We start from the raw sequence: 72,089 nt of genomic DNA, 5'->3' as shown, positions 1-72,089 counted from the left end.
AGAATTGGACTTCAAAATATAAACAATGCCCGCTTCGTATGGTATCTAATCGAAGACTCAAAAATAAAATGACGAGCAACACACCAAGTTGATAGTGGAGAACTCGTCGTGTTGGATCATAACTTGGGCAAAAAATCGCGTTTTTCCTCTGGAACTCTTCGAGTTGTATGTTTGCACTCGAAGAGTTTTTGGCTCTGATCAGCCAAACTCTTCTTTTTTGCTTCAGTTCCGATTTGGCGTTCAAGAAGGGTATTAGTGTAATACACCACCTTATAATCTTCAGTGACGAGACTCCTTTTAGAAAATATAAACATCAGACTCAACATATCATGCAAAGTCTTATAATCTTCTCGCCTACGACTCGACCCCTCACTTTATTTCCCTCACGCTTTAAGAAATCGCTCTAATCTCACCCTAACTTCTGCAAAGATCAAAGACAAAAAACTACATAATAATAGGAAAACAAACATCAAATTAACATTCCTAAATTACCCTAATAGACTAGAAGTTTAGAAACAAACCAAACCAAACAAAAAAAAAGCAAACTCTAATGACAGGTTGCCTCCCGCAAGTGCTTCTTTTTGTGCGAGTCTTGAACTGGACTCCCAACTTAATAAACTTTCATTAAACTCAATGTCAATCCATCTGTTACATTGAATATTTTCTTTGGAGCAATTTGTAAAATTTAGCTCTTTGCTTCAAAAATTGGCCAAACGAGCTTGAATTCATGTAACCCAAGAATCTTGACAAGGGTGGGAGCCGGTCGGGTACTAATCAGAAATGGGTCGTGCCTCAGAACTACCTCTAAAGTTGGAAATGTCACCCCATGCTTCGAAACACAAACTGGAAAAACAGGGGGCCACGTCGTGGTAATGGTCAATCCACAGCTTGGTTCCTGCAACTCAGCTTGTTTTTGTTCTTCGTCTGACCCTTCTGCCAACAATCTTTCCAGCTCCTCCAAGTCTATTTCTGGATTAAATTCTTCATATTGTAAATCTAGCTCTTGTAACTCAGATTGCTCTGGTTTATTAGGCAAGATGTTATCTAACCATCTTCCAAATTTTTTCAAATCATCATCTGAGTCATACTCCTCTTCTTCTTGCTCAATTTCCCGTACTACTTCCTCAAGAAGAGCATCAAGAGCATCGAGATTTGGAAAATACATAATAAATAAAAACTAAAATTAAAATAAAAATTAAACTAAATATAAAAAAATCAATAAATTAAAAATGATAACAACTAGCAAATAAAATGAACTATTTGAACTGTTCCCCGACAACGGCGCCAAAAACTTGATGTGCAAAAATTATACCTATCTAGTTTTAAATTTATAACCTAACGAACTTAACTACCTAGAATACACATAGGCAGTGTACCTAGTCGAATTATATAATAGTTTAGGTAAGTCGGGTGTCGATCACAGGGAACGGTATTTAATTAATAAAATAACTACTAAAAGCTAAACTAATAAAAACAACTAAAAGTGGGGGTATTATCTGATTTTACAAGTTCAGAAAAACTGAAGTACTCAAATAAAAACGATTGTAATCAAAATACTAAAACACTTTCGTTTATTTTTTAATCCACCTATTTCCTATCGTTAGTTCTTATTTATGGATTAATAAAGTTGGTTACCAATTTATATGTAATTAGTGATATTGGTTAAATCTACTAATCTTTTCGCCAGTTCATGAACTACTATGTATGGTTACGCAATTAGCAAACACAAAATTTGTTATTAATGATAATTGGGCTATGTAAGATATATCTAGATAATTATCTATGGTCAAGACAATTAATCAAACACAATTATGGTCACAATTTATGTTCTCCAACACAGCTAAAGTCTTTACCTTTATTACTTACCTAAGATTTTGTCTATCCTAGCTCTAGCAATTTAATAGTCACTAAATTACTAGGTAAACAAGTTCATGTAGTTTAATGGTCACTAAGCTACACTTAACTTGAATTAAAGCAACAAAGATGAATACTTTAACATGCTAGGTAATGATAATAAAACACATGCATAAACCAAATTCATATAATCCATAAAGTAAGAAACTAACTCATAGTTTTAAGGTTTCATCTAACTAAACAAAAGTCTACTATATTAGCTACTCATTACAGAAAGTAAACACACAAGTTCGTAAGAAATTGACATGATTAAATTAACACAAACCGAATGTAGTGTTTTAATCTTCAAATTCCCGATCTTCAAACAATCTCTCCTTCTAAAAGGTGTTTTTCGCACTTTTCTGACATCTAAACTCGATTATAACTCAAGGAAATCAGATCCAATCTTCCCAAAGTCGATATGCTAATGGATATTTATATTTATCAAAAATCGTGTCTCACATCGTGAGAATTAAGGTCTCACGTCGTGATCTTAGTAGAATTCGTGTTCGGCAAGGAAATTGCACTCAGCATAGCTATCTTCTAGAAGAATCAATCTCATGTCGTGAGATTATAATCTTCACGTCGTGAGAACTAGGAATTAGCATTTGGCACAAAAACAGAAGTCGTCCAAAAAAATTTCTTGTTTTCGGATCATTTTGAATCTCATCAATCGAAGTTATGGTTCATGAGATATGGCCAAAACACTGACGAGGGGTCAAGCTATCCAACAACATCCGTCTTTCTTCAAAATCCAAGATCCAAGCTTCCAATTGCTAAATCTGCTTCCTTTTCCATCCGAGCATATCATTGTTGCTGAGAAATGAAATTCTAAACTAATTAAGCACCTTTTTTTCATTAAATGAGATAAAATCAACATAAAGTATTAAGATAATATATAAATTATATGACTAAATATGCCCATATCACCCCTTCTTCCTAAAACACTAAAGAAACACTCAAAGAGCTCAAACACTCAAGGAAATGTAAAGGGTTTGGGGAAAACGACTCTGAGTAGTGGAGGCTAGGGTAAGGGAGAGTCGTGTTCTCATAATGTTGCTTATATAGTCCCTAAACCCTAAATATTGGGGTTTCCTTCTGCCATGAGTACGCCCAACGTACACAAGTGTACGCCCAGCGTACTAGGGCACGCCTAGTACGCTCAGCGTACTCCTCCTAATCCCAATAATTGCAATTTAGCCGTTAGACTTTCATGGCTTCACCTTTCCATCCCCAGGTACTATAAATGACAAATCTTGGGATGTTACAATTCTCCCCCACTTAAACTAGGCTTCGTCCTCGAAACCTGCTACGGCGAACCATACATGATAATGCTCCCGCATCTTGGACTCTGGTTCCCAAGTCTACTCGGATCCATTCTGATGCTGCCACTGGTTTCCCTACATAGTTCAAGTGCTCTCCGACCTGAACATCCCATAGCGTTACAACCACCTACTCATCCAATCTGAACGCGATCCTACCAAAGACATAACGAACACAATCTCTATGCCCACAGCCTATGACTGGAAAACCCTTACATGGTCCTCAGCATAGGTCTGGATTTCCTCTGAGCCCACAACATGTGTCTGGTATGCCCTCTCTGGCCCTCAGCTCATGACTGGAATGTTCCCGATAACCTATCGACACCGTTGTTGTCACTTCTGATGTCCAACACTCCATCCTGGAGGTACTTATCTCCTCCATTGCCCAAGAAGGCCTAATCAATGTCCTTCACAACACCAACAAGTGTCACAGTGCTGAAACCTCACCCTACACTATCCACTTGCAGGACAAGTTGCTACCCCACAACACATATATACTCAGAACCTGATTATATAACTAACAAAACCCATATAAAGTCTTCAGCATATTCAATACTTAGAGATAGACCTACTGATTGCTATATCATAGCAACATACTCAATACCTACACATAGATCTACAATCACATACAGAGTCTTCAGCATCACTTGACCGCCTCACCAGGCCTTTAGTCTATCTGGACCACTCTGAGAACCTTCAGCATGTCTGGACCGCCTCTCTGGGCCTTCAGCCAGTCTAGATCGTTCTCTGAGCCTTCGGCCTGACTGGTACGCTCCACCGGCCTTTAGTTTATCCGGACCGCTCTAAATTATTGACTATCTCCCTGGACCACCCCTCGGAACTCTGTGGTCTGCTCCCTGACCCACGTGCCCACCACATACGCTAAATAACCCACACACCCATGCTGAAAGTACTGCCGAGCCCTGGCAGCTAACAAAACCCCCAATCTATCAATCCAAAAACCCTCAGAGTCGAGCACACCCTCGAACGAATACTCGAACTGAACACAATTTATGACTAGGACTCCAACCTGGTTCCCAACTTCTGCTATCATGCACCAAGAAGACATGTTTCTTATGCTGGGGAGTTTTACCGAACTCCCAACCAACACAACCCTCAAACCAAGCAGCCACTAGGGCCTCCATCCTCCCCGGCGGGTTGTGAAACTCATCCTCGTTTCAAAACCTTTCGTGCTTCTGCATCCTGGGGTAACTCTCCCCCACTTAGATTCGACTAAGCCTCCACAATACATGAAATTTGGAGGATTCCCAATCCTTCTCACTTCCAAATGATCGAATTGATGACAACCAACTCTTTCTAACTAGCGCTCCATACTAGCCAATCCCAATTGATCACACAATTATAAGAACCAAATGAACACTTCCTAAATCCTAGAGAACCCGACAATCACTAATGCTTGAATGACCCCACACTCACGACCTAAAGACCAAAAGATAGATGCCCTAACTAATACCTCGGTGATGAGCTACATCCATTGGTTCTTTCGTCCGTCAATCACGAACGATTGCTAAAACCACTGAATGTTGATAATTTAGAATAACCCTTCTGTGGGACCCTATCCGCAGACCTCTTACATAATACACCTTTTTCCAAAGGTGTTCCAAACAAGTTTCCCGCTCTCGGGCTCTAGAAATCATTCTATTCAGGGTTCGCACCCTGACTCACTTACCCGCTCAAACGTCCACAGCTGAACCACAGTAGCTGAAGCAATCTCTCCTCTAAACCGGGCTAAAAACTACTCCCAAGGCATAGTTTACAATCCCAAAAGTGCAATAGGCCGCACAATCAATCCTTACCGCCTGATACAAGAGATCCAAGGAAAACCGAACCTCACAAAATACTTATGCCACATCGACCCACCTGCGCTCACCGATGCTAAAATAATGTCGCCAATCCCTGCAACCAACTGACCCCGAGATGGAATACATCCTGATCCTGGGGTCACAAGCCTGCTTACTCCTTCGAGCACAAGAAAACTGAAAGGGCACAAACCCTTGCCATAGATGATAAAATTCTAATCAACCACTCTACTTCCCATCCTCTAATGAATCCCTGAACTCTAATCACCTACAATCCTTTGATAATAAATTTTCTCCTGACACCTCCAATGGCCTAACAACTCATGAAACTCCGCAAAACATAGATCAAACAGAACAGGAAACTAACCTGAAATTACTGCTTATCCATACTCAACAATATTCCAGGACAAAATAAATACCGATCACGGACGATTTGGCCATAATATTATTACAGAATGGGGTTTTCCAATTACATACCAGAGACTTCTTACGGCTCGACCTTGACCTCCTGAAGAACGATAACCGTTGGAGTCTGAATTCTTTCCGTCCTCAACGCAGGACAGCTGGACCTAAAATGACCTGGCTGGTGACAGTGAAAGCATATCTGATCCTTATTGCAATCCCGTTTCACATGCCCTCTCTCCCCGCATTTGTAGCACATGAATTTTTGACAAGCAAATCTGTGGGTTCCCCCACACTTGCCACACACCTCCTGGCCCTCCTGACTTCCAGTACTTAGGTTAGATGTCTCCAACTCATAGTGCTCTGCTGAAAAGTCCCTTATCCTCTTTCCTAGTCGTGACCCCACCACCAGCACTCCCCTAGTAGTCATCCCGGTAGCAACATCTCTAACAGACTGCAATGCTGCAACTTGCTCCTTGAATTTGGCGATCACCCTGGCGGTGACCCGGTCCATCACACAGAACAATTCTTCTCGCAAAATTTGAGAAACCTCCACGCAAATCATCTTCTGTAACTGATCGACGGACAATACTAACCTATCTTGGCCACTCGCTCCCGATCCTGATTCGGATCCCGCCTCAAATCAATTCGCCATCACCATACAGAACATATACCAGGAAGATATCAGATAATACGCATACACGACGAGGAACCTACTCCCAACCAACCCTAGGGATTGTGACTTCCTTGATATGCGTATGGGTCCTATGCTTTTAGTAGTACGAGCCCATACTACCTTCCACACCTACCCATACTTGTCTCAAGTATCACCACAACACCCCACAATATACATATACATAGCGAGCGCTAAATCCTCACTCCTAGAGGAATGCTAAATATTTCATAACTGGCCTCTCGGCCTCTCACTACCCACCCATCCACCAACTGCCACACGACCCTCCATTGGTTCAGTTAAATATTGCATGAATACAATCACATACCGCACGGCTTAAGCAATCTTAGACTAAAAGATTTAATCCTACAATGGTTGGACTCAGACAAGAGCTGCGCAGCAGGACCAAATCCCTTACCCTAAGACCATTTAACCCATGTAGCATGTAACTTAGAGTATTCAACCAATAGTTAGTTCACACGCGAAAGAGATACAAACAATCAATGAGGTACTCTGCATAAGATAAGGCATCAAAGATCAGGCAATTCTATCATATGATTCCTAAGGATCCCTATCTTATTACTAGCATGCTATTCTAACATATCACATAATATCAAATAACTTGTATGGTATTTTGAGGTCTACTTACTGTCTCCGGCTGATCGTACACTTGCATCCTCCTTTATTATTTTGAAAACCATTTGAAAATTGTTTTGAGAACATTTTCCTTAGTTTGAGACTGGATTCACACGAGTGTTCCTCCAATTCACTCAAACCAAGGCTATGATACCAACTTGTAACATCCATAAAATTCAAGCCAATTTAAAACTTTTTAAATCATTTAAAAGCATTCAGTCATTACAATTTGTTTTCAAAATAGTTTAAACATCAGAGTTCCTAGAAATCATAATCATCAATCGAGGAAGTGTACGGTCACGCATTCGCCTTCCCGCGGCCATCCGCTGAACCTGAAACAATAAACTAAAACCGTAAGCCCGAAATCTTAGTGAGTTACCCCCAAAATACCAGTGTTATACCGATACAACCATATCATATAAACATATAAGCAAACAACATGCATAATGAACCATCAGTCTGACTGGACCGACTCCTGGTTTGCAGTCTATCTGGACCGCTCTCCGAGCCCTCGGTGCATCTAGACCGCCCTCCTCGGGGCCTTCAGCCTATCCGGAGTTCTCGTTGGGCCTTCGGCATGACTAGATTTTCCCGGCCTGGGCTTGTAGTCTACCCGATCCGCCTAAGGTGTCTTGGCCTACTGCACACAACAGGACGTGCCTTAACCCTTTCCCCAAACAACCAAACATGTGCACATACATATAAATAAGTAAACATGCAGATCTAACAGATCACTAATCGTGGCAACCATCCTATGACCATGATACCGATCTAACCGATCACTAACATATCAACCATCCTATAACAAGGATATTGATCTAATCGATCTCTAACATAGCAACCATCCTATAACCAGGATACGATCTAACTAATCTCTAACATAGCAACCATCCTATAACCAGGATACTATATATCATAAAGCATAACGTGTAATAAAACCAAATACAAATCCGAAAAGGGCCGCCATTGGGTCCACACAATCCATCTTGTCCATTCTCTTTCTTGGGCCAAGCCCCAATGCAATTTCCATAACCTTGAAAGTCCTTATGTAAAACCCATTCTTGGCCTAATTTACTAAATTGGGCCTAACTCCCTAATTGGGCCAAATTCGAAAATCCATTATCAACACTTGGCCCAAATCATAATATTCATAAAGTCCAACAAAGGCCCAAATACAACTAGTCCACAAACAGCGCAAAACCTGAAGCCCAAATGCCAAAAGGCCCAACAGAGGACGTACACGGGGCGTCTCCTCTGGTATGCGGGGCGTACTTGTCCTGATGTTGATCACCATCGGGGTGGTTGACCCAGTACGCTGGGCATACTAGATTTATGCTGGGTTTCACCAAAACCCTAATAAGTGCTTATAGGCTTAAAAACTTAAGCCCAAACTCCAGATCCATCAACCAAATGTGCCATAGGACTATAAAGTCTCGAACTTTATCACTTTTTTCACACCCCAAAACCGAGAACGGCGGAATACGTTCTGGGGTGGAGGACGTCATGTACAGTATCATAACAATGCATAATAGTAAAGACAAGCAACAACATCCATTGCATTAATATAATAATTGTAATACAAGCGTGTTCTATACAGTTTGTTAGACACCAAAAGTATAATCAAAATAAAAGATGAGTCTTGTATGTGCTCCATCTTCTCAAAAGCTGCATTTGTACCTGTCTACTGATGACCTGAGAATACAAGTTATTTTGAAAACGAGTATCAGCATAAAGCTGGTGATTTCATAAGTATTTAGTGTCATTTCTTGTATAAAAGTGTTTACAATCATGTAATATAATAACTGTCATCAATGTTTGAAAATAGTATAATCCCTAGAAAAATCCTATATTTTCTAGTAAAAGTAGTCTTCTACCAAGACCCGGTTATCTATATGTTTGTTCCTTTGAAAATGTAAAAGTTTTCCCAGTGAAACTATCAGTTTGAAAATATAGTTTTAGACTTCATTCATATAAAGTAATTGGGAAAATAATGATTTACCCCAGCAGTGTCACTGCCAGCTGAATGTAATAAAATTGCAGACTCCAGGTAGTATTAAATGTACAATACACCTCGGGGAGTCTGTTTCGCCTTTAATTCTTAATGTGTTGATTAAAGTTCCGAATGTGAACTCGTATGTAACCATGCTGATTGACGATCGAATAACTGATGACCCTCCAGGTCACACGTAGTATGGTAACATTTGTCACCCTTGGGCCTAGTTGGCTCGGACTGTAGCTAGCAGTCGGAATGTGGGAGTGTCTGTCCCGTATAGATCTATACACATAATTCCCGCTCTCCCTCCAGGAAGTGGTTAGGGTTCGAAATGGCACCCCTTTGGAGTTTGCGGCATTTGGACCACTCCATGGGAGTTTACGGTCGTAAACCCATGGGTTGACGGCCGTAAACTCTTGGCAACTTCATCCTTTTCGTGTTTTGTGGTTCTTAGATCATGCATGCAAGTTTCTAGCCCCTTGTCCAAGTATTAGAAGGTGTTAGGGGCATCAAAACACCCTTTGGGGGTGTTTACGGTTTTGGGAGATCCCTAAACCATAAACACATGTTCTTGGGGTTTTTGGTGTTCAATCCATGGATTTATAAGCATACTAAGCAATAACTAGTTACGAAGAGTATAATTACTTATAGGAAGCTTGTAAGAGTGTTTAGGACCCAAAAACACTAGTGTGTTCTTGGTGTTTTGAAGATCACTTGAAGATCTATGTAAAAATCGAAAATCCAAGGATGAAATGATGTAAAAACACTAGATTAAGTGTTGTATGAAAGAATCTAGGAAGAAAAACTTACATTTTTGGCGGATTTAGAAGGAGTGTGTGATGATACTTGAGAGAAAAATCTTGTGTTCTTGAGGTGGGAAGTGGGAAATAAGAGAAAAGGGGTGTAAACTCATGCTATATGCATGAGTCCTCGGGGAGCATGGTGTTTACGGCCCAAACTCCCCTTGTTTGGCCGCAAACACCTAGTTAAGGTGGTGGTTGTTTTGTTTGCTACACCTCATTAATAACGACACTTCCTTTTATTTAGTCTCTTGACGAAAAATAAAATAAAACACCAAACAGACTTAAATCCGACCAAAAATGTACTGAAATGTTTTTGACTAATATCTGAAGCGTTTGACTATGGAAATTATACAAATGAAAATTTCGGGTTGTCACAACTTTGGATGTCCATAAAGTTCTTAACACATGGTCTTAATCCATTAAGAACTTCCTACTTCATGCATGAGACAAATCTAGTTATTGGGACACCATTTTTATCACTTAGGACCTCTTCTAAGGTCTGAAAGGACAACTCATTTCATCCAAATCATAACATACACTATTTTAGGACAAGAATGCTTCCATAAAGCTAAAATGACTAGATCTATCTCATACAAGTATAAAGTTCCAAGCTTTTTACTTTCTGGAGCTTCTAGGGCACAAACCAACTTCAGATCTACAAGCTTGATCTTCTTCTCCAACTCCTTGATGCAACCTTTTCTTCCTAAAACACTTAAGAAACACTCAAAGAGCTCAAACACTCAAGGAAATGGCTAGTGTTTGGGGAAAATGACTCTAAGCAGTGGAGGCTGGGGTAAGGGAGGGTCTTGTGCTCATAATGTTGCTTATATAGTCCCCAAACCCTAAATATTGGGGTTTCCTTCTGCCATGAGTACGCCCAGTGTACACAAGTGTACGCCCCGCGTACTAGGGCACGCCTAGTACACTCAGCGTACCCTTATGTACGCGCAACGTACTCCTCTTGATCCCAATAATTGCAATTTAGCCCTTAGACTTTCATGGCTTCACCCTTCTATCCCCAGGGACTATAAATGACAAATCTTGGGATGTTACAAAAAGTTTTTCCTTTTGTTTTAAATTTATAAAATGTTAAGTATATTCATTTTTATTTTATAACAATAATTACATAATACAAGATAATCATGAAAAACTATACTATATATATTTTTTCTTTACAGGAAATTATGCCATTGCCAGCGACAACTTTAGTGGCGACAAAGACTTTTAGCAGCGTCTCAAGCTTGAGTCGCCGCTAAAGGTCTTTGTCATTACTAAAGGGTCATCGATAATTCCTTAGGGACTGAATTTGCATGAATCCTTTCTTGTAAATCCCAATCGTCTGATCGAGTGTCTAATCTAACGGTTGGGGCCTCCTTTTCGCACAAACCCAATTCCAATGAGAAAAAGGTCAAAAAATGATGCAACATATTTTCCCTCCAAAGTTGTTGCAACTATTGGTTATTTTCGTCGGTATTGGTTGTGTGTCACCGCTATTGGTCTATGAACTTTACCCATTTCCATCACACTTTTCTTTCCTGTTGTTGCCTCCTTTTCAATATTCTTCTTCTCGAGCTTGACGACATCAACGATTGACGAATGCCCGCCTGTTTCTTTCCTCTTTTTCCTTCGACCACCGACCAACCACCTCAACCATTGGATTTCGGCGACGATCTGGCTATTAACATTGATGACATTTTGAGCTTCACCGACGATAATTTGCATCTTTCTGCTCATCTCTCTCTCTCTCTCTCTCTCTCTCTCTCTCTCTCTCTTTTCCTATGACCTTCATTTGCAGTTTATATTCAAGATTAGTTACAGAAAATGTTGATTTTCAGTTTTTTTTCTAAATGTTGTTGTTCACCGGCCGACTATTGTTGTCACTGATGACGACTACCACCACCACTGCACCATCTGCTAATTTCCGACCACCAGAGGTTCTATTTACTGTTAATTTCGAGATTATATGCAAAATATGCGTGTTTGTATATATTATGTGAAATTTGGCATATGTGTGTATATTTGATATTTGTTTGTGAATGTAGGTGTATTTTGTGTATGTATGAGAAAGTATGTGTATTTAGTGTTTGTATGTGTGTATAATATGTATCTGAAAGTATGCGTATTTAGTATAAGTAGCATGTTATTATGTATGTATGTGAAAGTTTGTATATTTGGTATAAGTAGGATGTCATTGTGTATTTGATATATATATATATATATATATATATATATATATATATATATATATATATATATATATATACACATGTGTGTGTGTGTGAAAGTATGTATTTAGTATAAGTAGGATGCTATTATGTATTTGATATATATATATATATATGTGAATATATGTGTATTTGGTTTATATATGGTATATATATGTGAAAGTATGTGTATTTGGTATAAGTAGGATGCTATTGTGTATTATATATATATATATATATATATATATATATATGTGTGTGTGTGTGTGTGTGTTTGTGTTTGTGTGTGAATGTATACGTACTTTCTATAAGTACGATGCTATTATTTGACAATGTTATTTAAAGTAAAGCACTATAACGACGTTGATATGGATCTTTTTTCTATACACCATGGCTATTGTTACGGGCTAGGGACATATGGGTGATGGAGCTCGGGACCCACCATGCCTAGGAGGTAGAGGTCCTGATCAGTATGAGCAAGATGGTAAGTCTTACTGTGAATTTTGATTCCTTATTTTTATATAGTTATTATAGAATGCAATTTCTAATAATTTTTAATTATACTTGTAGTTGTGCCACAGAGGAAAGTCAGAGGAAAAAGCAAAAATATTAAGCTAGAAATGGTGCTCTGAAATAATAAGGGAAAACCAAATGACTTTGACTATGATAGGGATATGAAATTTGATCCTGTATGAGAACCAAAATATGTGTTTGCACGTAAAATTAGGAAAATAATGTGACGGATAATCCCTTTTGATACAAGAAGTTGGAAAAAAGTCCCCCTGTAATAAAGGATACAGTAAAACAATATACAAGGGTAAATTATTTATATAAGAATATTTCATATGTTTTATTATGAATGGTTTTTATTTAGCTACTCTTTTGTTGACAAAGTTTGATTTTGATCAGCCCTGGATCCAGAGGCTGTTAGGCTATTAGAGAGTTTTGAAGCGGTTTTATTAAAAGGTTTTAGAGAGTGTAAAGTTTATGCAAAATAATATTTTTGAGCATTGGAGGGTATGAGGATATCCTGAGAGCATTAGCCACCCCTGGATGATATGGATGTTGATAATTTGAGGAAAGAAGTCGAGTATTTCCAAACGGATAAACACATAACTACTTCGACAAGAAACAAAAAAGTCTGTGAATTGCAAAAGTACGCAAACCGTGAGGGGTCGAGATCGTATAGAAGTACTTGCTCTAAAAATGTAACGTACAACATATGTAATTATTTATTTAAAATATAATCTAAGTTTTAATGTTAAAATAAAACTGGAAGAGAGTTGATACATTCCACACTACTCATACCGATAAGAATGGTGTATTTGTTAGTGACATAGCCAAGAAACAATATGCAAGTATTAAATTATAATTTTATCATATAAATAAGTGTTTATTTATACTTAATTGTTAATCACATTAGGGAAACACGGAATCAGTTAATACGAGAGCTCTTAGAACAAACACAAGGGTTAAATGAAGAAAGAGATTTATCACTTGCTAAAGAAAGAGCATGTTTCGAGAAAGTATTACATATCAGAGTCATCAACCGAAAACCTTTTTCTATCCTGCTGATTACACAACCATCGCAACCACCACTACAGTCACAACCATCCTATGTAAAACTTGACTATTTAATTTCAAAGTCTCGTATGTCTATATAATGATGAATAAATGCATGTTGATTTCGTAATTATGTTTGTAATTGTGTTTATGTTCCAAGTGCAAGAAATAGCAATGTACTTTGGCTTTTTTTGTCCTAAGTGCAAGAAATAGCAATGCAAGTTGGTATCATTAAATGCATGTTGATTTGGTAATTGTTCTTGTAATTGTATTTTTGTTCCAAGTGCAAGAAACAATAATGTACTTTAGTATTACTTGTATTTAAGGTTCTTTAGCATAAACTAAGTAGAAAGTAAGCTACCATTTCTTGTAAAAGAAGGCTATTTAATATCAAAGTCTTATATATCTATATAATGATCAATAGATGCATGTTGATTTGGTAAGTGTGTTTATGTTCCAAGTGCAAGAAATAGTAATGTACTTTGGTTTTATGTCCCTAATTTAAAAATAGCAATGTACTTTGGTATCAATAAATGCATGTTGATTTGGTAATTGTGTTTTTGTTCTAAGGGCAAGAAATAGCAATGTACTTTGGTATTTCTTATATTTAAGGTTCTTTAGCACAAAATAAGTAGAAAATAAGCTACCATTTTTTTTATAAAACTACACTATGTAGTTTCAAAGTCTCATATATCTATATAATGATCAATAAATGCATGTTGATTTGGTCATTGTGTTTGTAATTGTGTTTATGTTCCAAGTGCAAAAAATATCAATGTATTTTGATTTTTTTTCCCTAGTTTAAAAATAACAATATCCTTTGGCATCAATAAATGCACGTTGATTTGGTAATTGTCTTTATGTCCCTAGTACAAAAAATAGAAATGTACTTTTGGAATTTCTTGTATTTAAGTTCAAGAAGTAGCAATGTATTTTGGTAGTTTTTGTTTATGCTTGATAGTTAAACTTATAAGTTTATATATGTTGTTATTTATTATGTAGTTGAAAAATCTTCATTCAATTCTAAATGACCCAACGTGTAGGGAGAAACTTTATACTTTTTTTTTCAATCTGGAAAACCAAAAAGTGACGATCAATGAGGAAACGGGAGGAGCGGAGATGATGGTTCATCGGAATATTAGTTTGTGTTTTGTATGTTAGACTTGTTGTGACATAAATTTATAACACTTTTGTTTATTTTGGTATTTGTATATGAAATTATAACACTTTGACGACGATTTTTGTTGTCACTAATGCCTCTCTTTCTTGTAGTGGTTAGCTTTTTATAGGAACATTTATTTTATATGAGATGAAAGGTTTTAAAATACTAATTGGGATGGTATTTTTGTAGGATTGTCAAAAGAGTGCTTTGGCAAGAAAAAAATTGAAAATGGTTGTATATACATACATAGGATATTATGCAATTTTAAAAAGAAAAAAAAAATAGATGGTGAAAAATTAAAAATGCAACAAAGACCATTTTACTAGGTATGCGATAACCTTTCACAATAATACAAAAGAATTTCTTGTTTCTTCTGGTTTATATTTCAGGGAGCAAAGTAAAATATAATATTAAAAAAGAAAAAAAAAACAACGTATATTCGTATTGTTTATTTGTTTCTTTTCGTACATTGATTTCCCAATAAATAAGACAATTCTGAATACTCGTTCACAACAAAACTTATTTGCAAGGTCATGAAGGTATGTCTTCTTCATCTCTCCCTCTCCTTCTCCAACCATCGTCCCCCCTCTCTCATCTTCTGTTACCGGTCCACCGCCGTCCGCTGTCACTCACTCTTCCCTCCTCTAACAATAAACCCTCACAGCCACACCTCGCCGCTGATAACCCACCGTACACTACCACCGTAAAGTCATAAACACAACCATCAGCTTTGCATATACCACCACTCACTCCGCCTCACTCCATTTCCTCCCTTTCTGTCATGCACCACAATCCCATCGGACACCCCTACCCCGCTGCAGACAAGCTATACCACCCTCCCATTCACAAAACCAAATTCCAGCTCATCCTGCCTTTTACCCACCACAACCCTACCTGCCGGAAAATCCGATTTATCTCACCTTAATTTCTGTTCGAACCCTCCCCTCGTCCCCTTTCTCGCCGGAGAACACCAGCTGCTTTCTCTCACCTGCACCACCACCACCTCAATCTGTGTGTGTGTCCGTCCTACTTTGCTAAAAAAATTCCGAAAATCAAATCCCTGATTTACATTTCGTCTCATTTTTTTACAAATCCCTCGCTAGATTAACGTTTTAATCCTACATTTTTTTTTCTTTCACAACTCCTGCAGGTTTGACTCTCACCGGAGCATCATATTGAACAAAGTCTTTTGGGCATCAAAACAGGTACAGTTTCATCCTTCCGATTCCATGCTGTTAGATTAACTTCATTAGCGATAACTTTGATTCATGAAATTCCCCACAAGTTTTTGTTGAGGATGTTTAATTTACTTTGTTGACTTTTCCTTTCATCTAACACTAAGTTATATGATATAGTAAGTAGTAATAGTTGATTAATGGCTTAAGCTGCAGAACAGGATGGATAAACGTAATGCTTTGGTGATGATAGCTGGATGCATAGCGTTCAACAGTGGGATGTGTCTGCTACGATTCCCAGTAGGACCTGCAAACATTGGGAAGACAGATGGCGATTGGGTGTTCATCTATGCGGACCTGATAGCTCTATGCATCTCCATGAATGTGCTTGTTGTTGAAATGAGTGTGGGAGCCACAATCTGGAAAAAGATGGAGGAGCTTGCAAGGAAAGCCATTCTTATTGCAATCATTGCTATGGCGATTGCTTTTCATCAAATTTTTGTTATGGATGACTTCTGCTCGAGGTTTATGAGTAATGGGTCGTTCATTTTGTTCATGGTTCTCGCTTCTGGATTAATCTTCATTCAGTTGATGTCTGCAGGCTATGTAACCAAGTAGAGATGCGACCAAATTAGTATTATATTGAATGATGTCGTCTTTTCTTTTATATTATCTATTGAATATTATTAGTTTGGATATGTGACCAAATTAGTATTATATTCTGTTTAAGTTTTAGGGCAATGTTATGGAATCAACAAGTGAACTTTTTATTTTCTTCCATTTTAGTCAACCAATTACCAAGAAGACCTAGTTTACCAAAATTATGGATAGCTATGTTTATGTTCGCTACAAGTTACCATCAAGAGTTGAATATTATATATTATCCGTTGTGTTGAATTCTACCTACATGGTTTAAAAGGTGATTTTAATTTTGTCCGCTAACTATATAATCATATGGTTGTCTCAACGGGACAACCATCTTTTGTGCCTATATAGAAGTGGCATCTTTTGTTCCTATAAATATAATACCCTCTTAATTATTTTACACACCACTATGTTGAAATATATAAATTTAGTAAACATAACATTTCATACAAAGTGCAAGGTTGTATTGGTAAGTATATATATAGGTGAGTATTGTGTTATATTTGTGTATTAGGTAGTTTGTCTAACTGATACAAGAACTATTGAGTTTTTCGCTTAGTTAGTTCAACACACACAAAACGTGAGCTCATACTCTCTCAAAGTTCTCTGTAAAATTAGGGTGTCAAGCTATATGTAGTTCTTGTTCATGAGTTCTTAATGAGTGTTAATATTTGTTATAAAAGAGCATAATAGGATATTTGTAGTGAGGATTTTTGTTTGTAAGTACATGAAAATAATCTGGTTCTTTGATTCAAGAAGAACCGATTATGTTAGAAGTGTGTTATTGAGTTTCTTTATATGGTATCAGAAGCTTAGCTTTTCAGCCCAAAAAGTCCTTTTTAGAAAAGAACTTTTTGATTCATATCTTTTTCCAAAAGATGGTTTTAAAATGTGTTTGTTTAAACTTTTGAAGGGGAAAAGGGAAAGAAGGCAAAAGTTGCCAAAAGTCACACATACGTGACTTCTTAAAAGCATCCTTTTTCTTCTTTTCAAAAAACTATTTTAAAAGATATTTTTCAATTGCCAAACAACTTTTTAAACTTTTGACTTTTTAGAAAAGCCAAAAGTTTCAAAAGTCATTTTAAAAGCAAAGCCTAACTGAATATCAAGGTAGAGTTTGATCTCTTCCTTCCTTTTCTATTTTCTTGTTTGATCGTGATTCCTTGTAGATCTGATCTCTTCCTTCCTTTTCTATTTTTTTTGTTTGACCGTGATTCCTTGTAGATCTGACTCTTTTGAGTCGATCTAGATTTCTTGTGTATATTTCGCAAAAGATCTGACATTTGTCCAGATCTAGGGTTCAGTTGTTGTAAATTTGCTAGATTGACTTCTGTGAGCCCTTTCTTTGCTCCTTGGTTTCTTCTTAAGTTCTTGTTATTGCGAGCAGATTATGGTTTTTTTTAGGACTGAAGATTCCACCATTAAGAATCCGTCTTCTTGTTACAAAACAATGCTTCCTTAAGACTAATTAATCTCGTAGAATTTCGATTAACTCTATTAGGGAACATACCTTAGTCTCATTAACTATAATAGGGAAATGGACAAGAGCGTCGATCTGCTCCTTAGTTTTGCGTCTAAAAGCCCTAAATGAGATGGTATCTTCAATAGTTTCTAAAAGATATCTATGAGGATTTCTAGTTCCCTTCTTTCTCTTTCTTAGATTTAGTCCTAGGAAAACCTAGTTTTCTTGAGTACACCACTTATTTTTTGTTTGTGTAACGTCCCAAAATATTAGGTAAAAATTTCATTTCTATAATAAACCAAATCACAAATTCATTACTTCCAAAGGATAATCAGAGTGACAAAGGTGTTTTAAAATAACATCAAAGTGAATAAAATCATAAGTGCAAAATCTGCGGTAGATGCAATGCAATCATGCATGGCCCTTTCCCTTGGAACCAGAAGTGCCTGAAACATTTAAAAATGAAACTGTAAGCACAAAGCTTAGTGAGTTTCCCTAAAATACCACATATCATACATAACAAATATAACGTGTGAATGTTGTGGTCCTCCCACAATATTACAATCACTCTCTGTTGTAATTCTCCTATAGTCTTTCGTACAACTACAATGGTCCTCCCATGGTATCTCATACAAGTGTCGTGGCACTACAAGAAAAACAGCCTTTAACGACGCGCAATCAATGACACGCGCTAATAGAGGATACGCATTTGTGTGTGCCCTAAAAATCGATGTCAATTTTCCAAAATTTGAAGGATAGAGGACACGCATTTGTGCGTGCCCTACGCTTAGTGTTAAACAAAACAAAATTAAAAACACGGAGGGCGCTTATTTTAAGTGTGTGTCGTCTACAAATGTCGCTTTATATTTTTTTAACAAAACGTGCGTTTTAAAGAGGGATCTAAAATTCTAAAATTTTGAATACCCCGCTTCTCACTCTGATCCTATGGGTCGCCTTATCTCTCGCACAGAGCCATTCTCTCCATCCTCTCTCTCTCTCTCTCTCTCTCTCTCTAACCCTAGACACAACCACTGGCCATTCACGTTCCTTCTTCCTTGCTCCATATTTTTTACCTTCGTCGGATCTATCTTCTTCTCCCCCGACGCTATCTTCTTCTTGCTCCATAAAATAAAATCAGTGACCAAAGAATCAGGCTCGCTTCTTATTTTGCTTTTCCGTCTCCCACAAAAACCCTAGTTTCTATCACCGCTTCTTGTCCCTCACAAAATCTTCCATAGAACCGGTGATTGGGGGTCTGCGACTCTTCACGTTGACAACGCCCTGCTGCAACTCACGATGGGGCCCAACGGTGAAGCAATTACATAACATGGTTGACTGCTCTGGCATATTTACTTTCGTATTCATCTTCTTCCTCTCTATCTTCCCCTAAATACAAAATTAATCCCACTGTTGAATTAGTGAATTAGGGGTTAGGGTTTTGAGTGATTTGGGGAGAAGATGGTTGGCTCTAATGACCAAAAACTTCCCGGAATTGGGATTGAGAAAAGAAGATTGTGTGGAAGGAAGTTGGATTGACTACGTACTTTACTGGGCCTACTTCAACAACACAACCGAAGACACAGTGAGGTAAAGTTTACGGGTTGCAGCTACTCTTCCCCTTCATTTCTCTCTTTCTCTCTCATCTCTCATCTCTCTCGCTCTAATAAACTCCCATGTTTATTCCTTTTGAATGCTCTCTCTCTCTCTCTTACAATTTTTAGATCGAGGTGCTCTCTTGTCGTCGATGTTTCTGGATGTAGTCCTTCGCATACAGGTATGATTTAGTACAAGCTTACTTTGCATCTCATAATACATCATATGAGTTAAACTCAAATTTCATCCTTAATTCAAGAAATTAGCTATGATTTAGTACTCAATAATCTTGAAATCACGTTATTGTAGCTTCCATTCATTGCTATACACCATAAATTCGACACATGTACAATCTAAGTTCATATTAACAAGAGTCAAGAGTTTAAGTATCCTCAAAACTGATTCAGTTAGAAGTCAACTTCTGGCCTCTTGAATGCATATCCTGATTAGATCCTAAAAAATCAACCCCTTCAGCTTTATTCAATTCTTTTCGAGGTCAACACATGTATGAATCACCCGTACAAGTCAACCAAGAGACTGTAGGTGCAATGCTACCAAAACTTGGTAAGTTTCATCCATCTCTTGTGCATGTGATGGGTATTTACTATTTTTTTTAATCATGTTGCATATCATGTTGGATATTTCACGGAGGTATAATGTAAACACAGATTTCTGAGGCGATGGACATTAGAACAAGATAAGGGCTACTCAATGCAATGGCTGGAAAAGTGGGGAAAAGAATGGATGCTCTTTTGATTCCTCTCGAGTTATTATCATGTGTTTCTCGAACCGAATTTTCTGACAAAAAAGCTTACATAAGATGGCAAAAGAGACAAGTCAGTCCCTTCTCTCTCTGTTTTGTTTCATAGCCTTATCGTATTATTCATGGGCATGTATAAGTAAATTTTCAACTTTAACTAATATTGATGTAAGATGTTTGATCCAATGTTGTGTTAGTTCAGTTGAATATGTTGGAGGAAGGACTTGTGAATCACCCAGTTGTGGGATTTGGAGAATCTCGTCGCAAAGCAAGTGAAATGAGGATTCTATTGGCAAGAATTGAAGAATCTGAGGTTAAAATGAGATCTTTTTAGTTTTTACATATGCTATGCTCTATTGCTCTTACTTTATCATTTTTTAAATTTGTCTTATTTCAGTCATTTGCACCTTCTGTGGGTGAACTTCAATGCATAGAATGTTTGAGATCTCTAAGGGAGATTGCCATTGCACTTGCAGAGAGGCCAGCTCGTGGTGACTTAACTGGTGAAGTATGTCATTGGGCAGATGGGTATCATTTGAATGTCAGATTATATGAGAAACTTCTTTCCAGCATTTTTGATGTTCTAGATGAGGGGAAACTAACTGAGGTATGTAAATTTTATATCCAATGTTAAGCATGATGTTGTTATAAATTGATTAAATTCCCTCCCTCCACCTGTACCCTTACAAACCATGGTAGCATGATTAACATTAAACTTCTAATGTTGTATTTACTAGTGGAGTTAAATGCAAGAAGTGGCTACATTTTTGGGTAGATTTAACAAGCCTTAAGAAAGAAATGGAAGTAGCATATGATGATGATGCATAACAAACAACTATATTTTATGAATGTATGCAGGAAGTGGAAGAAATACTTGAACTTCTAAAGTCAACGCGGCGTATCTTGGGAATAACAGAGACTATTCATCACACCTGTTATGCATGGGCGCTATTCCGCCAGGTAATAACAAATCATAAATTAGTTTATTATAGTAATTTCAAGAGCTATAAATTTAAGGTTTTTTTTTTCTTTTTGCAGTTTGTGAAAGCAAAATTGCTGGTAATAATGTACTTTATTTAATTAAAGTCCTCTTGCTTATTATTTGTCTATTTTAAATTCTTCTGTTGGTTGGTTATTCCTAGCAACCGGTTATGTTTAATAATCTTTAAAATTTTAATCCGACTCACTCAGAAACATTTGATTTCATTCCATTGTTTCAATACATACATAGAGTTATCGAAGGAGATAAATGAATGAATCTTTCAAGAAATTATCTCAGGTTCCATCTTTTTCTACAAATCACCCAATACTTCTACATATGACGATAATACCCCTATATAAATATAACATATTTATCTTTTTTTTCTTCTTATAGAGAACAACTTGGTTGGGAATATTTTACATGTGCATACCTACAGGAATTGCCCTTGGTTATGTTTATGGTGGATGGGTAAATTTGGCAAGAGAACAGGTTGGTTTATGAAATCCTTCATTTATTTTCATGATATTATCCAAACAATTTAATTTCCAATTCCAAAAATTTATTTATTGCTAACTTATTTACAAATTTTTCTTCCTCATTCTCAAGGAATTGGGCCCACACAAGGTTGGAGCACTTATATAGGAAGGTTAATTCATGTAAATTTTAAGTTTTGTTTTATGATTTTCAAGGTTCTGTTCGTTACATTTTTATTTTTGATTTAAATATTGTGTCTGATATGGTGTTTGTTTGGTTTTGGGTTTTGGTTAGGAAGTTTGAGCTCGGTAAGTTCGAGCAACATCTATGGTGGCCTGAGCAGCATCTATTTCAATATTGATTGTGTGAAAGTCGTCTACTAAAGCAAGGTTGGTGTAAGAGTTGATGATGCGAACATTGTTCCAAGACCTTTAGTGAGTTATGATGATGTCCCTTAATAGCAACGTAGTATTAGGTTATGTAGTTAGCCATGATTATTTGTATTTGCATTTTAGTGCAATGAATTATCTTTCTTATTTATTGTATTTTATTATTTATTTTGTATGACATTAACTTTTATGCAATGGAATGTATTTTTTGTATATGGTATTTTATTTTCTATTATGAGACATGAAATGCAAATTTAATTTGAAAATTAGTAAGCCTATAAATAATTTTTTTTTAAAAAAAATAAAAATAAAAATTACGATATGCAAAAATGTGTGTCATCTTCATTTATGACATGGCCTTTCTTGACAGCGGCTTTAATGATACGCATTGCGTGTCATAAATGTGTGTCGTAAATGCGCGTCGTCTCTCGTTATGACAGGGCCTTCCTTGACGCGCATTTGCGCGTCGTCTGAGCGTTTTACGACGCGCAATGAGCGTCGTAAAAGGCCTTTTTTCTAGTAGTGTGGTCCTCTCGTGGTCTTTCATGCTAAAGTCACAAAGAGAGTCTAGCAACTTACATAGTATACTCAGAAGACTCGCCTCGCAAATACAGTCGACAACTAAACAGCTCATACATTCAAGAAGCGGGTTCTACACAACTCCTAACAAATCATACACAAGAACTCTCAGTCTACCTAATGAAATTAGCCATTTGACTAAAATTCAAACCATTCCCAAAGTCAATGGCGAAGATCAATGGTCAAAGTCAACTCTAACTGCCTTCCACATCGTAGCTAACCAAAGGCCATGTCGTGGCTACCTTACTTTATCCTGATCAAAATGCTTTACCATTTCATGGTATAGTCTAGACAAAATGGCCGCGACCCAAACCAGAAATCATTAACATGTCGTGGTACAGTCCATACAAAACGGTCACGAACCAAACCAGACTCCATGCCTTGGCAGGCAAATCGCTTGACCGTGGAAACAATAAAAAGAAAACTTAACAGATTCAACTCTAAATCTTCTAAGCCTTCAATTCCAACCTTCTAGAATGCTTCTTGGGATCTTAAGGGAATATCAAAATACATGCTTTATGGACATGCATGACCCATGAATGTTCGTCATCCAACTAGGTCAAAATATGAGGAAATGACACAAAACTTCATCAACCTCCTTCGTCCCAAAGCAATTCCCACAAAAACCTAGCCCCTTTTTAGAGAGTATTGAGCCTTTTTGTGTGTTTTGCTGTGTTTTTGGTACAGATTGAAGAAAAAAGAACCCTTTAGAGTAGCACTTGTTGATTTGAAGCTTGTGGATCAAGAATCTATTCACCTTAATCATCCTCTTGGAGGTATAAAGTCTCAACCTTATTGAATCATCTCTTAGATCTAGTTAGTTAGGGTTTTTGGAATATTTTGGTCTCTTAAGTTGATTCATGTGAGTATAAGCTACTCCAGAAGATTAGGATAGTAGATCTTGATGTTTTATGCAAAAAAATGGCATCTTGATGGCTTTAACTCAACCATGCAAGAATTGATGTTATGTTATGGAGTTAGAAGGTTAGAAATTAGTATTGGGCCTCCTTGGGCCATGCAAAGGCATCAAGTTGACGAATTTATCATTTAAGACGTTTCCCAAGAGCAAGATCTGTGATTTGGACTTTTGGACGTAATACAGTAAGTGTTGAATGTGATTTTTGGCCATCAGGAGAGTATGCAGGGAGTATAAATGAGTATGCCCAACGTACTTTTTCAACCCCGTTTTCCCCTTGCTTTTAGAGCTTGTACGCGGTGCATAACAGGGGTGGTACGCTTAATGTACTCATTGAAGGACCTCTGGGTCATTATTTGGGTCTTGGGGTTAGTTTGGTCCATTTTGGACCTTGGGGATGGTTTGGGCCATGACTTGTTTGGCCTAAGTTAGGAAGGGTAAGGTCTTTTACCCTTTGTGAAAGGGATTATGATTTGGGATTTTAGTTGTGGTTTATTACCCTAAATATTGATTAAGGTTGGTTTGAATGTGTTCGGTGTGAGGAGTCGTTGTAGCAGTATCTTGTGTGTGATTGCTTTTCATCAGATTGAGGTGAGTCTTCTCACGGTGTTTTGGTAGGTTGAAGGCACCAATATCGGCCTATTTATTATTTTTATTAGAATGATAATTGTATATGTGACTCTTGCATTTGTTGTGTGTGTTTGTATGTATACCGGGTGTGGCCCGATGCTAAGCGAGGCTTGATGAGTGTGTTGGGCGGGCCCCATCACATGATAAAGACAGATTTGTACCGGGCAAGGCCTAATGTTGGGCGACGCCCGATGGATGACGGGAAAGGCCCATTGCATGTATGGTATGTGGTATTTTGGTGAAACTCACTAAGCTGTGTGCTTACGGTTGAAGTTTATGTTTCAGGTACTTCCATCTCGAAGAGCAAGGGCCATGCCTGATCATAGTGCATCCACACATTTTTAGCATATTTAGTATTTTGGGATAGTACTCTGATAACTATTTTCACATTATCATACATTTCTATTGTTGTTATGAATATTTGATGGATTTGGTTAACTTAAAAATGAAAATTGTTATTCATGATTTTTGGTATGTTACAAATGGGGCCATAATTAATTGAGAGCACCAGTTGGTGAGAGTTCGAACCCCAAGTAGGGGAGAACTAGTAATTCATGGAGAGGGTGCTTAGCATGGATTGACTCTCTATTCAGCTGCGAGAGCTAGGAGATATCTTCATTAGTACGAGAGTTAGTAGAAATCTTCGTCAGGGATGTTCTTGATTTCTGGCGTATGTGATGGATACTTGGGTTGAGGGGGTAACAACCATGAGTGATGTGTCCATTATACGAGACTTTCCCGATGTATTTCCTGCATGGAGTGCCTCCGAGAGGCAGCTGGTTGAGTTTTGGATTGATTTGGTTCCCAGTGCGGCCCCGATTTACAAGGCAGCATATCATTTAGCACCTCCAGAGATGTAGGAGTTGTCTACGCAGTTGCAAGAGCTGCTAGACAAGGGATTTATCAGTTCGAGTAGTTTGCCATGAGGAGCACCAATCTTGTTCATGAAGAAGAAGGATAGGTCACACCGGATGTATATTGATTACCGGGAGTTGAACAAGCCAATGGTGAAGAACGAATATCCACTCCTGAGGATCAACGATTTATTTGACCAACATCAAGGTGGTAAAGGATTTTCATTGTGAGATATTGTATCACCGTCGGAAGGCTAATGTTGTGGCCGACGCTTTGAGTCTCAAGGTCGCAAGTACACCCATCGGAGATCTGTGTTTGAGGATGGTTATAGTTACTCAACTGTTATATATGATCAAGACGGCTCAAGCAGTCAAGTGGAATGGTTGAAAAGGGAAAATTGGAAAAATGAAAGGATCAGGGGTCAGACTTCGTTATTTGTCCAAGATAGTCGTGGGTTACTGACTTAGTGTAGCAAGGTATGGGTTCCAGTTACTAGTGGGGTTAGAGGAGGCTCATAAATTGAAGTTTTCGATATTTGTCCACAAGTATATCATGTGCTAATAACAATTTATGTGATTAGTTTTCGTTATCTAAGAAATAATCAATAACACATATGTAGTGTTTAGTGAAATAGGGAAAATTAAGTTGTTATAATCAACTGAATTGTCCAATAAAAGGCGGCTTTGAAAGATTAAGAAAATATTAATTAATGAATATGTACCAACTCATACCGTAGTAATACATTAATACAATTCTTAATTATGCTCTAGCGGTATCATGTATTTGAAAAACTGTTCCCTAAGAGTTAAGGTTCAAGTCTCATGGTGGGCAAATATGTAGTGTAGGAGTAGGATTTAATTATAGAGTGTGTTAAGTGTTCTAAAAAATTAATTATGAGTTTATTTATCATATCAAATAAATAAAAAAAATATTTTAGAAACCTTCTTCAATGCATAAGCTTTTATGATAATTAAACATTTACACTGCGTGCCTATTTGAAATATTTTATAAAAACACATTTTATAACCATCACCTTTGCAGCTCACTACTTTATAAACAAAACCAAAACCATAATCCCCAAGTTTATTTGAATTTGAAAAGTTATATGTGTTATCTTTGATTTTTCTAAAGGCGAATACAGTCACCTGCCAATCAAATCCTCTCAAATCTAATGGGAAACAATCAATGTTATCTTACAAACTACGTACTTATCTATCTGGCTGTGCATTTTGGGGTGGAGGGGTGATGTGTATACTAGATTTATATTTATAAGTTCTATTAAATCTCAACTAGTTTAAAATACAAATAGACAGTATACCTAGTCGCGAAATAATATTGTTTAGGTAAGAAAGAGTTGTCGAACACTTGGAGAACGAGTATGATTCAAATAAACATATATACTACTACTTAAACTAGAAAAATAGTAAAATACTATAAAAGGTGAGGTTTTCTGATTTTAAAGTTGATAAACATCTAACGGTAACTTTTAATAATCTTATGGCAAACAATTATTAATTCAAACTAAACAGAACGACACAAATAACAAATTAAAGTAGCATATAATTAATATTTCCGTTTAGATTTGATTAACATCTCCCCTATGATTGATTTCGTTATAGTGCAATGATTTATAAGTTGGTTGCCAAATTTGATAATGACTAGTTATCTTGATCGGATTTCTTAGTGTTAAACTGCTAATAGTTAATGAATATCTAACACAATGATCATACAATTAGTTAACACCCATACAATTAGTTATCAATAAAAATCATTACTCTAACATGAAAAGTGAATGATCAATCAAACATAAATAATAACCAAACTAAATTAGATCCAATATCATTGAAATCAACACATAATCTTGAGGTTTATCTACTCTAAACAAAAGTAAAGAGTTCTTTAGCCCATAACTAAAGTAGAAAAATAGATAAAAAAAAAAAAAACAAAGTAAACGCTATTAAACATGATTAACCAAAGCAAAACCGAATGATTAAATGCATTTTGACTCTCAATCTCTTTAAATCTTGCTCCAATATCGATCTCTTCGAATCTTGATCCAATATCAATCCCCCGTCTCCAAAGGGTTAGGGTTCTTTGGTCTTCAAAGTTTGAATGATAATCGTTGTATCCTTCGGTTAATGAATGAGGTCCGTATTTATAGAGTTTCCAAAATACACACCAATGCGTCGTGGTGAGGTGAGTATCATATCATGGCGGCGACTCCTTTGCGTACCTTCGAAGTAATCAGTATTGGACTCTATCTGGTATTCATATCGATCATGACAGACCGCGCCTGTCAAAGGTGTTATTGTGCCTTGGTGTTCTCTTTAGTTGACTTTTTTTCTTTGATGAATGTATCCTGTTCTCCAGTTTCCATCACAACATTTCAGTTCATTTTCTCCCGAGCATGTCTTCGCTACTATGAAATAAAATTTAGACATTATAAGTAACAAAATCCACAATTATGACTCAAATATAACTAAAAATACTAAGATATCGCGTAAATTATAGGGAAAACCTTAGAGAAACCAAATACATTTTCATCAAATCCATAAAAAAACCATTTATTATTCTTTGGTACGTTAAAACCCTTATATTTTTAAAATGTCTAATTTAAGACTTTGAGTTCAAGTAAGCCCTGGATAGCAAAAAATGCTAGGTAATCGATTCTCAACGGTTTGATGTATACAATTCACTAGAATAAAAATTTTCAAAAAATATAAGAGTTTTGATATACTAAAAAAATAATATAGTGGTTTTTTTAGTGCTTAGATGAAAATAAATTGGGTTTTTCTAAGGTCAAAAAGACTTAAATAAGACATGCAGAAAATATAAGGGTTTTAGTGCATTAAAATATATTATAGTGGTTTTTTAAAAAACAGATGAAAATATGTGCAGTTTTTATAAGGTTTTCCCTAAATTATATGACTATATATAATGATATCAAAGGGTTGCCACAAAATTTCAAAATTGTATAATTTATATGATAACCATATTTTTGAATGGGATAGTTTTTCTTATACCGAGTAATAATCAAATTAAACCTCTTTCCCACTTCATGTGCTCTCGTGTATATAATAAAACCCCAGCCGTGCAACACCAAGAATTATGAGAATGAGGAACACATTTCCAGCCACCACAACAATGACAATAGTTTTCTTGCTTTTGTCACCAATTGGAGGATTCAGGTCTAAATAGTAAATAACAACAGTGTCATTATAAACTTAATTAGCAGTAAAACGGAAGATTAAAGTAGGAACAATAACATACCAGACACCATAGAAATAGATGATATTAAAGGGCCATATGATCCTCTACTTGGGACTGCTGTTGTAGCTTTTCGAGCATATTGAAAACGAATTTCTAATGTTACGTTGTTGACAAAGACGTATTTTATTTCTTTTTTTAGTCCCTTGTCAACCCTACCTGCTTCAACTGTGATGTCAAAATTCCTCAATATACTTACCCCCTACAAAAATGGAAAAAAGAAAAGGAAAATCTAATTAACTACAAGCATTCTGCATATGGCTGTGCTAGAAGCGCATTGTTATTTTATTTCCATTTTAAAGTTAAAATGGAGTCCTTTACATGAATATATATTTTAAAGTCAAACCTTGTACATAGACATCAAAAGCACATCATCCAAGATTCAGAAACTGAGAAGTATTTCCATTTAAATCACTTATGTAATGTAACTTTGCTAGAGACGATGGAAGAACACTCTCAAGATCCTGTCCTTTGAGAGATCTGTTTATATATAAAGCAAGTTTTGATCACTTCAATTTTATCTTTATACAAAAATTACACGTTTGCTAATTAATAGCCACTACAAAATTAAATAAAAAATGAAATCATAGAACTTACATGGCAACGACATGACAAACACCACCAGGGTATGAGCAAACATAGACAAGAGTGTTGTTATACTTATACAGATGCATTTCACTAGTCCAGTTGGGATTTCCATCGCATGGGTTTAGGCTAAAATCAAAGTCATGTTTCCCCATTTGTTTGGCTATTTCCCCAAGACTATTCACTGCAGGATAAGATCAAACAATCTCGTTGAGTTATTCTTCGCAAATACATATCGAATAACTCAGAATCTTGAAAAAGAAAAGAAACGAAACATACAACAAAAGAATTGCCTTCGCCATTCATCAAGAGGAAGTTCTTCAGCTTCATCAACTCTGTTTATTCCGTTAACAGCACATATAAAGCATGCGGCATATGCACAATCTTCAGTCTATTTAAAAGAAAGGTAAGGTCAAATTAATGCATCATTAATTAATAACTCACCAGCACAAGAGAAGATTGCAGGAAATTCAAATCCAAAGTACACTGCCGCAAATTTATTGTAGAAACATAAAAAAACTGCTGCGTGCCATCTTCCATTCACCTAAAAGATCGTCCCAATAAATGTATTATACTATGAAGGAAACAAAGACAAGATGGAGGATATAGGTGGCTACGATTACCGATTACATTCACAAATTAAAAATAAGGCAGCATCAATGTAGGTCTTAACTCTATTTTTCAAAAAATTTGATAACCTCCAAATTTTAGTAAAAAAAAAAGTTTAAAATCTTTCAAAAAATCGAAACCCCTTTCAAAGTGTTACCGTTCGAACTTTCCTTCATTTCTCCCATGAGTCTACTCTCCAATCTCACAGTCTCCTCCACCTCCTCTTGGCCCTTCGTTGACTTGTTCAGTCGTTTAATCGCTGTGTTCGATCACATGTTGCCGGTCTCCGTCGCCTCTGCAGCTCTACCTCTTGCTGGTCGTGGATAGGTAATATGGCTGTGTTTCTCACTCAATCGTATGTCTCTACTATATTTGTGAATAATTGAAACTAGGGAAGGATGGAGTAAAAGTAAAAGTAATAGATTTCTGACAAAAAATAAATGTACTTAGAACCTGTTTATACCATCTCTTATTGTCTATTGCTTTTATAAATTCTACCTTGTATTTATTTATATATTTAAATCTTACGTTTGTATCTATTTGAGAACTAAGACCATATGGTATCTCTCAACGAGATCATCCGTGATCCATGTGGCCACGAGAAAAATTCGTGCACACCACCCCGACAAATCGTGGTCGGGTGTGGTCGTTATGATTTGTGTTGCCTACGACGATTTTAAACGCGAAAGTTGATTGGTGATTGCTTTCTCGACCGTTGAACGACCATTTGGCCTTTTTTTTCAAACTCAATTCAGTACATATAAAATCTTCATTCTCATTCTCTAAAACCTTTTATTTTCGAAACTTACACGTTCATTCTCATTCTCTAAAACCACAAAACACATGCACATTGATTCCACAAAACACATGGAATTCTTAAAAACTTTTGACTCGGATGACGACGTAGAATTCGTCGAGACATTCTTCAACGTTGTACAACACATTCATGACGAATAAAGTTCGAATGTTGCTCGTATAAGGGCGGTCGTCAATCGTGATCACCAAGCCGCACACGACTTATTGGCACGTGCTTACTTTGTCGATAATTGTCTTTATAATGACGACTCGTTCGAACGTCATTGCCGTCTGAATAAGGCTATATTTTTACGTATTAGTAATGCTTTAGAATCTCGTTATGATTTTTTCAAACAAAAACCCGACGCTAGAGGAAGAATTTGTTTTAGTAGTATACAAAAATGTGCAGCTGCTCTTAGATATTTGGGATACGGTATGGCATTTGATGCATCTAACGAATACTTGAAATTATCCGAGAGTTGAATGTGTAGATTGGTTTTCTGCATTTGTGTATGAGGTTTTTCACGAACAATATTTGCCCAAACTTACTCAACGTGATATTGAGATATTATATTCGGCTCATGAAGAGAGGCATGGGTTTTCGGGTATGCTTGGCAGTCTAAATTGTACGCATGTGGCTTGGGAAAAATGTCTAAATGCATAGCGTGGTCAGTTCACTCGAGGAGATATAGGTGAACCAACTATCATCCTAGAAGCTGTTGCATCTCAAGATTTGTGGATATGGCATGCATTTTTCAGAGTAGCGGAGTATAACAACGACACTAGTGTTCTTGGTCAGTCTCCTTTTTTCAACGATATTTGGACCGGCAAAACACCTGATATGATGTTCACGGTGAACGGGCACACGTACAAATACGATTACTACCTTGGTGATGGGATACACCCGGATTATTCTACATTGATGAAGGCATACTCGGTTCCTCGAAGTGAAAAGGCAAAGTTGTTTACAAAAAAACAGGAATCGGCGAGAAAGGATATCGAGAGGGCATTTGGAGTCTTTAAGCAGACAGGGCATGTAGTGAAATATCTTACACTACTACGGGATAAAGAAAGAATTAAACGAGAGCTAGAGATTTGTTTGGAGCACTTTGGGAAGAAGGGTATTATGTGGGAGATTTGCGGACAGGGCCCCACAGGATGGTTATTCAGTATTGTCAGGATTCAGTGGTTTTAGTAATCGTTATTGATTGGCGGATGAAAGCGCCAAGGGAAATAGCTCGTTGTTGAGGTATTAGTTGGAGCATCAATCTTTTGATCTTTAAAATTTGAGTGTGGGATCATTCAAGCATCAGGGGCTGTTGGTTAAGTTACGTTTGGGTTTCACACCAGTGAGTAGTGGTCAGTGTTCTAAGTGGGGGAGAATTAGAAATTTTCGGGTTGAGCGTCAGCCATTGATGGTTTTGTCTCTTGATGTTCAGATTATGGTATCCAGAATGGTTTCGAGTAGATCCTAATTGAATTTCAAGCAAATCAAGCTATACTGCTAGACACATTCGGTATATCTAAAAAAGTAGACCGCGTAATAAAAAATAAATAAATGAAAAGGTATTAATTTTTTTTTTGAAATGGTTAACACACACCATCAAAATTTTACACCTAAATTATTCCTTTGTCCACGATTATATCATGCGCTAATAACACTTTATGTCATTAGTTTTCGTTATCTACGAATAATCAATAACAAATAAGTTGTGTTTGGTGAAATGGGGAAATTAAGTTGTTATAATTAACCCAATTGTCCAATAAAAGGCGTAAATGAAAAATTAAGAAAATATGATGAATTAATATGTACCAACATATACCGTAATAATATATTAATATAGTTCTTAATTGTGCTCTACCTTTATCATGTGTTTGAAAAATGTTTCCTTATTGGCAAATGTTGGCGATTTTAATGTAACCATGTCATTTTGTGTAACTGGAACTAATATGTGAGCTAAGGGGCTTCATAATTTATACTCTAATATATGGACGGGGTTTGTGCGGAGTGCACACATGTATAATATCGAATTAGAAGTCGGTTCAACAACAATTCGGGATCCGGGGGCAGCGCCCCTTTGGCGGGGTCTAGGGGTAGTGCCCCTAGTGGGGTCCAAGGGACAGTGCCCTGGCTAGTAAAACTAATGAAACTCGTTAGTTTTGGAAACCCTAAATCCTCATTAAAAACCGAATTACCTTGAATTGCTTCAAAAGCAACTCATGACAGTCCAACCCTAATGAAACCCTAATCTCGTTTATTATATAAACGGCTCTTCCTTTTGAGAAGGCGCACACGAAAATTAGCTCTCGTTTTCTTTAGACACTTGCAGAATCTTTCTAGCAATTTGGCCTATGTTTTCTGTGCCTAGAATCGTAAGTGTCCTCTTGGATTATCCTAGAATGAATTTATTGGAACCCAGACATTGGGTAGATATATCAGTTCGGAAAGTGTTCACACGATCCAAGTTGGTATCCAGATCTCCACTACAAACCCTACTTTTTCCTATAGCAAATATATAGTGTAGGAGCAGGATTTAATTAGAGAGTGTGTTAAGTGTTCTAAAAAATTAATTGTGAGTTTATTTATCATATCAAATCAATAAAAAATTATTTTAGAAATCTTCTTCAATGCATAAGATTTTCTTAGAATTAAACATTTACAACACCTGCCTATTTTAAATATTTTCTAAAATCACATTTTATAACCATCACCTCCGTGGCTCACTAGGTATAGCTTGGGCAACCCAAGTTTACTTTATAACAAAACGAAAACCGTCATTCCATGATTATTTTGAATCTAAAAAGTTGTATGTGTCGGTTCTTGTTTTTTTCTATAGGTGAATAGATTCATCTGCCAATCGAATCCTCTCAAATCTACAGGGATACAATCAATGTTATCTTACAAACTACATACTTATCTATCGAGCTGTGCATTTTTGGGTGGAGGGGTGATGTGTAGTTTTTTATATACTAGATTTATATTTATAAGTCCTATTGAATCTTAACTAGTTGTAAAATATTGATAGATTGACCACACATCTAATCGTGTATGTTGATATTGTATATATTGGAAGATTACAATAATGAGATCCTATAATGTAGGATCTATAATATACAAATATACATTAAATAATAAATGACATAATTATCTAATATCCCCCCTCAAGCGAATGGGTAGTGGACCAAGACGAAGCATTGCTCGAAAATGTTCAAATTGAGCACGCGAAAGACTTTTGGTGAAGATATCTGCCACTTGAAGCTTGGTTGAAACGAACTTGGTATAGAGCTTGCCAGAAGTAACAAGTTCTCTAATAAAGTGGTAGTCAAGATCGATGTGTTTGGCACGCTTGTGAGCAACCGGGTTCTGTGTCATAAAAAATGCACTTTTGTTGTCACAAAGAGAGGTGGGACGATCAAAAAGTAGCACATGAAGCTCACGAAGTATATGAGTGATCCAAACAATTTCAGCTGTTGTGTTTGCGATTGCCCGATACTCTGATTCACAACTTGATCGAGAAACGGTTGCTTATTTCTTAGCACTCCATGAAACTATGTTACCACCGAGGAAGATTGAATAAGCCCATACGATATTGTGCCTTTAACATATCGGAGTATCCGCTTGACGGATTGAAAATAAGCATCAGTAGGGGCATGGAGGTATTGACTTATTTGATTGACAGCATATGAGAGATCAGGTCTAGTAATGGTTAAGTACTAAAGAGCAACTACAAGAGAGCGATAGAGTGTTGGATCAGAGAACGATGGCCAGGCAGGTGTAAAGGCTTCATGGGTAGCCAAAGGAGTTGAGACTGGTTTACACTCAAGTAAGTCGGAACGAGTCAAGGTGTCTTTGGTATATTTAGATTGACTGAGAAAAAGTCCATCGTTAGTATAGCTCACTTCTAAGTCGAGGAAGTAACTAGGATCACCAAGATCTTTGATAGCAAATTCATTGTGTAACCAGGTGGTAAAGGAAGTAATGACTGACTCCTTATTACCAGTAAGAATGAGATCGTCCACATACACCAGGAGATACATGATGCATGAATCCTGAGCTAACAAAAATAAGGAGGTGTCTACACGACTGCAAGTAAAACCATTTGAAAGTAAGAATGAGCAGAGGTGTTGAAACCAAGCACGTGGTTCTTGTTTCAAACCGTAAAGGGCCTTAGAGAGCCTGCAAACATGTCTGGGAAAATTAGAATATGCGGAGACAGGTGGTTGTTCCATGTAGACCGTTTCGGTCAGATGTCCATGGTGAAAAGCATTATTTACATCTAATTAATGCAGCCGCCATCGATGCAAGACAACAAGAGAAAGAATTATACGGACGGTTGGGGCTTTAACAACAGGGGTGAACGTATGCAAGTAATCAAGGTCAGGTATTTGATTGAAACCTTGAGCAACAAGGCGAGCCTTGAAACGTTCAATAGAGCCATCCGTGTTGTATTTGGTGCGATAAACCCATTTAGAGCCAACAAACATTGGAGTTAGTTGGACGAGGAACTAGAAACCAAGTGTTGTTTGTGCGTAACGCCTCCATTTCTTCATGCATAGCAGCCATCCAACGAGGATCTTTTGCAATAGAATTATAACCTTTTGGTTAAGTGGAGGACAGGAGAGCTACATGTAAGGCATGATGCTCAAGAGAGGAAAATTTTGCTATGTGTCGTGGTTTAAAAATCCTGTCCTTGGAGCGAGTTTGCATTAGATGAGTAGATGGTAAGGGGATGAGTGGATCGTTAGAATGATCGTTGGTAGGAGAAGGGTGGGGGTTGTTCACTGGACCCTCAGTTGAAGAGTCATGCATATATATAATTGTCGGAATGAACATGATGATCATGATCATCATGAGAAGTACCGGTAGGCATAAATGGTTGTTGTGGCAAACATGGATCAGGTACACATAGTCGACAAGAAGTTGGACTACTGGTAGTGGGCTTAAAAAACCCAATGGACTCCGTAGGCTGTGAAATGGGAGAAGTGTGATCAGACTTTTCTAATGATGAAGTAGAAGTACCAGGTCCATCTTCTAGAAATGAAGATAATTCCAACTTTGAAAAATCTTGATCGGTGATAGAAGTCCTAAAATGGTAAACAACCTCGTTAAAGTGAGCATGTCGATTAATGTAGATACGAGAGGTGGCTAGATCGAGACACTTGTAGCCCTTATATTTGTAACGACCGAAAAATTCCAACCAATTTAAACTTTTCAAAAACACCCCGATTTCATTAATTTATTACAAAAAGGTTTTCATTACAGTTAAATTAAAGTATTCCCAGAATCTCATCACAACATAAACATGAGGAGCGGTACGATCACGCCTTTGCCTTGCCACGGTCTCCTGAAGAACCTGAAAAACATAAAACCACAACTGTAAGCCCGAAAGCTTAGTGAGATATCCCCAAAATACCAACCACATATACCATACACGCATAACATGTCATATCATATCCGATCACAGAACAACCATGCACTTCGGGTCTACTGTGTGACTGGTCCGCCGCACCGGCCAACAGTCCACCTGGCCCATCCTCCGAGTCTAGCCATATACATCGAGTCTACAGTGTGATTGGTCCCCCCGCACCAGGCCTTCAATCCACCCGGTCCACTCTCTGAGTCTACAGTATGACTGGTCCACCCGTGCTGAGCCTTCAGTCGGCCTGGTCCACTCTCCGAGCCTCAGCACGTCTGGTCCGCCCTCTTGGGGCCTACAGCCTATCCGGACCGCTCGCTGGGCCTTCGGGACAACCGGTCTGCCCTGGGTATCTTGGCCTACAGCACAAAGCAGGACCCGCCTCAACCCAACTCCAATCCAAACAACCATGTGCACATAAACATACAATCATATAACAATTCACAGTCAACGAACCGATCAAACATATCACATAACATATCATCTTCCTAACCAGGATACCGACCTAACCGGTCACTAGCATAGCAACAACCTACATCTCAGGATACCGACCTCAACCAGGTCTCTAACATATACCATCCTAGCTACCAGGATGCAACATATCAAAGCAATAACATACAACAAATACCCGGATCTAAATCCAATAAAGGGCCGGCCTTGGTGCCTTAGACCCTATTGATATAGTGAGGATAACTCACCTCGAAACTGCCGGCTGAAAAGGTAAGATCCCGCTGCTCCAAACTCCGACACGAACTCCTTCACTAAACAACACCAAGGCACTAAACTCAATAATTACCAAAATACCCCTAGAAGACAACTAGTCAACCCTTGGTCAAAGTCAAAGTCAACCCCTGACTGACTCTACTCGTCGAGTCAACCCGATGACTCGCCGAGTCCCCATGCCCAACATTTCCTTCAATCCGCGACCTAACTCGCCGAGTCACCCCGAGACTCGCCGAGTCCAACAATTCTGAGTCCACTCGCACACAACTCACCGAGTCATCCCTTGACTCACCGATTCTCGGCTCAACCAGAAAAGATTGGGACTTCTCGACAAGACTCGCCGAGTCCAAGAACAGACTCGTCGAGTTTAAGGCTATATTCAACCTACTCGTCAAGTTGTTCTTCCAACTCGTCGAGTTCCAGGCCATCTTCATCCAACTCGCCGAGTTCCAGCCTATCTTCAAGCAACTCGCCGAGTCTACCCATGTGACTCGCAGAGTACCACCGGGTCTGAATCCATACGAGGCTTTCCAAGCCATGCAGATGATCCAAACCATAGATCTACCCTTCCTAAGGCCATCCATCACGTAAAGTGGCAAAATTTACGTGAATCCAAGGAGATCTAGGCATTTTCACTCTAGGGTTTGGGTTTGGGACAAGATAGCTCCTTCAATCACTCAAAAACAGGGACTTTTATGCATTCTAACCCTTTTCCATTCCAGATCTGAGGTAGCGACCTCAGATCTAACCTCTAAACTCCAATACATCAAAAGATATGATCTCTAACACCTCCAAAATGATGAATCTAGATAATAGCAGCTCAAACAATGAAATAATACCTCAAAAGGAAGCTCCAAGAGAAGATTAATCCAAATCCTTGCAAAGCCCTTTGACCCAAGTCTCTTCTCCTTCAAGATTCCTTCAACAATCACTTCTTCAAGCTCCAAATGCACTCTAATCCCTCAAAATTGCGCCTCAGGGCTTTCTGGACTTCAACAGAGGGTAAAGAGGCTGGGGAGAGGCTATAATGTTCTTTATATAGGGCTCTTCCTCCGGATTTAGGGTTTTCTCCACTCAGCGCCTACTCGCCGAGTCCATCCGCTGACTCGGCGAGTTGGCCACTTAACACGCGACCAAAGTCACGACCCTACTCGCCGAGTCCACCCATGGACTCGCCGAGTTCCCCTTCCCAATTTACTCTTTTAGCCCTTCAAATTTACTCTTGATATTCTAGGATGTTACAATATTGGGAGTGGTAACCAATAAAAATACACGGAATACTTCGAGGAGCAAGTTTGTGCGTCGAATAATCTCGAATATATGGATAAACAAGGCAACCAAAAGTGCGAAAATTGCCATAATTTGGTGCTCTTGAGCGAAGTAACTCAAAAGGAGACTGATTGTCAATGACTTTGGTAGGCATACGATTGATAATAAATGTCGCTGAACTGAAAGCATGAACCCAATAAGAAGCTGGGGCACGAGTGTTGGGTTGAAGATTTGTTTAAGTATTGCGTCATTGGGCTCGGCTATTAGTCCAATTATTTTGTACTCCGGTTTGGGCTTGTCCAACCGTGAGCCTGTTAGGTTTATTATATAACAATATGCTTGCATGCATATTAGGTTAACGATCTAGAATACAAGATAGAGAATTACGATAACTTTGATTTTCTTTATCGTTCCTGTAAACCTTCTAACCCTCTACAGTTGATGTTCTTGATCGAGCTCTTCTGAGGGTTGTTTTATAATCATTCGACACGTTTGATTCATTCTTGAGTTGTTTATTGCTTTCGTGTTCTTGCTGTTTAATCTTTATTTTACCTGTTTGAGATTTAATCGATCTTCAAGATTAAGTTTTAATCTCATCAATTGGTATCAGAGCAGGAGGCTGTGTAATCGATACACTTCTTTTCTGTGAAAAGGTTTCAATTAGGGTTTTTCCGCAATTACTGATATTTATTGAGCCGTCATCTCATTATTGACGTATCTTGATATTTATTGTTTTGCGCTAATATGATTTATTACAAGTCTGATCTTTGAACAGGTTATTCGATCATTATGGACGAGTCGCAATCGAATCCCATCAATATTTCCAACAGCATTGGATCAACCACGAAGATTACCATCCTATACACCCATGATTATGAAGTCTGGGCGCATCACTTTGAAGACTATGTTATAGGATCTGAGGATAATGGATACCTCATCTGGGAAGCAATTATTAATGGACCATTTTCTCACTCTGCAACGTCAAGGATTATTAAAACTCAAAAGGAGTATAATGATCTACTGAAGGATGTTAAAGATATTGCGCAAGATGAAAAGGATAAATTCCAGTGCAATATCAAGGCGTTAAGATTGATCAGATTCGCCCTTCAGTCCGACACTTTCAGGTTAGTAAGTTCATGCACGACGGCAAAGGAAGTTTGGGATAGACTTCGTAAACTGTACTCTACAGACGAGGATCTTGAACACTCTATCCAAACCTTACTCTTATCTAAGTTTGGAGAATTCAGGCAAGGAGCCGAAGAAACTGTGACCCAAACGTTCAATCACTTCAATCATCTTCTCAGCAAGATGATCAAACATGACATCGAAAGGAAGCTTATCGAGCAGAAGGTTACGTTTTTAAATGGTCTAAGATCAGAGTGGAGAGCAGTGGTGTCTACAGTTAAAGCCCATGAGCAGTTTAAATCTTATTCTTTGGCGAAACTGGTGGGTATTCTCAAGTCTCAGGAGAAAATTGTGCTGCAGGAAAAGAATGTTGTCTCAAGCCTAGGTTCGCTGGCCCTCCTGTCAAAAAGTAAAGCTGTGATGGAGGACGAAGACCTCAACTTGGAGGAGTATGACCTCACGGCTGAGGCTTATGCTATGATGGTGTCTAACCCCAAGAGGTTCATTAAGAAGAGATTCCCCAGCAACAAAAACCGAAACTGGCAGGGGAGTTATAGTTCAGAAAAGGTTAAAGATGAACCGAAGGTTGATGAGTCTAAGAAGGAACCGAAGGCAGAGGGTGATTCTGGAGTTAGCTGTTACTACTGTGGAGGGAAAAACCACTATGCTAAGGATTGTGTCCTCAAAAAGATGGCTGAAAAGGATGAGGAAAAGGATGAGGAAGCTTTGCTGCAGAAAAAGCTTGATAAGATGAGGAAGAAGAAATCTACCGCTAACCCTTCCATGAATGCTCTAATTGTGCAGGGTTCGGTTGCTGATGACGAGTTCGGTGGCGTGGAAGTTTGGTCAACCGACTCTGAAGACGATGAAGTGAGGAAGCCTTCTCATGGAAAGGCTTGTGTGGCAAAAGAGGAGAGCAGTGGAGGAAGGTGCTTGATGGTGTCCGAAGTATCTCAGATGAGGGGATACAACACTGATGGTGGAAGCAATGAACCGAAGGAGCATCAGGATATGTGCTTTACAGCCAAACCGCTCAGCGTGCAGTTCAACGAACTCGATGAACTGATCAAGAAGGTACAATCGGTTTTTGTTTCATTTAAAGTACCACAATGCTCATATGAAAAAGAACTAAAAAGTGTTAATTCTCGAATCTCCCATCTAGATAGTAGTTTAACTCAAACTCGAGTCACCAATTCTAACCTAACTGATCAATTAAGCAGGGTGTCTTCGAAGAGTGAGGAACGGCGCATGTGGATCGAGCTGAAGGAGTCAGAATTAGTTAAAATAAAAGATGAAAACATTTATTTACAAAGAGACAATTTAAAGCTGTTAAAACAGCGAAATGTTTTTTGTTTGATTGCAAAACGTCTTTACACTAATATTACTCAGCTTCACTTGGACTGTGAAATAGGACAAAAGATTCATCGCATGATTTTGCCCTTCCTTGAGTTTAAGGAGGATGAAATTGATGCTGAAGCTTATAATTGTGAGAGTGTGATATCATCTGATGACGTCAATCCGACCTATATGTATGGACTGGACAAAACAGAATCTTTCATTAAATCCAAGGACCATAAGGACATGCTTAAAAACCTTTTGAATGAAAATGATAGACTTAAACTGAGAACCGAAACCATACAAAAATTTGACTCTTTAAACGCCAACTTGAGCTCAGAAAACAAAATTGATGTTGAAAATGCATCTGAGCTTAATGAGGATGACAATATGAGTGAAATTTTTGTAGAGGACACGGTTGACTGCTCAGAATTTGTGAAAAGCGAACCTGAAAACCACAAGAATCTAATTTCAGAAAATTCAGTGGAGTTCGCTCGATTGTCCCAACAAAGGTCCCCGATCTTAGCAGAGAAAGCGGTTGTATATCAAAAGGTCAGGACCACTCCAAATCAAGTGTACAAGGTCACAGAAGTAACCGAACATCAGACTGCTAAACTCATAACAATTGTAAACGAAGACAATGCTGATGACTGTGATGAGTTCTTCTGGTCAGCTCCAATCGATAATGCAGATGAAACGGTAGGCTTATCAAAAAGGACCTCATGGATAAGTAAAGGTAGATACATACCAGAACCCTTGAACAAGCCAGATAATTTTGATGTGCCAAGTACTAGTGGTACGAAAGACATTCCTCAAGAAAATGGAAGTCCGGCAAAAGAAGACATTCCCTCTAGTTCCTCAGTTCAGTGTGAAACTTCCACAGTTCAAAGTGAACCAGCCAAAGAGAAACCGAAAATGAAAGCCAATATCCATCATCAACCGAAGCAGATGAGGAATCAGAAACGTCAAAGGAATCAGAGATATAGGAAGAATCTCTCTGAAAGGAAACAATTCTGGCAATCACAGAATGCATATTTCTCACATCAAGACAAGAATCTGAAATTTGAGAATAATCCTGTTAAAAAGCACGAGAGCCACAACAACCGAAAGCCAAGGTTCGGTTCGGAAAAGAATACCAACCGAAAGCAAAGGTTCGGTTCAGAAGACGACTCCAACCGAAAGCAAAGGTTTGGTTCCGAAATCAAAAGAGATCAAAACTCTAAGGTCAGTCCCACCAATGATCAACAGCAAAAGGGTCACCTAGAGTCTCCAGACAAGAAGTCATCTAAGCCCGCTCCTTCTCACTCATCTAATTCATCTAATTCTTCTAATTCTTCCAATTCATCTCTATCTCACTCAAAAGTTCATTCTGTTCGTTCTAAAAAATCCCAATCTTCAGCTGAACAAAAAGGGAAACAAAAGGTTTCTGCATCCAAACCAGAGTCTAAACCGAACGCATCTAATCCTAATAAAATCAAAGTTTTTACCATCAAAAAGAAAGATGAAACAACTCTAATAAAACGAACATATCTTGTTGACATCTCTCTTACTATTCCTGTACCTGTGAAAGGCTCACGTGGACCCAAGAAACTTTGGGTTCCTAAATCTGCTTGATTTTTGCAGGTTATAAGTGACGAGCAGTTTGACAAAGAATGGTACATTGACAGTGGCTGCTCGCGTCACATGACAGGGAGGAAAGAAGAACTCAGGGAATACAGGTCTCTTACAAATGGTGGCAACGTCAAGTTTAGAAATAACTCCTTCGGCACCATAAAGGGATACGGAATGATTACCAATGGTGATTTCACTATAAGGAAGGTGGCATACGTGGAAGGACTACAACACAACCTCATCAGTGTATCTCAGCTTGTTGGAGGTACAGGTCTCAAAGTCTCATTCAACGATGAAGGTTCTGAAATTATTGAGAAGAAGACGAAGAAAGTAATTCTCAAATCAAAGCATAAGGGTGAAATGTTTCCTCTAAACCTCAAACCCATCAAACGAAACCCAGCTATATGCCTGTTGTCAAAAGCACAATCTGACGAAAGTTGGTTGTGGCACCGAAGGCTCTCTCATCTCAACTTTAAAGACATCAACAAACTTGTCACTGGAGGTCATGTTCGAGGTCTTCCACTGCTCAAGTATGATAGAGATCATCTGTGTGCTGCATGCGAAATGGGGAAGCAGAGTCATCAAAGTCATCCATCCATTATTAACACTAAAGTTGTTGAACCACTCGAATTACTTCATATTGATTTATGTGGTCCATCATCTATCGAAAGCATCGGTGGTAGCAAGTATATTCTTGTTATTGTTGATGACTTTTCGCGATTTACATGGGTGTTCTTTCTAAAGCTCAAATCTGAAGCGACTCATAAGCTGAAAGTGTTCATCAAGCAGATTGAAGTACAGCTCAAGAAGGTCGTTCGCAACATCAGGAGCGACAATGGTCTGGAATTCAAAAACAGAGAATTTGAAGAATTTCTGGCAGAAAAGGGAATAAGTCACAACTTCTCAGCTCCCTACACACCTCAACAAAACGGAATTGTCGAAAGACGAAACCGATCTTTGTGTGAAGCTGCCCGAACAATGCTAAGTTTCGCTTCCTTACCTCTTTATTTTTGGGCTGATGCTATTTCTGCTGCTTGTTTTACACAGAACAGGTCTTATCTCAACAAACGATTCACGCTCACACCTTATGAGATTCTCAACAACAGAAAGCCCAATGTGAAATTTTTCCACATGTTCGGTTCAAGGTGTTTCATCTTTAACTCCAAGGAACACCGCAACAAGTTCGATGTCAAAGCCGACGAGGGAATCTTTCTGGGCTACTCTCTCACTTCCAAAGCATACAGAGTTCTGAACAAGCGTTCGAGAAAAATCGAAGAGACTTATTACGTGACTTTCGACGATAGCTATGTCAAAAAGCTACAGGCAAAAGAAGACACAGCTGGGGAAATCTTTCCTCAAACTAGCCAAGTCACAGTCTCGATCGCTAATCTATTCGAGAAGTTTCTGGAGCTATTCGACGAACCAGAGAAAGCCACTCTCTCAGAAGCAGGCGCAACAGATAATAAAGTTGATCACATGAGGCAAATTGTTGAAGAAGCTGCAAGGAGAATAAATGAAGGAGGATCAATCTCTGACGAACCTCCGTCACCCAATGCTTCAGTCGAGGGGGAGAATCAACCATCATCATCCCAGCCAAGCTCACAAGTTGAGGGGGAGCCAAGCACTTTGCCAACCGAAAGCACTATGCTAACCGAGAGTGCTTCACCATCTGAAGGTGCATCAACGCCTGAAAGACCAGCACCACAAGAAACCTATGAAGCTCAAGATTCTCAAAGTATTCCTGAAAGCTCATGCATCGAGGGGGAGCAAGCTGATATGTCATTCGACTACGAAAGCCAATCCGAGCCAGAAGAAATGATCAATGCTGAACTGGACCCAACCTTTGATCCAAACTACCCTCCCCTCACCAAATGGACCAGAGATCATCCTATCTCTCAAGTGGTTGGGGATGTCTCTGAAAAGGTTCTAACCCGATCGCAACTCAAGGCAAAACAAACATCCTTATTTTCCAAAGTTGAATTTTGCATGTTTAACTCATTCGTATCAAAAGTTGAACCGAAGACAGTTAACACTGCTCTTGATCACTCCGATTGGGTTCAAGCGATGCAAGACGAACTGAAGAATTTGAAAGGAACAAAGTCTGGCGCCTCATTCCAACTCCTCCAGAAGCCTCTGTTGTTGGTCCCAAGTGGGTCTTTAGGAACAAAATGGACAAGGAAGGAAACGTTATAAGGAACAAAGCTCGTCTAGTAGTGAAAGGATATTGTCAAGAGGAAGGGATTGATTATGAAGAGACTTTCGCTCCTGTAGCTAGGCTGGAATCCGTCAGAATATTCCTTGCCTATGCTGCCCACAAAAACTTTGAAGTTTTCCAAATGGACGTCAAGTGTGCATTTCTTAATGGAGAACTCAAGAAACAGTGTATGTGGAGCAACCTCCTGGGTTCGTGAACGAAAAATATCCTAATCATTGCTACATTCTGGATAAAGCTATATACGGATTGAAACAAGCTCCGAGAGCCTGGTATGAAACGCTAACTAAATTCTTAAAGATGTCTAAATTCAAACAAGGTTCGGTTGACCCAACCTTCTTTCGCAAAAAGGAAGGTAACCACCATATGATCGTTCAAATTTATGTCGACGATATCATCTTTGGCTCAACGAATCCCAGCCTAACAGCTGAATTCAGAAAGCTGATGGAGACTAAATTTGAAATGAGCTCAATGGGTCCTATTAACTTTTTCCTTGGCTTAAATATTAGACAGGGACGCGAAGGCATCTTTATCAATCAGGAAGCTTACACGAAGACTCTTCTAGCAAAGTTTGGTATGATGGGAGATTCCAAAGTCAAAGTCCCAATGGCATTCGGCACCAAGGTCACCCCATCCCTGGACAAACCGGCTGTTGATATCACGCTCTATCGACAAATGATAGGCTCACTGATGTATCTCACTGCTAGCAGGCCTGACATTATGTTTTCTGTGTGTTATTGTGCTCGATTTCAGGCAAACCCACGCGAACCTCACATGCTTGCAGTGAAGAACATTCTACGATATCTCAAGCGAACTGCCTCCTTAGGTCTATGGTATCCTTCCAACTCAGGCTTCTTCGTTCAAGCCTACTCAGATGCAGACCTTGGAGGATGTGGACTCGACAGAAAAAGCACCACTGGCGGCTGTCAATTCCTTGACGGGAAGTTGGTTAGCTGGCAATCAAAGAAACAAACGTGCGTGTCGTTGTCCACTGCCGAAGCTGAATACATATCCGCTGCATCCTGCACCTCCCAAGTGATTTGGATCCAAAGTCAACTTCGCGACTACGGACTCAATATGAAGAAGATCCCACTATATTGTGACTCTGAAAGTGCAATTAGGATCTGTCATAACCCAGTGCAACACTCTAAAACCAAACACATAGCACTGAGGTATCACTTCATCAAAGATCATGTGGAAGATGGAAACGTTGAAGTACACTTTGTTCGAACCACTGATCAACTGGCTGACGTTTTTACCAAAGCTCTTCCTGAAGCATCATTCAACAGAATTTTACAAGGGCTAGGTATGATGGAATCAGAGTCAGTACCTCAAACTACCTCTCAACCTCAAACGTAAGAAGCGAAATTGACCGATCGTTCAGGTTCGGTTGAATCATCTCACTCGCTCATCACTTCAAAGGTAGATTTCTTGGTTGTATATTTCATGTACAAAGTTGTTTCTCTTATTGTCAAAGGTATTTTCTTATTACAAGCCTAAATTCCTTGGTTTTCTAAAATTTTTCAAAACCGAAACCTACCGAAGGTTCGGGTTCGGTTTCTCAAAATTTTCCAAAACCGAAACCTACCGAAGGTTCGGGTTCGGTTTTTCAAAATTTTCTTTAACCGAAACCAACCGAACGCTCGGGTTCGGTTTTTCAAAATTTTCTTAAACCGAATCCAACCGAACGCTCGGGTTCGGTTTTTCAAAATTTTCCAAAACCGAAACCAACCGAACGCTCGGGTTCGGTTTTTCAAAACTTTTCTCAACCGAAACCAACCGAACGTTCGGGTTCGGTTACCAACTTTTCCAAAGTTTTTTTTTTAATCTTTCTAAATTTTTTTTCTTGCTTATTTTTTTCTTTTAATTTAATTTATTTTCTTTTAATTTTTTTTATATATATCAAAAACTCCAAAAATATTTTTTTTATTTGTGTGTTCGTTCGTCTATGGGGATAAAAGTTGCTGAATTAGTTAAGTGTCCCTAGAAGCATGCTGCTGTATGTGTCCCAAGCCTCATAAGATTCTAAATAATAGCCTTAATGACTTGGTATAAACAAACCTTGTCTTCCCAATTAGGCTATCACATTTATTCTAATCGTGAGCTACCTCACTCTCTTCTCACATGAGATAAGAGTTTTCTGATTGGTCCTTATTTTCGCAGCAGAGGTACTTTAATTTCTTACACCATCTCCATTACATTCGTTTCATCAACGTAACCCTTGAGACTCTCAGAAATTACCACTGAGGTTTATGGTTACACAACAACTGTGTTTATGATCTTAGTTTCGTGCCACTACGAGCTGAGTGAAACCCAAAATTCAACACTAAATTTGAATTGACGGTGAACAATTAATTTGCTCAAGTTTTCACCAAAGAATTGACGGATGTATCTTGATGAAATCTCAAAATTTTATTTTGTGTGATTCCTATGAAATTGTTAAACACCATAACATTTCTTCCCTTGGGATCCAGTTTTTAATTTTTTTGTTGAGATTTTATATTTTCCAAGCCAATTTAAAATTAATTCCTACCTACTTGTTCAACAGACTACACCGGTCTCACAAGTACTTTGTTCACTTTCTATCTTATTTCAAGATTAGGACTGTTGAATCAAAGATAAAGCCACCTTATGTAGCCTAATTAAAAGAAGCCTTTCAACATTTCTTAATAAGTGTTTGATCGTCATTCAACGGGAAACCAAATTAACATTTTAAGGTCTCTCTTGACCTTGAAGGAAGAGATTCGTGCCCGGGATCATTTGTTTCGTGTCATTATTGACATCACATTTATTCATAAAAAGAGTTGCTTTATTTCTTTTCTTTTTACACTCTTAGCACGAAAATCTTTGATTTTCCAAAAATCTGGTACTAATAATTACAGGTTGTTTTACTGAATTGGAGGTTATTTACAAGTCGTGGTCAAAAATCATCCACGTGGGAAATTAATTCAAAAGATGCCATTTAAAAGATAAGATTAAGGGTTGCTGACTCAGGCGGGAGATTAAAGGATGAAATTTCAAACGACGGTTAAAAAGGGACGCGAGCGAATTTGAAACGCCCATTCTTTTACTGACATAATGGACGCGTGTGCGAATTTCAAGCGATTTCTCTCTGGCACTTAAAGGCGCGTGTGGATTTGAAACGGTTTCTTCTGAAACGGCGCTTGTTGGAAGGCGTGTTCCTAGGAATCTGACACTCTCTCTCCTACGTGATCATCGCATGCCTTAACTATCACGCATCTGTCATTCCGGAAAACCTTTTCGTGTTTCCATAGAAGATTTGAACAGATTTTTCTCTCTCTTTACACCCATTATAAAAGGCAGTCTCCACTCCCATTTACCTCTTTACTGCATCCGAATTTCTAAGAGAGCAAAAATTCCCTAAAGCTTTTACTGTTCATCTTCTTCTTCCTACCTTCAACAATGGCAGAATCATCCTCAGTCCATGCCACCTCACACATCCTTCCCATTCGCCCTCAACAGTGTTTGGTGATTGACCTAACCCCTCAGGCGTATGATTCCTACATGTTTCCGATCATGGAGTGCCTGAAGTATTCACAAATTGCTCCTGCACTTTCTAGGGTTGAGACTGTGCCCATGGAGCTCCTATTGCAGGTGTATGCGACTGCACATTACGATAAAGCAGTCGATAGGGTGTTCTTCGAGGTTTCTGATCACAAGACCTCGATTTCAAGGCAACGATTTGGTATACTGCTAGGGTTTGCTACTGACCCTTCAAGGATTAATCCGGAGACGATTCCGATTGGGCATCTTTACAACATGTTTTACAATATGGGGTACACAGAGGTGCTCACCTCCGTCGCGAAGTTTAAAAAATCCTGCTTGCCGCCACAGTGGAACGGCATGTTCACAGTCCTCTTCAAGGGCTTATCTGAACGGAGCTCAGGATCCGATGGTTCTAGTCGACTCTTCTTGTCGATAATGTATGGCATCTACAACGGTGTCAATCTTGACTATGGGTTTGTTCTCTGGCAACAACTCATCCAGAGCCTCTCTTCTTCTTCACGACATTCTGAGGTGTTGTATGCCCGGTTCTGGACTCTCATCACAAAGTGGGCGATGGATAAGTTCGATGTCCCCACTGCTGCCGGTGCATCGATGTCTTCGATCGGTACTTTTCATACCACGAAGATTATCGTCTCCGATGCATCAAATTTCTCCTTCATTGGCTCTATTCCGGAGACCATGTACGACGATGTTCCATCTGACAGCAGGATCATCCGGACTATCAAGGAGTTCAAGCAGTCTGGACCAAGGGAGCTCACACAGGAGATGCTCAAGTCTATACACGATGCTGACAAGCCTGTTAATAGGGGCAAAAAGGCGGATAAAGGGAAGCAAGTGACCAAAGCTGCTAAAGGTCCTTCTCCCAGGAAGAGGAAACCAACCAAAGTTGCACAATCCCCGCAGCCGAAGAGGCGAAAGACTCAACCGAAGCGAAAGCTTGTCATCTCTTCGAGTGACTCAGAAGGCGAGAGTTCGGGTTCGGACGGCTCTCAAAGAGGCGAAACCCCTCCAAGAGGCAACACCCCACCCCGATCACCTACCCCAGACATGGAAATTCATGTCTCACCCATTCCCTCTCCTACTCAAACAATCCCTACTTCCATTCCCACCATAACCCCCACTACCACCATTCCTCCAACCTCTTTCCCTATACCACCACCCATTTTCACAGATACCACTACAACAACTGCAAAGGTTACAACCAACGTATCTGATACGGGGGTTCATACCGATTCAACCGAACCACCACCTCATACCGAAACTACCCATACTCAACCACCACCCGAAACTACCCCCACCAACACTCAACCTGAACCTACACATACCACCACACCCCCAGCTTCACCACCCCCAACATCTCCAGATCATGCCTCTGATGGAGATAACCCTTTCCTTGGAGGGGAAAATATGACCTTCGATTCGGTCTACTTTAGTCCGTTTCAAGTTCAAAGCAACGAAGAGGACGATGCTCCAGTAACAAAGAAGCATCTTAAGGAGCTAAATGAGAAGGTTGAATTGCTTCTTGCTTTATCCTCCAACACTCAGTCCTCTCTCTCTGAAGCTGCTCTTCAGAAGATTGTTGATGCCTTCTCCAGGGCTCAGCATGATTCCGTCGCCTCTGCCACTGCAGCAATAGACGCCTCCACAAAAGCATGTAAGGTAGCGACCGCAAAAGTTGATAAACTATTCTCTGAAGCCTCTTCCCTGTTGAAGTCCTTACAGGAGAGCGCTGATGCTACAAAGACAACTTTGGAACCAATCGTTCAACAATTGGCCAGTTTTGTCTCAACGGAGTTGCAGTCGTTCGCTACCCTTCGCCAATCCATCAGCGACGACAACTCGGCCCTTCGTGCCTCCATTGACGAGCGCCTCGCTAAACTTCAAGAGGATCTCGCTGCCGAAAACTCGTTAATGGATGTTCTTGCTAATAAAACCACCGCCCTCAAGGTCAAGAGCGCTCAGCTTTCAAACTCTCAGCAACAGATTGAAGCTCTTCGATCCGAACGGGAGGTTATCAAAACATGTGTTTCGGATGTACACTCTGCCCTATCCAACATCCTGGAAGCACACGATCTGATTCTCAATCATTCGGTGAGGCGAACCCTTGCTGAAAAACTTGCTCCTGCCCTGGACCTCCTCAGCAAAATAGAAGGGCTACCTAGTTTCGTGTCCACTCCGAAACAAGGGGGAGAAGTGAAGTCCAGATCGAACCCACCTCCTTCCTCAAAAGCTGCTCACACAACCGAACCACCTCCTACTGGTCAAACTTCGGGTTCGGGTGTGAAGGATAAAGGAAAGAAAATAGCTGAGGAAGATGATAAAGAAACCATTGCTAACTTGCTTAAATGCAAAAATAGTCGCAATGTTGAAAATGATAATATTCGTGTGGCGCGAGAAGCTGAAGAAGCCGAACGCAAGAAGAAAGAAGCCCACGATCTCCTCGAGAGGAGGAAGACTCTTTTCCCTGCGTGGACTCGGGAGAGAATGATAAAGGAGGCCATAGATACTCCTAGCATCCTATGGCTCGAACCGGTGATCTCCTTCGACTGCTATAATTCTGTCGATTCGCAGTTCGATATGCCCTTGACCCGAAAGGCGTTTATCTTCCACGCCTTCTCCAACATTTTTGAAGTCCCTCATCCTAATCCTGAGGTTGATAGGGAGTTAATCGATTTCTATCTGAAGGCTGCTCAACCACAGTACCAAACATGGAGTGCTCAGAAGATCGTTAATGTTTGGGTTTTAAAGCCATATTCCGAAGGGAGATTCATCAATGTTCGGTTCAGGGTGATTCGAGGGTCTGCAAGAACCGAACATCTTATATCCTTAGCAGATCTACCAAACCTCAACCCCCATGATTGGATTGTTCTGCATAACATCCTCTTGACGAATGAAGCTGAATATGGTCTGATTATAGACCATCTCAAAAGGATGTTAGTATGTTATATCATGGAGGTAGCCTTGATGGATCAGGAGGTAGCCACTGTCTTCAAGAAGAAACCGAAGATAGCTCCTGTTGGATCGGCCAGTGATCTCAATCAAATGAAGATGGGCAAGGTCGACACAAGGCGTAATTCGGTCATGTTCACTAGGGCAGAAGGACAGAAATGTCTCTTTGCTTTAGCGGATAAACATCTTTATACCACTGCTTGTCTAGAGCATGTGCTGTCGATCATCCGTCGGTGTAAAGAGAATGCAGTGGACGATATCAAATACTTCAACGATATGATTCAATGGTACATCAGATTCAGACAAACGATACTTGCTCTTATCTCTCGTCTGTTTCAGACTGTAAAGAAAAAGGTACCTGCCGCTACTGCTGGCCCAAGTAACAAGTAAAGATCTCGCTCCAATTGACGCAAAGGGGGAGATTGTTGGGTTGAAGATTTGTTTAAGTATTGCGTCATTGGGCTCGGCTATTAGTCCAATTATTTTGTACTCCGGTTTGGGCCTGTCCAACCGTGAGCCTGTTAGGTTTATTATATAACAATATGCTTGCATGCATATTAGGTTAACGATCTAGAATACAAGATAGAGAATTACAATAACTTTGATTTTCTTTATCGTTCCTGTAAACCTTCTAACCCTCTACAGTTGATGTTCTTGATCGAGCTCTTCTGAGGGTTGTTTTATAATCATTCGACACGTTTGATTCATTCTTGAGTTGTTTATTGCTTTCGTGTTCTTGCTGTTTAATCTTTATTTTACCTGTTTGAGATCTAATCGATCTTCAAGATTAAGTTTTAATCTCATCAACGAGCATCAAAAAGCATAGCAAGACCGGTTTCAATAATGTGGCGGTGCTTACGTTCTGCACGTCCGTTTTGTTGGGGAGTGTAAGGACAAGATAATTGATGGAAAGTACCATTTTCTGCGAATATTTGACGAACTGTATTATTAACAAATTCAGTACCTCCATCACTCTAAAATACTTTAATTTTCTGGAGAATTGAGTTTGCACAAGCTTGATAAATGTAGGTAAAACAACATATGTAACATTCGGTTTCCCAGGTATTATATTTTGCTCTTTTATTTTTGGGTGTTGAGGGGAGACTCAGCGAGTTGGCGTCTAGACTCGCCGAGTATGGTCGCGAATTCGTATGCGAGTTCATAGCTGGACTCGGCGAGTTCATGAGTGGACTCAGCGAGTCCACGCTGTTTAATGAAACCCTAATTTCCAGGGTTTTAGACCTATTTAAAGGGTCTTAGGCCCGTCATTTGCGGCCACCAACCCCCAGAGAGAAACCCTAAGAGATCTAGAGCGTTTGTGAGGAAGAAAAGGCCATTCTTGATCCTTTTGTGGGTGTTATTGCAAGAAGGAAGTGACCAAGGCAAGGGGAGGCTAAAGGAGGTGCGATTTTGGTGGTTTTGAGCTCATAGAGATTGTATTGAGGTATTATTCTCAGACCTTCTTCAGTTTTTGGTGCTGATTCTTAGTGTTAGGGTTTTCTAACCCTTTTAGAGGTTGATTAAGTGGAACATTTTGTCCCTTCTCGAGTTTGTGTTCTGGATCTGGACCCAAAGAGGTCCAGAGGCCATAACCCTTGGAGCTTTACGAGTCTTTTTGGGAGCCATGAGTTTGGGATGTCATTTTTGGAGCTAAATCACCATTTTGAACCATTTAGATGTTATATGAATGCCAAGGCCAGATCTATGATTGTATGGAACAGATCTGACCTCAGGAGTTGTATAGAGTTTGTGCATGGCATGAACTCGCCGAGTCCGAAGAACAGACTCGGCGAGTAGTATGCAGGTTGCCCATTAATCACTCAGTGAGTGGACTTACCGAGTTGGGGAATAACTCGGTGAGTTAGGGAGAGTCAGGGGAGTCTGAGTTCAAAGTGGAACTCGCCGAGTTGCTCTTGAGACTCGGCGAGTTGAGTCGGGGTGGCCCCGCGATTCATGCTAGGTGGAACTCGTCGAGTCAGGGGAAGTACTCGACGTGCCAAGAGAAGGTCTAAGAGAGAGTCAGTGGACACGTGTAGACTCGCCGAGTCGCCCTAGTGCACTCGATGAGTCGGGTTAAAGTTGGACCGTTGACCTTGTTGAATTTTAGTGTTGAGTACAGTTGTATTTATGAGAGTATTTACTTTATGTGATTAGGCGGAGGCTAGATCACATTTCTACCGAGTCAGACACTTACCGAGACATCGAGGTGAGTCTTCTCACTATACGTTACCTAGAGTGGTATATTGTGTAGACCAGAGGGTCTTATGTGTTATGTATAAGATTATGTGCTATGTGTTATATGTATTCTGTATGATGTTATAGACCGGACCGAAGGGTCCAATGATATAGACCGGGTCGGAGGGCCCAACGAGCTATGACCGGACCAGAGGGTCCAACGAGCTATGGGACTGGAGGGTCCCGCTGAGACACATCGACCGAAAGGTCGTATTATAGCCTCGAGTGGCGTATATGTTGTATGCGGTATTTTGGGGAAACTCACTAAGCATTTATGCTTACAGTTGTTGTGTTATGTGTTTCAGGTACTAGTGATGAGCGCGGGAAGGCGCCGACATGATTCATACACACTTATGGAGATTATGTTTGAGATTCTGGGGAGATGTTTTGTGATGATAACAATTTATACAATATGTTTTGACAATATTTATGAGTAAATGTATGTTTTAAAAATGAAAAATTGTTTTGAAAATTTACGTTGTTACAACATAGAAACCAGATTTTGCCTTTAAAGGATAGAACCATGTGAACCGTGAATGGTCATCTACAAAAATGACATAATATCGATAGCCATCAGATAAAGCCGGAGCTGGTCCCCATAATTCACAATGTATTAAATCTAAAGGATGCGATGAACGTTTAGGATTTAATTCAAAAGATAATCTTTGACTTTTAGAAAGTTGACAAGGTTCGCACACAATAGGTTTTGGTAACAAAGAAGTAACATGTAAAAAACCTCGTTTATGTAAACTAGAAATAATGTCAAAAGAAATATGTCCTAAACGACTATGTCATAGTTCAAAAGAAGCTTTATTAGAAACACCGGAAACTGCCACCAACGTTGTGGGACCATCTCTAAGAACGTAGAATCCATCTTCACATTGTCCTTGAGCTATCACCTGCTTGCTTTTCATGTCCTGAATATGAAAGAAAGGTTGAGAAAAAAGGACATCAACCGGGTGATCCATGGTGAGTTTACTGATGGATACCAGGTTCTTGGTTAAACTAGGAATAACCAAGACATCTTGTAATGAAAAAAATTTAGCAACCATAGAAGTACCCATATGAGAAACAGGAAGTTTATTTCCATTACCAAAAACAACGTGCATATTACTGGAATATGGAGCCGATGGATTGACATTATTGATGGAAGGAGTCATGTGTGCAGTTGCTCCCGAATCAACATACCAATCTGGATGACCTTGGTTCACATGACACTGGGAATGAAAAGCCTGGGCCAGGTTTGCATCTGATGGGATGGCAGAGTTGGTTGCATAAGTGTGAAGACTTGGACAAGAGGAGGCATAATGCCTATTTATACGACACGGTTGACAATGAGGAGGACGTCTGCCCCCCAAGTCCTCTTCCTCCACCACGAGAATAGTTTGATGACCTTCCTTTATTATTATTATAACGAGACTCAGGGATAAACGCAACAGTAGGGGCAGCGAAACCATGCATAGATTGTAGGAAAATCTCATGATTTTCTGCCTAGGACAATAAATCTCGAAAAAATGGAGATGGCTTGGAAGTTCGAATGGCTATAGAGAAGGTCTCAAACGAAATAATATAGTCACGAAAAGATGCAGATGGCCTGGAAGTTCGAATGGCTATTAGATAATTATGTCATTTATTACCAGTTTTAAGTAGAAATAAGCAGTGTACCTAGTCACTAAATAATATAGTTTAAGGTAAGAAAAGGTTGTCGAAAACTTGGAGAACAAGTATGATTCCACAATAAAAACATATACTACTAATTAAACTAGAAAAATACTATAAAATATGGGGTTTTCTGATATTAAAGTTCATAAACTTCTAACATCAACTTTTAACACTATTAGAAAAACAGCCTTTTACGATGCTCATTGCACGTCATAAAAGGCTCAGACGACGCGCAAATGCGCGTCAAGGAAGGCCCTGTCACAAAGAGAGACGACGCGCATTTACGACGCGCAATTACGACGCACGTTTACAACACGCAATGTGTATCAAAAAAGGCCCTGTCATAAAGGAAGACGATACACATTCGCGTGTCGTAACCTTACGACGCGCGTGTTAATGACACGCATTGCGTATCAAGAATGCCCCTGTCAAGAAAGGCCATGTCATAAATGAAGATGACACACATTTTTGCGTATCATAATTTTAAATGTTTAAAAAAAATATTATTTATAGATTTACTTATTTTCAAATTAAATTTGTATTTGATGTTTCATAATAGAAAATAAAATATCATATACAAAAAATAGAATCCATTGAATAAGTTTAATGTCATACAAATAATCGTTCGAATGACTAAGGGGATATGATTGTACGTTGTTGTTAAGAAAATGGAAGTATATTGTTATAGTTAGAAAATAAATGAGAGTATAATGCGCTACGTTTGGTTCCTCTCATATAGTTTCCATCTTCAAGATTGCTATCCAATAAGCTTTTAGTATTCGCATGTATAAATTCCATTGCAAAATGCACACTTGAGAGCTCACGTCCAGGAACAGGAAGGTCTCGTGGCTTTGTTGCCCCCACTACTAAAATAACCGCATCATTCTCTTCACGAAGGAGTTCAATTGAGTACACCGGATCGCTTCCTATTTCCAGGACAGAGGAACTGCAAAATAGATAAGAGGGTATTTATGTCTTTTTGCAAGTTTCTTGATATAATGAAGAAACAATCTAATATTTTTATAAACTAAGGAAATGCTCAAAATAGACAAGACTGAATAAGCCTTTTAAGGCAATTTTCAACGATGAAAGTGAAGAGGGTATTTACGTGTTTTTGGGTGGAATAAAATATTGCAACTAGATATTTGAAACTTTCCTTACACAAATCATTCAAAGATGGTCACCTGAAATTGGAGCCACTCCAATATTTGAATACAAGAGAGGTGTCAATTACTCTTGTGTGAACTGTCTTCAATACTGCATACAAAAGTTACACAAGGGCAAATTCGTAAAAAGTCCAACTTTCTCAATTAAGTCAAAAAGAAACACTCATATTATGGAATGATACTATGCCCAATCAAAATTGTTCCTCTTGATAGCAACTTCTTCATGGAATCCTAATGAAAACACATCACGTTTAGGGACAAAATTGTAAACTACCAAATAGTTTCCAATTTTAATACAAGTGACTCGGGCTCATCAATGGTGAAAGATTCTATCATAAAAAAATAAATAAATAAATAAAATAAATAAAGAAAACTTGTTTTCTACATTTTGTTGATAACAGTCAGGGACAAAATCGTAAACTACTAAAACAATCAATCCGATTCATTTCAGAACTTTGTTGGCTTATCTGTTCTTGATGGATATATAGCATGTGGATCTGAATCCAATGAGGTATTATTATTCTTCATCCTTAAGGTCATGTCTTGGATGCAAATACTAAATACTTATTTTATCATGCTGTATTAAAAAAATAAAAAGACACAGGTACATTTGTACAAAAGAGAAAAAATCCTTTGAGCCATTACAATCACTATGTTCCAGTTCGTATAAGTTGCGATTTGATGACATTGGTAGTTGCTTCAATGTGAGTGCATTATAACAGATACTTGGAAGATCGAGTGAACCATCATATTCCGAAACTGCCCCTGTTTGCCCAGGTCTTATTTCTTTTCCATTCTGTCATTTCTGTTACATTGTAATTTCTACCAATATATATAAAAATGTTTCTTTGGTTGCCATTTATACCCTTATAAGAGAAGATGGAACAAAAGGATGTCCAGTTTCTGCTTCAACTGAACCAATAACTATTGGTAAGCCAAATTAATTTTATGAATTTTTAGTGGTGATCTTTTCCTAAATTTATTTTACACCATATCTACGTGCAGAACCTGATGTTCTTAAATAAGGTATCTGGTAGGGAATTTCAATATGTAAAAAAAACGTGAAGTCGCTAGTTTATTTGTATCCTTTCACATGATGTTATTCTCTGCTATCAAAATGATTTAGGAAGTTACCTTTACAGCTGAGAGAACAAGTTTATCATGTATTTCTGGCCACTTTGTAAGATCCCGCCGAACATTTGAGATCGTAGGAATATTAGATATTTGTGAGTCATCTGCACATCATATACACAAACTACTCCAGTTATAACCATCAAACAAATTAGAACTTTGAACAGGTTTTGAAATATACATAAGCATGAAAAATATCATAAATCCGTAACATGTCTATATAAGCACAATTTTGTTAATTTGTATAATTTAGTTCCAAATTTCTAGAACATTTCCTACCTAGCATTTGACAAGATCACATATTCCACGTACTACACCACGATGCCTTGCCAAGAATAAAAAGAGATATAGAATATTCAGAGTTAAATTAAACAACAACAACAACCACAACAACAACAAAAATAATAATAATAATAATAAAATAATGGACTTAGTGCTCTCTCTATTGCTAATTTTTAGCATTTAAACCAGTTAAACATGACTAGTTCCATGTGCATATCGCTTACGAACCACAAAATATATTTTCACATGAAAAAATAAAAACAGCAGCCTTAGTAGGAGAAAAGATATTGAAATACAATTAGATGTATGTTAGAAGACCATAATAAACTAGCCCAACACAAAAGAAGTTAATGTACATGCATCAAGTAGAGTAAAGATTAAATCAGATATAGTGACACAAAGCAAAAGATGAATCACCTTTTCGAACTTGATTGTAACATCCCTCAAACATTTCCATCCACTAACTTTAAATGCCACTGATGCTTTCATAACCCGACTCAAAGTCCAATCCACAAACTTGGAAGCAGATCTGTAATAAGAGGTTTAGTTAAGTTCTCTGGAACTTGTAGTTACATTGATGCATTATAATGAATGCCTTTCTAAACAAAGCATAATTAAACATAAGACTATGAGATCCAGTTACAGCGCATTCCACCATTAAAGAGGTCTGGTTTTGCAAGCTAACCAGTTTACCGTACACTCAAACTTGATTATTGCGACTTCCTATCGCACTAATCAGTTTATATGCACCTCCACATACCAATAACATGAGAAAAAAAAAATCTAAGGAGAGAACGGGTTACATGATATGTGGTTCTATTTGTAAGAGTAATCTCCCAATATATCCAAAATATCAAAAAATAAAGTACCCGCACCCCCACTTAAAAAGTTAGAGACTAAAACTGCAATGATCTGAATTTTTCCATTCGTAAACCACCAACTGATAAATATAGTATTTTTTGGAATGTAAGGGTAAATTGGTCATTTAGACTCATTCAGACGGTTTATTCAGTCTAGAAAAAAGAAACACACCTTGTGTATACATCGGTTTATCAATATAAGCATCATTACAGATTCAGCTACTTTACCCATACAGGACTTGATGAAAAATAAAACAAGAAACAACCCCTATGATGACAGTGGTAAAATACATAGAAAATACCTTAAATTGAAGGGCGCGTTCCTCTTTGTTTGGTCCAATGTCCACATCTGCTGAAGTTGAAGCACTTGGTTTCTTTGATCAGATGGTAGCTTATTAACTTGATCTGGTGTCAGACTCATTACTTGCTGAAGTAATGCCTTCTCCATATCTAGAATTAACTGCACACATGCAAAAGGTAAAGGTGTTTGATGGTAAAAAAAAAAAAAGTCAAACACGTTATCATCTTTAAACAGGGTTAAATGCTTGCATTCATTTCTCATATTCTTCTTTTTATTAACAAATGTTTCAGGTTACATATTTTTTTATTATCAGTAAAGAAAGAAAAACATGTTATTATAAAATAAAAAATAAAGCACATTGTGTATATACTAGTAGCCAGAGTAAGGCATGTTGCTATTTTTGGCAAACTTGTAATTAAATATATGACTTATGAGACCACATCAAACAAAATTAAACATACCTGAATCGCAAAACAGATAATGGGGGCATGAGACCTTGTTGTAAATCTAGAATACACATCAATATTGAGCTGAAATAAAAGTCCATTAACAAAATTCAAAACCAAACTAGGTTCTAGCTAGATGCAATTGCCAAGGATAATTTTAGCCAGACTTCTGAAACATCTATTAGACTGTAAAAAAAGAAAAAGATGGTGTTACCGTTTTGTTTGCACAGCCACAACTAACCTAATATTACATGTATTGTTACAATAAGTCATTATAGATGATTTATTACTTGACACGGATCTCTGGATCAACAAAATTTTGTCAGTTACCTACAATAATATTAACAGCAAAACTTTATTATGTATCAGAACTACCTTCCATATATATAGGGAAGTTTAAACACAACAAGGGACTCGCTGATTACCCGTATGTAGACGTATGGGTAGACCTGGATACCATTAGGGGTCTCATTATATGTTGTAATTGTCATTTTGAAAACAGGGTGATTCATATCAGAGGCTTCTTCGGGTGCCAAAAGCACACACATATATGTCAAAGGAAGTTAGTTGTCAAGCTTCAGATGGTCGAGTATCAACTTGAACCTGCTTGTGGTCCCACTATCATAACCAGTTGAATAAGATACAAAAACCCTCTCCAGGTAAAAGTACGCAAGCTCTTTTGGTCTATGGTCCACAAGAGAAACCCCAACGACTCCCAGTTCAACGATGATCTACAAAGGAGCTGTTGTTTTACAAATAACGCAGAAGAAATGTGGAATAAAATACAAGTAGGCTTCTTGAATTATTCTTCATGTTCATAAATATACAAAGTTATGTGATGTGTGTACCTAATAGGGAAATCCCAGTCTCATAACTCCCATTGAGTTTGATTCTTGAAAGAAACCCCCAAATATATTGCCTTAGTTGTTGTACATTTGGAGATAGGATACAGTCAGGAACAAGATCTCATTATTAAAGTAGCCTGGAACAGAAACACCACAGAAGCATTTCGTCGAACACTTTAGAGGCAGCAAAAAAATAAAGTTAGGAGCGAAGCATACCTTTAACTTTCCTCTTCCCCAGCTCCATTCCAACCTTTTCCAAACCACCTTCATATTGCTCCTCGATCATCTTATTCATCGCCTCCTCCAACCACCATCCTTCACCGCCTCCTCCGATTTTCATGGACCTGATCCGCTACTCCAGCCTCCGAGCGGAGCCCTCGAGTCGATCAAACCACTCGGTGGTCTCAAATCTCACATGATGCACGTCAGCAAGGACTTGAGCCTGAAGAGGGCTCTATAAGAACCTTGATATCTTCTTCTCGACCTTCTCCATCTTCCGCAACAACTATACGTGTTGGGGTTAACTCCATGTCGGAGTAGTTGATCTGAGATACCAGCTTGGTTGTTTTATTCCTTAAGGATAAAGTAGTGGTGGAGGCGGATTAGGGTTTACAGAGAAAAGGAGAAGGAGAGAGTGAGAAGCGGGGTTTTAATTTTATTGGGTTTTAACTTTTTTTGGGGATTTCATGCCTGAGTAGTTGATCTGAGATACCAGCTTGGTTGTGTTATTCCTTAAGGATAAAGTAGTGGTGGAGGCGGATTAGGGTTTGTAGAGAAAAGGAGAAGGAGAGAGTGAGAAGCGGGATTTTTTTGGGTTTTAATTCCCCCCCCCCCCCCCTCCCCTTACTAAACGCGCGTTCATTAAAATTATAAAGCGACATGCATAGAGGTCACGCATTTAAGATGTAGCGCCCTCCGTGTTTTTAATTTTTTTATTATGACAATAATTTAAGGGCACTTAATAATGCGCCCCCTAAATCCTTAAATTTTTTGAAGAGATGACACTTTTTTAATGTCACTCTCATTTGCGTAACATAAATCAATGAGTGTTGTGGTTTGCGCGTCGTAAAAGGGTCTTTTTCTTGTAGTGTAATAATCTTGTAGCAAACAATTATTTAAACTAAACAGAACAAAACAGATAATGAATTAAAGTAGAATATAAATAGTACTTCCGTTTAGATTCGATTCACATTTCCCCTATGGTTGATTTCGTTACAGTGAAATTGATTTATAAGTTGGTTCCCGAATTTTATAATGACTAGTTATCTTGATTGGATTATCTAGTACTAATAATTAATTAATAACTAGCACAATGATCATAGAATTAGTTAACACCCATACTAAAAAGTAAATGATCAATCAAATATAAATAATAACCAAACTATATTAGATCCGAAATCATTGAAATCAACACATGGTCTTGAGGTTTATCTACTATAAACAAATGTAAAGAGTTTTGAGCGCATAACTAAAGTAGAAACATAGATAAAAACGAAGTAAACTCTGTTAAACACGATTAAATGCAATTAACTCTCGATCTCTTCGAATCTTGCTCCAATATTGATCTCTTTGAATCTTGATCCAATATCGATCTCTAGTCTCCAAAGGGTTTTTGAGGGTTCTTTGGTCTTCAAAGTTCGAATAATAATCGTTGTATATCCTTCAGATAATGAATGAGGTTATTATCACGTCGTGGTGAGGTGATTATCACGTCGTGGTGGCGACTGCTTCGCATACCTTCCAAGTAATCATTATTGGACTCTATCCGGTATTCATATCGATCATGACACATCATCGTGCCATGGCAAAGGTGTTATCGTGCCGTGGTGTTCTCTGTAGTTGATTTTTTCTCTTTGATGAATGTATTCGGTTCTCCAACTTCCAGCATAACATTTCAGCTCATTTTCTTCCATGCATGTCTTTGCTACTATAAAATAAGATTTAGACATTATAAGTATCCAATATCTTCGGTTATGACTAAAATATCACTAAAAATACTAAGATATCACATAAATTATATGACTATATATGGTGATATCAAGGAGTTACCACAAAATTTCAAAATTGTACGTAACTTATATCATAACCATATTTTTGAATGGGATAGTTTTTCTTATACCGAGTAATAATCAAATTAAACCTCTTTCCCACTTCATGTGCTCTCGTGTATATAATAAAACCCCAGCCGTGCAACACCAAGAATTATGAGAATGAGGAACACATTTCCAGCCACCACAACAATGACAATAGTTTTCTTGCTTTTGTCATCAATTGGAGGATTCAGGTCTAAATAGTAAATAACAACAATGTCATTATAAACTTAATTAGCAGTAAAACGGAAGATTAAAGTAGGAACAATAACATACCACACACCATAGAAATAGATGATATTAAAGGGCCATATGATCCTCTACTTGGGACTGCTGTTGTAGCTTTTCGAGCATATTGGAAACGAATTTCTAATGTTATGTTACTGACATTGACGTTTTTATTTCTTTTTTTAGGGCCTTATCAACCCTACCCACTTCAACCGTTATGTCAAAATTCCTCAATATACTTGCCCCCTACAAAAAGGGAAAAAAGGAAACGAAAAACTAGCTAAGGCACTTGCTAAGGTCTCTACATTGAATCAAAGATCGGAATTAACTTGGTGCTTATGCGATGGAAAAAAAAATTCAATCTAAACAACACATGTGGGTATAAGATTACATTTTCTCCAGATCTAGTCCTTTTAGATATGGTATATCACCTTCCAAATTGTTGAAACTGAGATCTCTTTGAGTGAATATAGATGGAGAAAGAGTATATCAGAATGTTTGAACAACCACTGAAGATAATCACAAAGAAATGCTCAAGATGATGCTAATGGATATAGTCTAAAATAGGCTTCATTTAATCAAGAAACGGAAGAGGGAGAATTATTACAGATGCCTTAATTTGGACATTTCTGATATAGAATCAGAAATCCTCCAGCATCTCAATATCCTGCAATTTCGCCCAAATTTCTTGAAGATATAAAAATCCAATCTTGAAATTTATCAACTTTTTAATAGATTTCTAAACCGTATGATGACTTACAATATTTCCATGTTTGTCATGCTACTTAGGTTCAGAAACTGAGAAGTATTTCCATTTAAATCACTGATGTAATGTAACTTTGCTAGAGACGATGGAAGAACACTCTCAAGATCCTGTCCTTTGAGAGATCTGTTCATATATAAAGCAAGTTTTGATCCCTTCAATTTTATCTTTATACAAAAATTACACGTTTGCTAATTAATAGCCACTACAAAATTAAATAAAAAATGAAATCATAGAACTTACATGGCAACGACATGACAAACACCGCCAGGGTATGAGCAAACATAGACAACAGTGATGTTATACTTATACAGATGCATTTCACTATTCCAGTTGGGATTCCCATCGCATGGGTTTAGCCTAAAATCAAAGTCATTTTTCCCCATTTGTTTGGCTATTTCCTCAAGTGTCCTATTCACTGCAGGATAAGATCAAACAATCTCGTTGAGTTATTCTTCGCAAATACATATCGAATAACTCAGAATCTTGAAAAAGAAAAGAAACGAAACATACAACAAAAGAATTGCCTTTGCCATTCATCAAAAGGAACTTCTTCCGCTTCATCAACTCTGTTTATTCCGTTAACCAGCCGTGACATATAAAACATGCTGCATATGCACAATCTTCTGTCTATTTAAAAGCAAGGTATGATCTAATTGATGCATCATTAATTATAACTCACCAGCACAAGACAAAAGATGGCAGGAAATTCAAATCCAAAGTACACTGCCGCAAATTTATTGTAGAAACATAAAAAACAGATGGTCTGCCATGCTGCGTGCTATCTTCCTTTCACCTAAAACATCATCCCAATAAATGTATTATAATAGTACTATGAAGGAAACAAAGACAAGATGAAGGATATAGCTAAGCTGCCTACGATTACCGATTACATTCACAAATTAAAAATAAGGTGGCATCAATGTAGGTCTTAACTCTATCAATACCCAAAATAACACTTAGACCACAATACCCTCAAAAGTCAACCCAGGTCAAACTTGTTCAAAGTCAACGCTCCGAGTTGACTCAACTCGCCGAGTTGACTCACCAACTCGTCGAGTCCCACAATCCACACGTAACTCTGGACTTCAATCCTACTCATCGAGTCTTCCTTGAGCTCGCCGAGTTCACCTTTAAACACGTCAGGATCCATTTACAACCGACTCGCCGAGTTCACCTTTGAACTCGTCGAGTCCATCTTCATAAGTTAGGGATATTGCCTTAGACTTGCCGAGTTCATTCCTTGAACTCGTCGAGTACGATGATCTTCAAGTCCATAATGAACCCAACTGGCTGAGTCCTCTACCAACTCAACACACACCCGCTAACATAAGGGTTTTGGACAAGAAAACGGTCTGACTCGCCGAGTCCTAATAGCAACTCATCTAGTCCTCCAAAGTCCAATTCTATTCAGACGATTTAGTCGAGCACAAAGCATTCAAAACATAGATCTGGACCCAACCACTTCATAACCATGCAAAGCTCTTGCCTTTTTCCTCCACTCGTGGCCTTTTCAGCTAAAAAGACCAAAAGAACACTTCTTATTTTTGCATGGGGATTCCTATGGCATAAAGCTTGCACCTTTATGCCATAACAGCCCTTAATGGTGCTAGATCTGAAAGCATGAGCCCATGGGACGTCCATTCCTCTCATTCTATGGTTCTTGGACCAAAAACCCCCAAAAGTGACAAAGGAGAGATCTATGTGCATAATGGTTATGATTGAAACTTTCTTACCAGACAATGGAGGAGGATGCAAGAGGTTTCTGGATCTACTAGTCTCTTCTTGTATCACAAAGGCATCACCTTCTTCTTCAAGCTCCAAAACACTCAAGGATGCTCACAAATGGCTCACAAGCTCATGGAAGGCACTAGGGTTTCGCTCTGAACTTAAGAGAGCATTAAGGAGGCTGAAGGGGTGTTATAATGTTCTTTAAATAAGGTAAAAGGCACGAATTTAGGGTTTTCCAAACCCAGACCAACTCGCCGAGTCGGTCCCCCGACTCGTCGAGTAGGTTACTTAACCCGCGGCCCACTACGCGCTCACAGCTGGGGAATGTTGTGACTATCCCGCAGTCTTAAATCCTGCCTAAACCCGTGCCTTGCCGGAATTCTCCAACCTGGTTCCCAACCCAGTCATCAACTAATCGTGAGAACACGAACTCAATGTGGGGAAGTTTCCCAAACTCCCAACTCACGTGCCCCTCAATCCAAATAGCCACTTGAGCTGCTTCTTCCTTACCAAGAATGTGATCTCATCCCATTCTTGCACTTACTTCTGCCCTTGGCCACTCGGGTGGCCCTCCCCCACTTCGATTCAGCTAGTTTCTTACAATTCACAGCTTGGAAGAATTTCCCAATTCTTCCCATCATCCTCTGGCCACTCTGCTGATAATCCACGCTACCACAACTGGTGATCTAACCGACCTATTCCCAAACGATACCTCCCCTGAAAACTAGCAAGACACACCTGAGTCTCACACATGCATGCTACAGTTACTACATCCTAAGTAACCTGCTCTAACAGTTGTGGATTTAAAATTTTCAAGTATTTCAAAGGATTTGGGGAAGGCGAATGTGTGATCGTACACATCCTCCTGTTGATTTATGTTTAAGAGATGTTATTGACACTATGATTTTTATGGTTTTGTTTTGAAACAATGGTTTGAATACTTTATGGATTTCATGGAAATATCTTTAAAATGAAAAAAAAATTACTATGGTTTTTGGGATGTTTCACACTTAAAATTAAAACATAGGAAACCTAAAAACATGAAAATAACACAACTTCATTCTACATATTGATACCACTTTTCGCACCGCCTCATAACTTGTCAATGCTCTATATACAAGAAATGCTTGTTATTTTCTCGGATGAAATTTTTCAAGAGCATTGATTAAAACTATTTATCATTTTCATCATTTGCTAAAGCACATCTCACTATATTAAAGAAAGTGTGAAATTGTATAACCACTTTGTTTGTGATTATCCATTTGTTGAATATTTGATCTTTACTTTGTTGGTGACCTTGATCTATTTTGTTGTTGAATCGTTGGCTGATTCTATTTTTTTTTTTTAAAAAAAAAAGAAGACGAAGTTACGTAGTAGTTGCTATTTGGTCCTTATTTACATCGACTCATGCACCAACAAAACTACCTCTTTGTCGTAGTCCAATGATGAGCCATTTTGAGAGATGAATTTTGAGAAAGGTTTATAAATGTTTCGGAGAGATGAATGTTGGAGGTTTGAAAGTGATGAAAAATAAAGAATGTTATTGGTATTTATTTTAGTTGAAAATGAGTTTAAAATTTGAAATTTTGAAAAACTAATTGTTAGTTTTTTTTTTTTTTTTTTTTTTTTTTTTTTTTTTTTTTTGAAAAATAGGGTATTTTTTGAGTGGTAAAAAAAAAGAAAAAATAAATAATGAATTTTTTCTCTCATATTTAGCCATGTACCGAACTTCATCTGCTGAGCTCAACATGTCGAGTTGTGGGTGAGTTCAACGGGCACTATTTGATGAGCCTAGTGGTGAATCTAGAACCAAAAACCACGTAGTTTTTTATTTAAATAAAACTAAAAAATATGAAAGTGTAAAAAATAATAGTGGTGGCGGGTCGGGTTATATGACTAAAATATTTAAACATCACTTCAATAGTTATAATATTTTTTTGCAATTGAACCTTATGAGGTCTTATATCTTGAAACATTTTCACAATTGTGTCGTTACCGATACCTTTTAAAACATGTTTTTCAATATACGACACTAAACTATCACTCAAAAATTGATCACGTGTTTTGTTGCGTATATCAGTCTCTATCAACTTCATTGATGAAAATGTGTGGTCCACACTTGTTGCTACGGGTAAGATCAATGAACGTTTCACAAGAAGATAAATCTTAGGAAATATTATATGCTTCTTTTCATTGACCATCTTTTTGGCAAGGTTTCCAATGCTCTTCAAATCATTAAATCGTTCATCTTCTGGCACATCTTTAATATAATTTCCATGTTCCACTTCAAGAAGTCGAAGATCGTATTTTGTTGGAAACTCTTCTGAATAAAGTGTAGCCATTTTCATTGTTTTATCTAAATCAAAGGCTTTGAAAGATTCACTTGGGCAAAAACCAACAATACAAAGAAGTAAATTAGAGTGAAGATGATGAAAAAAAATACTATTTTTATCATAAACATACTTAAGGATACCTGGGTTAAGATGGGAAGTAGCCCGGTGCCCATGTACCAATCTGTGTGACCCGGATCATTTAACAACATTGTGTTGAACATTTGAGGGAGTGTAGGTGGCTCGTGATTTTGCTGTTGGACCTGGTATGCTTGCTGAGAAGAATATGGGTTGCTGTTGTTGGGCTGAGGAGAAGTAAAAAAACTGGTGTTGCTATTGGGACAAATTGTGCTGAGTTTGCTGCTATTTGGGCCCAGTTACATTTGGAGTTGGAAACAACCCATGCTGGGAAGGCCCATTAGTGGGATGAGGCACTTGAAACCAGCCGTAGGCCTAGGTAGCCTCTTCTCCTTGTCGTTGCATTCCACTACCAGGTAAGAATCCGCTGCGAAGAGAAAAATTGCCGCCATAATTATTGTGGAACCGGCCATCGAAGCGACCTCCTCCTCGGCCACCACGGTGATTGCCACGACCACCGCGGTAGCTTCCTCTTCCACTGCCATGGCTATTGTTATTGGTAGATGACTGAACAGAAAAGAGCATTCGGTGAGGAGGTATGATCGGTATGCGTGATTGACGAGTCACATTGTTCATCATGAAGCATTTGCTGCTCCTCACAGATAAGAATGGATCAAGCATCCCAAAACGAGAGAGGAGGTTCACGATGACGGATGTTAATGGCAATGTATCAGGACTTTTGAGACAAACCATTTATCATATATGCAACAAGGTTAGCTTCTGAAGACCTTAGCATCCATATGCTCCAAACGATCAGCAATGGATTTTATTTTGTTGCAGTTCTTTGTAATAGATAAGTTACCAAGGGAGATGTTCTGAAGATCTTTATCAAGCTGAATAATTTTGGAGGCTTTATTATCACGAAAAACCTTCTCTAGATTTTCCCAAACTTCAAAGGCAGTGGCTTTCTTCTTGAAAATCATGTTAAGAAGAGGAATAGAGAGAGTACCGTATAACCAGGATTTTACAATTGAGTCTGTGCGCAACCCTTTGGTTAAAGCTTCAGCAGACTCGGCAGTAGCCTTGTCTTTCTCTTTTTTTGCAGGAGGAGATTGAGGTTGAAGCTTGAGATGATCATCAACTCCATAACCGATGCAATGGATTTCAAAAAGCTCTCTCCATATATCATAATTCATCTGGTCTAGATCCAAGACGAACGGGACAACATGTTTTATGTTAATGGTGGAGGAGGGCTTTTCAGTCAAAGAGCCTCACATGATGAAGAAGATGAGAGGGAACGATTGAGATAAAAAAGAACGGAGTTGTCGACTAGGGTTTAGAAACGATCCAAGAAAATATGGTGCTCTGATACCATGAAGTCGTTTATATTTCCCATAAAAAAATTATATTGCATACCCTCAAAATATATATATATATATATATATATATATATATATATATATATATATATATATATATATATATATATAATACATCATAAAAGGGCCAAATACATGGGTCACACAATAAACGAATACATATACATACTATATATCATACGCTAACATTGTTTACTTCATTAAAGCGATGGTTCAGCTCTTGAAGTGGCATATCAGTCAGCTCCTTAAATACATCAACTTATAGTGATCCAAGTTGTTAACCTTAATGTATATATATATATATATATATATATATATATATATATATATATATATATATATATATATATAAGTATTGATAAAACACAATAAATTTATAAATCAATGTGGTAGTTGGTAACAACAAACATTACTAACCTGTGAACCTCATAGACGACTATATCCATTAAAATATTCATCTTCCAAATCCACGACTTTAACTTTGTTTGTAGCACAAAACAAAGTAACTTTCTCTAAAAGTGGTTCCCATCCTACATCCTTAATTTCTTAAAGTGCTTTTTTTGAGCTACTTACTTGATTCATGGCATTTACAATATCTTGGTCTTTTCTTTGTAGTATTGTATTCAAATGGTCTGTCACTCCCAAGATATCAACCATCAAATGTAGACAAAACATAAAATCAAACGATTTTAAGCACTTTAAGATGTGAATTGCTTCAACTCTACGATCACGGTCACTATCAAATTTACCAAGGTCTTCAAGTACATCACAAATGGAAGCATATATGATCTGAATATTTAATAAAGATGCAAAATGAGAACCCCATCGAGTATCAGACGGTTGTTTAATACCGACTTCTTGATTCAAATCGGTATGACTCTCAAGCTCACGCAAAATAAACCACATATGAAATGAATTAGTGGATAATTAGCATAAACAAATGAAAATAAACCACATAAAGCATACCTTCATCCAATGTTGCCATAACTTATTTTTCTTGTTTTTTTCTTAACTTATCATTTGTAAGAAGATCCAATAATATTTAACAATCGAGAAACCACATCAACAAATTCATTAACCGTCGTGTGATTCTTTGCAACAAACACTAGGGCTAACTGTAATTGGTGAGCAAAACAATGACTAAAGTGTTCAGATTTTGTTTCATTCATAATCAAAGTCTACAACCCATTGAATGCACCACTCATATTACTATCACCATCATACCCTTGTCCTCTAATCCTACTAGGACTCAAATTCCATTTTGAAAGCATATCATAAATGGTAGCCTTTAGTGACAAAGTCGAAATGTCACTAACATTTCTAAGGCCAACAAACATTTCAACAACTTCGCCTTTTCTATTTACATACCGTAAAACCAATGTCATTTGTTCTTTACATGACACATCACGTGACTCGTCTACTAAAAATGCAAAAAAAAATCATTTCCAAGATCTCCCATAATAACATTTAAAATACATCTGAACATGCTTGCACAATATCTTTATGGCTTTCACCACATTTCATTTGTGCATTTTTGGGGCATTCTTTAACACAACGCGATCTACAACATCACATCGATCGGTTAACCACTATAGTAGTTTAAGAAAGTTACCTTTATTATCCGAGTCTTCTTTTTTTATTATGACCACAAAATGCTAACCCTTGTCGGAGTAGGAACCTAACACAATCAATTGAAGCATTCAAGCGAGAACGATATTCTTTTTCTTGTAAAGTAGTTTGTTTCTCAAAAGCAAACGTGATGGATTGTCTTTGGTTCATCAAACTTTGGCACTTTTGGACAGCAATAGTGTGTGGAATTCCTTCTTTGTGTTTAACTATTCCCGATTTCCTATTCCAAGCCTTGAATCCAAATTTCACAAAATGATATGATCCACCTTGATTTGGTATACTTGATTTGAATAGATAGCAACTGAATGCAACATCCTCTTTTATACTATATTATAACCAATATTTATTATCATCAAACCATAATTGAATAAGTCTTCGAGATTTACCTCCAAAATTACGTGGTGTGAATTTATGATTTAAAGGTTGGAAAGACCCTTTTTGCAAGTATGTTCTTCTAATTTCATCTCTTTGGTTCACATGATAAAATTATATATTTGGTCATTCAAACGGATCAACGGGTAGTGAATTTAAACCTGCATTCGTATACTTATGTTGTTGTTCGCTATCTTCTTTCTTTTTATAAAACTTATGCAAAGACATTCTTGATTCTTGATTCTGAAATTGAATTATGAAACTAAATGTTACAGAAGTATCAAACTAATAACCATCATCAATATTTTGTTATCAAATACACAAATCATAAAATAAAGAATGTTCTCAAATTTCAAGTCTAAATAAATTTTGAAATTGAATTGATATTAAACAAATGTTAAGAATGTAACTCAACTAATCAAGACAATAAGTCAATAATTTTGATTGATTTAATTGTGTCATTTAATTACACCTTAATCAAATTAAATTATACAAATCAATGAATAATACAATCATAATTCATACAAATTACAAGGTTACAAGTTACAATTACAAACATGATGATCACTTCGCTGCTACCGGTGGAGTATACTTGGAGTCTTGGCTCATTGGCTATTGTGATGTTATCGCTGGAGTTTAGATGGCTGGAGGGAGACGGCGGCCGACGGTGGGCGGACGGGTGACGGCCTGGCCGGACGGCGAATGGAGCAGGGGAACAACGGCTTCGTCTGCCCTTTGCGACGATCAATTTCGATTTTCGAATAGGAATTTAGGAAACGATGCAACGAGGGACGACGCCACGAGGGTACGTGCAAATGCGATTCAGAGTTTCTAACATTATGTTTCTATTTCGTCTTTTTTTTAAATTGGATTGGGCTATTTGTTATTGAAAATGGATTAAGATTTTGGGTTATTAATTATAAAATATATAAGCCGATGATAATTTTTCTTTTGCCAAAAATAGTTAGGTAGGTCCATTGATAACAATTAGGTGGTTCCTTATTTTTTTTTTTTTATATATCCTTGTTCTATTAAAAAAAAAAAAAAATAGGTCCTATGACCTACCTTGATATATGTTGCATAAGTACGCCGTATCTCAAGCCAAGACAATGTAGAACCCATTCCTTCCGGCTTAGTGAATATATATTATAAAATTTGTAATCAAGAAGAAACAATTTTGAACTTATTACACTGAAAATTGGAAGTCTCGACTAGATTCTTGTAAGGGTTACGATAGCCTGAAAATAAAGTATGCCTAAACCTCAAGGACTAGAGTCTTGTAAGAGCGAATAAATTAATAATTATACCTAATGACGACATCAATAATCAAAATAATAACGAAACAGTTTCGAAAATCATGAAAGAACCACAAAGTTCGAAATTTGACATTTTCAAAGACCAAATATTATTTAGTTACACCTTTTTCTTCATTTTTCAAAATATTTTTCTGAAATAATCTGTAGTGAAAAGATGTTTTTTCAAAAAGTATATTTACTTTGAAATTTTGAAAAACTTTCTTACTATTTACTATCTCATTTATCAAACACAAAGTAGGTAGAGAAGTTAGGAAACTTAGTAAAATCAGACAATGGATTTGGCTTGCCAATTTTTTAGATGTTATGCATTAATAGCTACGTGACAAAGAATAAATGGTGTTATACAATTACATGGATTTGGCATGCCAATTTTTTTTTTTTTTAGAGATGTTATGCATTAAGAACATCTTCATCCCATTTTTATTTTTTTTTTCTTAAAAATAAAGTAAAAAATAGGATAAATAGTGTTTTATCTTCAATTCTATTCTATTTTTACCCTAAAAGTATATTTCTAGTATATTTCATTCTTACAATTTATATAGATCGTCAAACACATCCCTTTTACTAATTTTGTTTTAACAAATATATAAATTATATTTTTTTTTCATTACAATAATATTAAATAAATAAGATTATATTTATAACATATTTATAAACTTTTGTAAACACGTTATCGTTTTTAAAAAAAAAATTAATATGCATTTAACTTTTTTATATGAATTTGATGAACAAAGAACAAACTTTATATTTATAACTAATTAATATAATATTATATTATATGTATTAAATATTAAAATTAAATTATATTTAGTAGGTAAAATAAACTAAAAATGTATAAATATATAAACAGAGGGACTAAAACTGACAATGCAAAGTTCATGCTCATATT

The 72,089-nt window shown here is 37.8% G+C and overlaps 3 protein-coding genes across 5 annotated transcripts; 2 read left to right on the top strand and 1 right to left on the bottom strand.

The window, feature by feature from the left end:
• The first annotated feature begins 15,627 nt into the window (after positions 1-15,627).
• LOC111912694 (uncharacterized) lies at positions 15,628-16,543 on the top strand. Its single transcript, XM_042898113.2, has 2 exons — positions 15,628-15,676; positions 15,857-16,543. The coding sequence occupies exon 2, from the start codon at positions 15,869-15,871 to the stop codon at positions 16,262-16,264; it is 396 nt and encodes a 131-aa protein (XP_042754047.1). The 5' UTR covers positions 15,628-15,676; positions 15,857-15,868; the 3' UTR covers positions 16,265-16,543.
• A 3,475-nt stretch (positions 16,544-20,018) lies between these two features.
• LOC111912676 (protein unc-13 homolog) lies at positions 20,019-23,733 on the top strand. The gene is made up of 9 exons (XM_042898468.2): positions 20,019-20,182; positions 20,309-20,419; positions 20,504-20,713; positions 20,965-21,066; positions 21,145-21,165; positions 21,482-21,577; positions 21,778-21,782; positions 23,218-23,306; positions 23,663-23,733. The coding sequence occupies exons 1-9, from the start codon at positions 20,063-20,065 to the stop codon at positions 23,731-23,733; spliced, it is 825 nt and encodes a 274-aa protein (XP_042754402.2). The 5' UTR covers positions 20,019-20,062.
• Positions 23,734-60,648: 36,915 nt separating this feature from the next.
• On the bottom strand, positions 60,649-63,018 carry LOC111912695 (probable LRR receptor-like serine/threonine-protein kinase At1g07650). 3 transcript variants are annotated; one of them, XR_008226378.1, is made up of 5 exons: positions 62,879-63,018; positions 62,609-62,783; positions 62,363-62,491; positions 61,404-62,269; positions 60,649-61,211 (listed from the first exon to the last, which is right to left on the bottom strand). XR_008226378.1 is itself a non-coding variant. In XM_042898467.2 (4 exons), exons 1-4 carry the CDS (start codon positions 62,970-62,972, stop codon positions 62,206-62,208), a joined length of 462 nt encoding a protein of 153 aa, XP_042754401.2. In that variant the 5' UTR covers positions 62,973-63,018; the 3' UTR covers positions 60,649-62,205. The 3 variants fall into 3 exon arrangements, 1 of the variants encoding a protein (XP_042754401.2); XR_008226377.1 differs by having other exon boundaries at positions 60,649-61,570; positions 61,651-62,269; XM_042898467.2 differs by having other exon boundaries at positions 60,649-62,269.
• Between the last annotated feature and the right edge of the window lie 9,071 nt (positions 63,019-72,089).

Source organism: Lactuca sativa, chromosome 9 (genome assembly GCF_002870075.4).
Source record: "Lactuca sativa cultivar Salinas chromosome 9, Lsat_Salinas_v11, whole genome shotgun sequence".
Classification (NCBI taxonomy): domain Eukaryota; kingdom Viridiplantae; phylum Streptophyta; class Magnoliopsida; order Asterales; family Asteraceae; genus Lactuca; species Lactuca sativa.
This window is presented reverse-complemented; position numbering and strand designations above follow the sequence as displayed.

Bases quoted from the DNA above. Each gene is read 5' to 3' on its own strand.
- LOC111912694 (XM_042898113.2), top strand. From the start codon at position 15,869: ATGGATAAACGTAATGCTTTGGTGATGATAGCTGGATGCATAGCGTTC.
- LOC111912676 (XM_042898468.2), top strand. From the start codon at position 20,063: ATGGCTGGAAAAGTGGGGAAAAGAATGGATGCTCTTTTGATTCCTCTC. The intron at 20,183-20,308 runs GTCAGTCCCTTC...GTGTTAGTTCAG, and splicing joins TAAGATGGCAAAAGAGACAA to TTGAATATGTTGGAGGAAGG. The intron at 21,067-21,144 runs GTAATAACAAAT...TTCTTTTTGCAG, and splicing joins CATGGGCGCTATTCCGCCAG to TTTGTGAAAGCAAAATTGCT.
- LOC111912695 (XM_042898467.2), bottom strand. From the start codon at position 62,972: ATGTTTTATATGTCACGGCTGGTTAACGGAATAAACAGAGTTGATGAA. The intron at 62,784-62,878 runs GTATGTTTCGTT...CTTATCCTGCAG, and splicing joins GCAAAGGCAATTCTTTTGTT to TGAATAGGACACTTGAGGAA. The intron at 62,492-62,608 runs GTAAGTTCTATG...ATATATGAACAG, and splicing joins GTTTGTCATGTCGTTGCCAT to ATCTCTCAAAGGACAGGATC.